The sequence below is a fragment of the Hydra vulgaris genome, chromosome 06, assembly GCF_038396675.1.
Source record: "Hydra vulgaris chromosome 06, alternate assembly HydraT2T_AEP".
Classification (NCBI taxonomy): domain Eukaryota; kingdom Metazoa; phylum Cnidaria; class Hydrozoa; order Anthoathecata; family Hydridae; genus Hydra; species Hydra vulgaris.
In genome coordinates, this window is record NC_088925.1 from 25967462 (window position 1) to 26039550 (window position 72089).

A 72089-nucleotide genomic window follows, 5' to 3' on the forward strand; every position below is an offset into this window, starting at 1 on the left:
ATTACAAAATTACAAAAAATAAAAATAAGTCACCGAAGAAAAAACGGCAACAAAAATGTTATAAATATCTTCACTGATAGAAGACATTTACAATCTTTTGGTTGCTGTTTTTTCTTCGGTGTCTCCCAACACCCCGGTATGGATGATCCCTCCATTTGAAGGATGGCTCATCCATACCGCCATTACTTTGCCACTTATTGAAGGACCTCTCCGAGAGAGGCCCTGGGTGTTGGGAGCGATATCGTTAGTATTCCTCAAACGTTAATGACTCTAAAATTACAAATAGAAGGATATAATAAAATTAAAAAATATTTACAATTGTTTTTAATCAAAATATAAAGCATAATCTCATTATTTTAACAGGATGAAGAGGATGCTGAAAATAAATTAAAAAAAAGTTAATTAAAGTTAAACTTGTGAGAAATTTAACTTTAATAAAATTATAAGTAAAATGCAAACAGTTTAAAAATATTATATTTATATTAAATAAATATGACATATTTCTCCGTAAAAAATATATAAAATTTAAAACACAGCCCTACCAGTTATGCTTCTACCAGACACTAATGACAAAATATACCTCAGAATTATTGATAGAATTATATTTACATATAAATAAATATATAACTATAACTTTTATTACCTATTCCCCTCATTTCTTCCATAAAGTTGTCTAAAGTAAGAAAAAGATAACTTGAGCTAAAACTAATAAAAACTAAACTAAAATTAACTATAAACTAAACCAAAACACTAAAATAAAACTTTAAATTTTAATATCTGTATCTCAAAAGAAAAGAGTCGGTTATCCAGTTTTTGTGAAAATGGGATATGTATGAGACCATTTTAGTTTTTCAGTATCTACATAGGTATAAAGACTGTTTTCCTGCAACAATGTGAAACAAAGTTTGGTCAATATAAAGGGTCTGGTGTCCCCACAATGTTCAAAGGAAAAACGTCTGCAGTTCAGAAATGACTTTTCACTTTTTTTATTTAACTTTTTATTTTTGTCAAAATTATATTTCATGTGCCTCAAGACAAATTAAATAAGACAAATTAAATAAAACATAAATTTAACCGTGAAGAATAAAAAAGCCAATAAAGACTAATTATTTTACTATTTACTCTCTCCTGGACAATTTCTAAAATGTGACAACTGACTTGGACTACTGAGTGTACAGATATAAATGCTTTATTTAACTTTACTAATCACATAATTTATACTTAGTTTTTTTTCCAACTCTCCTAAATAAAAAAAAGAAAATAAAACTTAAGTACTTGAAGTTTTAAATTCCAGCTACAGTACAAATAAACAAATTCCTTTTAACAATTATCTAATAGCAAAAACACTGACTTATTGCAGTCTTCAATTCTGTGTCTAAACAATAAAACCACTTAAATGTATAGACGTTAAAATATCTACTTAACTTTTTAAAAATAAACTCACTAAACTAATATAACTAATACCTTTATTAGCTCTCTCTTGATCAACTAAAGAAAATAAACTTTAATTAAACTAATTAGATGTAATTTTAATATTACCTAAGTTCAACTAAACAGAAAAACAAACAAACAACTGATAGTAAATTTTCCCTTTGGTAGTAGGTTATTAAATAGATTAAATAGATCAAAGATCTATAACCTGCTCTAACAGTCTACAACGTTATCATTAAACTATAACTATTTTATACAACCTGGTGTAATTTAACATAGATATATTTTTCAAATGACAAAAATTATTAAAGTACATTATATAAACATAGAGCAAATGTAGTGATAGTGAATTTATTCCAAAAATAGAAAGAACCTTTAGAAAAAAAGCTCACTACTTTTAAATCTACAAAAATTCTCAACTTGAATTTTTTTATCTACATTTATCTATAATAAAATATGAATTAATGATTTACCATTATTTAAAGTTGATCCAGAAGCAACTAAAATAAATTATCAAATAAAAGGTTTATTTATATAATCTCGACGATAATGTTGAAATAAACAATATTTATTGCTTGAAAAGTTAAGTAACAAATGTAATTCAAGTGTATTAAAATTAATGTCGAAGTTATTTGGTGTGGCTGGTGCAACTGAAGTTACAACTAAATAAAAAAATATTAAATAAAAAAGTTATTTTATCTATCTTTACTATTTTATCATGATGATTATGTTTAAATAAACAATATTATTTGATTCTTTTTAAAATAAAATAAAAGACATTACTATTTGCACCAACTAATGATGCTACCACACCTAAATGACAAAATTTATTAAAATATTTAAAACATATTCAATGCTTTAAGAGAATATTTAAAAGAAATTTTTAAATCTACAAAATCTAAGTCCTTACTGAGTTCTACCTGTGTGTCTAAAAATAAAAATTGAGATAAAATTATATACAATAAAATTGCTAATGCTACATTTGTACTCAAATAAAATCTAAATAATAAAACTTACTTAAGTCGCTGTCAGCTAGCCTGTCTAAAAACAACTTGTATTTTCATTAATCCTAATCTATAATCTATAAATAAACTTACTAATATAAACGATAAATAAGCTTGAACTAATATAAACTATAAATTAACTACTATATACTGTATAAACTAATATAAACTATAAAAAAACTAATATAACTATGTTACTTTCTAAAAAATGAAAAATACTTGCTTTAATTGATCTAAAAAGACTGAAGACAAAAGTGAAACACTTTACTAAAAAATAAATATTGCACTAAAAAAATTTTTTTTACTAGTCATTTTAGTTTTAACTTATTCTAAAAAAAAACAGAAAAATAAAAACAACGAACAACAAACAAATTTTAGTTTTTAAACAATGAACAGCATCAGTTCCTCTTGAAAATAAAAATTTATCAGCTCTAATCGGCTGGAAGACCTAGCTTGAAAGACCGCGTGGAGTAAAGAAACGCTTTTAGAAAAACCTAGAAAGTTCATTATTAAAAAAGAAAGTGAAACGACACTAACACTCTTAAATTACAGTATTCATATTTAGAAGATTAGATAAGTTACAGTATTCATGTTTAGATAGTACTAAAAAAACTATTTTACCAGACATTTTATTTCTAACTTCTTCTAAAAAATGAAAACAGGCAATGAAAATTAGAAAAATAAAAACAACCAACAACAAACAAACGATTATTTAAATTTTCTATTTTAAACAATGAACAACATCAATTCTTTTCGAAATTAATAATATATCAGCTCTAATTTGCTTGCTGACCTTACTCAAAAGACCGCATGGAATATATAACCGCGCATTCTAAAGTCTAGAAACTACTTAAAAACTAAGAAATGGTGCATGTTACAGAATACAGAACCGTCATTAACAACACGAACATTAGGCGTAACTAAGCAAAATCAGTTTAATCGGAAAAAAAGAACGCGGCGTAACTATGTGCACTATTTATTAGCGTATTAATATTTATATATATATATATATATATATATATATATATATATATATATATATATATATTTATATATATATATATATATATATATATATATAAATATATATATATATATATATATATATGTATATATATATATATATATATATATATATATATATATAATATATATACTGTTAAATTGCCTATCTTAATAATATATGTATATATATATATGTCTATATCTATATCTGTCTATCTATCTATCTATCTATCTCTCTCTCTCTCTCTCTCTCTATATATATATATATATATATATATATATATATATATATATATATATATATATATATATATATATATATAAATATATATATATTTATATATATATATATAAATATATATATATATATATATATATATAAATATATATATATATATATATAAATATATATATGTATATATATATATATATATATATTTATTTATATATATATAAATATATATATATATATACATATATATATATATATATATATATATATATATATATATATATATATATATACATATATATATATATATATATATATATATATATATATATTAATATAGGCAAAAAAACAGTTTAATTAAGTTTTGCAATAATTTGTTTTGTCAACCTCTTGGTTTATATTTGTATTTTAGATCGTTACTGAAAAGAATTTGTTTAGCTGTTAGTTTAATGTTATTATTAAACTGTATTTAAATAAATGATAGTTGTGAAATTCTTATATGTTTTAATGCTTGTTTGAAAAATTCGTTTATGTAATGCACTGCATTTTTTATATTTTAAAATATGTAAAATAAAAATTTGTATATATATAAACAATTTTATAAAATATATTACAATAGCTCTATATGTATTTAGTTTATCAGTTAGCCAAGAGATATATAAAGTAGAGTACAAGAGTAATATTGTTTGTTATTAGTTAGGTTTATTTTTATTTTTATTCTTTTATTTTAAACATCTTTGCTTCCAACAAGGTTGCAAGCAACCACTAATTAAAGTTGTAAGTTACTGGAAGAGAAAAGATGAAGATTGTTGAGCAAGATAACGATTGATGGATGACTTAAAGGATTGCAAATTAAATGAATCAGGAAAGCAAAATGAAGGAAGCGAATTCCACAGAGCTAATGTTCGAGGAAAAAAAGTAGACGAATAAGCATTTTTGGAGCTAATAGGAACAGTCACAGAAAATAGATGAGGCTTTATTGAATGACGAGTAACACGAAAATGAATTTTAGTAGATGGCACAAGAGACGCTAGCTCTTTAGGGCAGTGCCCATTATAGTATTTGTAGAAATAAGGAAGAGAAGCAACATTACAACGATATGATGATGGATGGAGGTTGGCTGCAAGAGCAGTTCCAACTATGTTTGCAATGCGTTTTTGCACCTTGTCTAAAAGAAAAAAGGGAACTTTAGAAGAACTGCCCCAGATATGGCAACAGTATACCATACAAGGCCGGATGTGAGATTTATAGAGATAGAGAATAGAATCCGGAGTAAGAAAGTGTCGAGCTCGAAAAAGAAATGCAACCTTAGCAGATGCTAATTTTGCTACTGATTTGACATATGGTTTTCAAGAAATATTGGAAGTAAGAGTTAATCCTAGAAGATGAAGAGTAGATGACTCATAAAGTACATCACCGTTCATAAATATAGGAAGAACTAAATTATTGCGATAAAAATTGGCTGAAAAAAATTGAGTTTTTTCTGTATTGAAGTTAACAAGCCACTGTGAGCCCCATGCTGTAGCAGAATTGAGATCCTTTTCAAGCTCAAATGCTCCCACCAAGCAATCAGTGAGTGTTGGTTTCTTATCACGACAAGAATAAGTGGTAGTATCATCAGCAAATGCCACCTCATTTGTGAATTTATCTGGAAGATCCTAAATGTAAATAAAAAATAGTATAGGGCCAAGGATAGAACCTTGAGGAGCCCCTGAAGTTACAGAATAAGAAGAAGAATGCTATCCATCGATGACAACTTTTATACTACGATTGGAAAGAAAGGATTCATTAATCTTAAAGATGTTGCCAGATACACCATAAGAAGAAAGCTTATGGAGAAGACCAGCATGCCAAACTTTATCAAAAGCTTTTCAAATATCAAGGGCGACGACTTTAACTTCTCTGCCTTTATCTAATGCACAATAAGACCCAACAGTTATTACTATTAGAAAATTAGCTGTAGAATGAGAAAATTAAAATCCGTATTGATGTTCAGAAAGTAAGTTATAAGATTCAAGATTAGAAATTAAGTGTTTGTTAATTAAAGATATAAAAACCTTGCTTATAATTGGAAGAAGTCCGATGGGGTGGTATTTTGATGAGCCAGATCAGATCTCCAGAATTTTTGAAAATAGGGATAAAAAAAGCCGTTTTCCAGCAGGCTGGAAAACAAGACTCTGATAAACACTTGTTGAATAGTTTTGAGAGTATAGACAGCATTTCCGGAGACCACTTCAACAAGACAATAACAGGTATGTTGTCCGGGCCACAAGCTGTGGAAGAGTCTATGCAGGAAATCACTTTAGATAAAGAAGCTGGAGTGATACGAATGTCAAGCAATGGATTAACTTCTTTCTTGGCAATATCAGGTAGAACGCAACTAGTGAAATCAAGACATGATATTGACGAAAAGTTTTTAGCAAACAATTCAGGTTTGTCTTTAGGTGAGGTGACAAAGTCTGAACCATACATGAGAGGTGGAATTAAAGATTTGCCCTTATTATTATTATTACTACTGAAGATTCTCCAGAAGTCACGAGACCCTAATATTTGAGATGAGATACAAGATATCATGACCTGAGAATAGGGGGCTTTGGCGTTAGACAAAACCTTGTTACAATGGTTTCTAGTAGTAATAAACAGACGTCTGTTTTCTGGAGAGTTGTTTTGCTGATAAATATGGAAGTTACAGTTTCGATTGGCAATCACAGCAGTACAGTGTGAGGAAAACGATGAAGGAGAATGAGGCTTGACCTGAATTCGTCGAAAGGGTACAAAAGATTCCATGCCAGCCTGAATCCACGAAGTTATGCAAGAAGCACATTTGGCAACAGGAAGACGAAAGATTTCTAACCAAGGGCTATCACGAAGAAAATCATGAAAGGAGTCCTAGTCAGCTTTACTATATTTATAAGAAGTAAGATAATAGGGGGATTTAGGTGATGAAGAAGAATTAGATATTAGTTTTAGAGAGATTAAACTGTGACCAGAAGCACCTAAGGGTGAATATGGAAAAACTAAGCACTGAATAGGATCAGAAACAAGACATAAGTTTATTAGAGAAGGTAAATGATTCGGGTTGGTTGGAAAGCCAGTTAAAAAGTTGACTATTTGAGTTAGGGATTGAGAAAGGCAAAAGTTGTGGGCTTTAATGCCTGCAGAATCTCTGACACTAGAGCCAAGCCACTTAGAGTGGTGAGCATTAAAGTCACCGACATCAACTATGTTAGCTGATGGATAAAGAGAGTGGTCTTGGTCAATGCGATCAAAAATAACTTCAAAAAGAGTGCAGTCTTGAGATGAAGGAGACCGATATAGAACAAAGGAAAGGCGATAGAGTGAAGTGATGCTAAACGAAAGCACATAAAAGAATAGTCTGTAGATTCAAACTAAGTTCCACGACCAATGGGTGAATTCTTACGAATGTAAATGCCCAGGCCAAGCATGTGACTATTGGCGTCTTTACGAAATAAAGGATGATAACCATTAACACTAAGATCGCCAGATGAGACAGCTGAACTCAAATTAGTCTCACAAAGAGCAAGTAGGTCTGGTGAACTTTGCAAGAGATAAACTCAACAGAAGAAAAATTACTTCGAAGATCCACGAATATTAGGGAATGATAGGTTTAGAGAACTTGGTGAAGAGATGGTTTTTTGTGCTTTATAGTTTTTGTTACTTTATTCATTTTTAAATTAGATTGAAGAACTTGACTCAAAGCATGGATAGTACCCAGAACACTGTTTAATAGCCCAAGAAATTGCTTCATTACTAATAATAAACCCTAAGCCGTAACAAAGGGCTCCAAATGTGGCCTTGGCAATGCACACCAAAAGTACAAACAGGGATACCATCCATGCGCAACATGGCACTGTTAATTATTTTTCAGCTGTTGATGGAATTGACCTCTCTGAGAGCTACTACAGAGTTTGGGAAACCTGACTACCAGCCGGCCTCAGAACCAAACAACTGAGTCTTAGAGCAGTACCCTCATTAGGAGATAATAGAATGAGTTTCCTAGTCATAAAAACAGAGACACAAGTAAAACCTATGCATGAGTCATGAAGATCCAGCATTCAACATCCTAAACTGGGAACAGTGTATATAAAATACATCTAAGCCAGCCTAATAGATGACGAAGGGGATGCGAGGCTTGTTGACAGATAGAATCTGTTTGTCTCTCAGTCTTTACCTAGGAGGCCTTCTGCAAGACAGTAGCCGGATGCATTTAACATCTGCCCAAGATGAGTATTTTTATCGAGATACCATCTCTAGCCTTTACTCAACCAAGAGCCCCAAGGCAGGGGGTGTTTTAAGTCGGAGTCGGCATCTCCTAGCCTTTGCCTCAAAAGACGTATCTTACAAGGCAGCAGGACATGAAGCACATTGTACTAGGTTAGATGTTACCAGTAGCAGGATAATCTACCTGACCGGTTTATAGCTAGCTTTTGTATTTATATATATATATATATATATATATATATATATATATATATATATATATATATATATATATATATATATATATTAATAAGCTACTTTGATAGTAGTAGTAATAGTAGTAGTGCGTTTTTAAAGTAGTTTCTAGGCTTTTCTACACGCGGATAAGGATTCCACGCGGTCTTTTAAGCAAGGTTTGCAAGCGAATTTGAGCTGATAAATTTTTAGTTTCAAGAAGAATTGATTTTGTTCATTGTTTGATTTTAGTATAAAATTGTAAATAAATGTTTGTTTGTTGTTGATTGTTTGTATTTTTCTAATTTTTATAGCCTGTTTCTTTTCCTTTACATAAAAAAAGATTGTTATTTTCGAACATGTAAGTGTAATTACATAAACTTGCGTATATTTTAGTATATATTATACTTCTCTGCATCTAAATGTATATTTTCTTTAAGAAAAAAAAAGAAAGGAATAAAAATAGTAAAATAGAAAATAGAAAAAAGCAGTAGAAAGAAAAGAAAATTATGTTGGAAGTTGTTAAAAGAATGTTGTGTTATGCTTCTTTTTAAGGTATCTGAATATATATTTAGATTTTAAAATCTGTTCTTAAATCGTTTCATCTTTTTTATTACTTTAAAAAAAAATATACTAACTGACATTGCCAAAAATATATGATATTAATAAATCCTGATTGGTAGTGGTTTTTATTTTGAATAATAATTGTAAAAATTGTTTTAATTTTTGCTTATCAATTTTTGACTTCAATGTTAAACCAGTGGTTAAGCTAATGAGTTAAATTCTAGAGGTTTATATATTATGTATATTCTAAATAATTGCATTTGATTTTTTTTATTACATTACTTAACATAAGGCATTTTGATTTTTTTTTTTTTCTTTTAAATAGTTGAATAAAATGGTTTTATAGATGATAAACCAGGTAAGATTTTAAATTGAGTTATTGTCTTTATTACCAAATAATATATTTGCTATTAGGATCGCAAGTTTTTGTTGATTTTTACTTGAGCATTGCTGTTTATCTTTTGAACATATGTTAACCACTTTGTAGATATGTTTACCACTTTAGACTATTATTATTTTGATAATTTTATTTAATTTCTTTTTTTTTTGGATTGTCAATATTAGGCATACATAAGTTATTAGAAAAAATACTCTGAACTTAAAAATAATTGATAATTTATTGAAACAATTAGAACTAGGGAAGCTGAAGTTAATTGCATTCAAAATATAAGAAATGCTGCTTGGTAACAAGAAATTAATTTATGCCTAAATTGGTACATCATGGTAAGACGAGTTAAAAGTAATTATCACCTAAAAAAAGAGTTAGTCTAGATGAAATAAATCATCCTCAAAATGTACGAAATGCTGCTAGACAATAAGAATATATTGTATAGCAAGAAGTGATACTATTCTACATTATAATTATTTAGAAGAAATGAGCCAGATCTGTCAGCATTGCTGTGCTTTAAAATTTCTTAATGAAACAGATTGTTTATGTTGCCATAACAGAAAGGTAGTTTTGCTTCCATTTTCACTATTTCTGCAAGATTTACAGGAAGTTATATCATAATTACAAATCAATTTTTTAAAATATATTAGAATTTAATATGCCTGTCTTTATTTTGCTTTATTTACTGATAATGAGGTTTAACCTATAAATCGTAGGCTGCCATGTTTTAAAATATGTGGGTAATCTTAGGCCAGATCAAGATAATCCCCTAACATTATCAACTGTATATCTCTGACCCTCTTGCAGCAGTAAATTTTAGAAAGCAATAACATCGCAATCAACATTGCTTACATAATTTAATGTTTCATTTACAAACTATAGTTAGTGAAGTTGCTGTTGTATCAGTTGGAGATGGTGCTGCACCTGCTTCCAGGGAAGTAATTTACCCGAAAAGTCATTTAGAAGTTTTATTACTTATATCTTACGGTTTATTCACTTTTTTCCCACAAGAGATGGCACAATTGGTGTACAATCCTGAACATACAACATTGGTTAGAAATCGCGCTACTCATTTTTGCAATAAATTTAAAATTGAAATATAGTCTTTCATTAGAAAAGACTGCAATTTTTATAATTCTTTTATGTATATTTATTATTAAGTTGTAACAATAGTAATATTATTGGTAATATGTTTAATGATAATAGTGAAATTGAAATGCATAATTTTAGGCTGACATTTATTTGTATAAGTAGTAATAGGCGACATAAAAAAAGTTGCTGTCAAGTAAAATATAGGTAGGATAAAATTATTCGTTGTTAAAATGTAGGAAATGCTGCTTAGCGAGCAGATAATTTAATTGCAAGAATAAAGAATCAAGCAGTGCTAATGTCTGTTTATTCGATTTTACTTTAGACACTTGAGAACAAAGCAAAGTATGCATTTTTCTATTTATAGTTATATTATTTATATTTTTATAGTAATATATTGAGTGATTTATAGTATATATATTTAAAGTAATATTTAGATTAATAACAGTTTATAACAACAATTTTTAAACAAACAGTTAATAACTTAAATGATTTTAAGTTTTTTTATAATTTTAAACATAATATTTCTTTTCTTTTTTTAAGTTGCTTTTGTCATCACTTGATAAGTTTGCTAAACGTTGAAAGATGGTTTTAATTTTGTAAATTTAATATGATGTTAAGTTTACTCTATATATATATAATCATTAGTCAGCAGTCAGAGAGAAGTCGGAACTTAATTAAGAAATGCTTGGAATTTATCTTCTAATTAATGTAAAAATAATTTTGTTTACTAGTAACATAATAAAACCAATTACTATTATCAACTGTGTGTTTTTTTACTTTTTTTAACATTCTGCTTTGAAAACACTTTCTTTCTCTCCCTCTTTCTCTTAGATGAAAGGGAGAATTAATAAAACTTATAACATATTTCTTAATACCACAATTGATAATTATAAGAAATATCTTAGAAGTTGCTTGGTATATTCTGATATAATTGTTCAAATTAATAACTATAATTGTCTCTCGATTGTTCAAATATTGTAACAAATAAAATCTTTTTAGTTCAAGTCTTTCAGTTGATAAAATATCTTAATAAATTGTGGTGTTATTATGTTGTATTGTCTATCCTTTTTTATAATATTTTCTTTTTAATTATTCTGGAGACACATAGTAATGTGTGCTTACAAAATTCTTATGTTATGCGCTATTATACTGCGTTTTGTGTTGATAGAACTTGGCTGTTAAAGTTATTTTTCTTCATTATTTTTCCTGTAATATTATTATCCTAATTCTACTAACAATAAAACGCAAATGATACTTTTGTAATCAAAAATTGTGAATTTTTTAGTTTTTTTTAGGTATTGCAGGCTTTACGTGCCTTTGATTTTCTCGTACCTACTGTGTTGTGACAGATTATAAAAAGAACTTAACTCATGTTAATGCAGTTTTTATGCCGTTAACTATAAGCAATGACATTGCTGATATGGAGTCAAACTTAAAATGTTATTTATAGATAAATTTGTATTTAATTTTTAGATAATATATCATGTTAATAATGTGTTTTATTGTTATAAATGATTTAATTACCAATAACCCGTATTATGGGTTGCTTAATGCTAGTATATGTAAATATATATATATATATATATATATATATATATATATATATATATATATATATATATATATATATATATATATATATATATATATATATATATATATATATATATAGGGGAAAGGCGCCTATGATGGCATAGCGCCTATGATGGCATACCGGTCATATTTCCATTAAAATTGGTTTTGGTAAAAAAATGATTAGACCTACATGACTATACTGACTTTACATTAGTTTTAGTGAAAAAACGTCCCTTGTGCACAAATATTATTTTTATAATCAACAAATATCGAATTTGGGATGTGCTGTTGTAGTTTTATTTCCTTCATATATTTAAGATTGTGATTTTACTATTAACTGTGCAGAAATGAAATTTTCATGCATTTTATATTTAAGTTTTGTGCATTTAGTGGAATAGTTACTTTAATTTTATCTTTTGAACAAAGCAGACACAGCTTGTTTTAATGAAAATGATGACTTTTACCCGTGATGGCATACTGACGAGTTGGGGGTTTTGAAATATTGACGAGTTGGGAAAACCTTTGTTTTTTATAAGAAAAACTTATTTTTAAGTAAAGTTAAAAGAAAGCGATGCTCCTACATTTTTTTTTGGTCAAAAAAATACGTTAAACGCAATATATCCTATGCGCATGCGCAAAATTTTACAATGCTGGTGTGTAGCATGAAATGGTAAATTAGGATGGTTTCGAGTAATTTCTGACTTTTCTGAGGGAAGACTCTAAGGTTAAATGAAATCATTAAGTTACCCTCGATCCTAACTAGCCCCATCCTCCCCTATGCCATCATAGGAGCAGTAGTTGCCTATGATGGCATACTTGTGCTTTTTTTTACAATAAGAATAACTTATAAAAAAAATAAAACTGATGAAAACTCCCAAGGTAATTATTGTTCTAGATGTAACAAGGAATTTATCCATGTCAAAACTTTTATTATTGGTCTTCAGGATACTGAATAATGAAGCTTCAAAGTTAAGTATGCCATCATAGGCGCCTTTCCCCTATATATATATATATATATATATATATATATATATATATATATATATATATATATATATATATATATATATATATATATATATATATATATATATAATATATATATATATATATATATATATATATATATATATATATATATATATATATATATATATATATATGTATATATATATGTATAAATATATATATACATATACGTATATATGTATATATACGGTGGCGGCTCGTCAATAGGAGCCATAGGGGCCCGGCCCCTCCTAGATTTATTTAAAATAATATATTTTTCAATGTTAATATGTATTTATATATATATAAATATGCAACTTATAGCCTAAACTATTTGCAGACAGGTTATATAAAAATAAGTGGTTCTAAGCTATTTCTTGTTTTAAGTTATTTTACTTTTGAAGTAGTATGTTTATTTGCAACTTATTTAAAATATTGTAGTGTTGTTTTATATCATTGGCATTAGTGGCTGTGCCGATTTTTACTTTTCCTGTTAAATTTTTTTGTAGCAATATAATTTTTGATGCGCGCACAGAATTTGTTGTGCTGTCAGGTTGTACAAAAAAGCACACCATAAGGCCTCATTGAACTTGCCCAAGAAGAAAAGAAGTTTAAAAACATCTCTAAGCTGTAAAATTTCATCCACTATTTTTAATTATCGATACAAAGAGTGAAGAATTTACTGCTACAAAATGTCAGAAGTTTTGATGACTCAATAAGATACAGTAATATTAAGAAACTTTATAACATTAAATGTAAACTATTATTTATAAAAATAATGTTGTAAACATCATACATTTGTTAATATTGCATTTTTACTGTAAATATTACCAGTGTTAATATTGGTTTTTTCATCTGGATGTGCAGATATAAAATTTACCATGTAGTTATTAGAATTATGAATTAATAGAAATAGGAACATCGCAAAAACATGGTATTTAAAATAATGTAACAGATATTACTGGTATAAATGTTGGTTTGACATAATACTTAAAGAGATACTGTTAGGTAAAAAAAATTAATTGATGTTAGTTTTTTTTACCTGACAGAGCCAATTTCAACCATGATGATAAGCATCAACCACTAGTTTTGAAGGATTTTTTACCAGTAAAAATATGCAACTGGGTTTCCAAGAAATACTTTAAAATTAGTCAATATTATTATTAGTTTGATAAAACAAAGGTACAAACAACTAAAACAACGGAAGATATAAAGACAATTTTTTTTCAAATACAAAAGCTGTACCACTGGTAGTATTGTTTCATTTCTTAATACAGCTTTAATAATTGAAACTTCCGAAAGGCACTAATTAAAAAAATATTCAAAGATAAGATTATTTTAAAATGTTTGACAGTTACCATTACCATAGAAATAAAATAATCAGAATATTTTATTGATATTTTATTTTTTGGGGTTAAAGCTGAAGCCAAATAACTAAAACTATATAAACATTTAAGTACTGTCATGTATGCTTACAGATGCTAAGTTTTTATCTTTAAATACATGGAATTGTTAAAGCATCTTTGACAATGTAAATAATCTTGTAAAATTTAATATTAATTATAAATGGCATTGTAAATGTTGCATTTAAGAACTATGGATTTAATTAAGTAAAATATATGTTGGATTATGAAAAAAATGTTTAAAAAACATGTTTAAAAATCTTTTAATATTGTAAAAGTATCTTACTTGTTTTTGTTGACTCTTTCGCCATTCACAGAAAAATTATGTGAACCTACCAGAGAGTTCAATGCATATTTCTTGTTACATTCTTTATTATTTTATCGATTGGTAATTAAGAAGCCCTTCTTGACTAAGCTACTGTTAATAAAGTTTGCTTTTAAGTTATACCAAAGTTATCTTATCTATCGATAATTTAGGTTCATTTTTAAGATAAATTAAAATGAACAAAAATAACAGTTTTTTGGCTAAACGTTTCTCATCATTGGGATCCAAAAACCAATTTTGTATCCAAAAAATTTCAATTTTAATATACAAGGTTTCCCTCAGAATCATATTTAAAATAATAAAATAACTAACCAATACTAAGTGAAGTAAAGTTGATGTCGGAATTAACCGTTTTGTTGAAAATGCTATTTTTAGTGATTTACTGAGTTAGGACACTTGTGCCTAACTTTTTTAAAGTAATGAAACTATTAGGGCAGTTTTCAGTCAGTTTTTGTTGGTTTTTACATAGGTTTAAAAGATTCAATGCCATTAAATATTTTATTTTGAAAGTATGCTAGCCTTCAAACTCTCTCAACTAATTAAAAAAAGCTAGCGTCGTAAGAGTCCTAAGAAATACCGAAGCATCAATTACGCTGACAGCAAGTCGTTGCAATATTCTTCGGTTAATATTTCCTGGCCCGACAATGTATATATATATATATATATATATATATATATATATATATATATATATATATATATATATATATATATATATATATATATATATATTCATATATATATTTATATATATATATATATATATATATATATATATATATATATATATATATATATATATATATATATATATATATATAAATTCTAAGTTTTCAATTAAAACTGTCACTTAAAATCCACAAAAATCAATTTTTTTTAAGAGAGAAAAAGTTCAGTTCAAAAACCACAACTTTAATATCTGAAAATTCGTTTAAAACCTTTGTTATTAAAATTATCTGTATTTTAGATGGCATCTTAACGTGATTTAAAATATCTATTAATGTGAAAAACTTAAAATTCGTCTGTAATCTCTTAATATGTCAAATTAATTCGCGGTTTTACAAGTTTTTTAAATCAATAAAATATTATTAAATTTTAAAGCGACTTAGTTCGTATGTATGTATGTATATATTTATATATATATATATATACATATATATATATATATATATATATATGTATCTATATATATAATGTTTATAAATATAATATATATATATACACATATATGTACAATATATATATATATATATATGTATATATATACAATATATATATATATATATATATATATATATATATATATATATATATATATATATATATATATATATACAATATATATATACAAATATATATATATATATATATATATATATATATATATATATATATATATATATATATATATATAGCCTTAAATATCAATATATATATATATATATATATATATATATTGATATGTAAGGCAAAAAATATCACTGCAAATAACTTTTGCAGAGAACGAAAAGTACATACATCGACTATCAAATAGCCTGTATCGCAGCGGAGTGCTGTTATATCGACTGAGGGCTTGGGTTAGGGTCAGCATCAAAGTCAGTTTAAGGGTTAGGGCAACGCCAAGGTTTAAATGTTTTAATTTCGCTTTTATTAATCGTTTTTGTCAATAGATGAAAATAAAAGTGAAATATAATATATAACTGATAAATAAAAACTATAAATTTAAATATAAAAAACGTCTTTTTATAATAAGAAAGTAAACTTAAATTTGTATAAATAAAAATAAAAATATTACAAAAATTAAAAAATAACTATAACTGAAATAGTAAAGAAAAAGGGAAAACAAAAAACAACAATACTCAAAACAAAAAAACAAAAAAACATGTTCCCGTAAGCGCCGACTAGGACTTAGACATCGAGGATGTACTGGTCCGATAATGACTAGCCTATGCCAGCAAATTTATTAAAGGACCGATAAAGTACTGTTCTTGGATTGCCAGTTCTGCAAAGCCGTATAAGGACCATTGCCGAGGCCTTATAAAATTGCCTGAGCTGGGTAGCTTCAAGTATTCAACAGAGATTTACCATAGCAGAACAGAAATCCTTGGGCCGATACTGGCCCATCAGTGGTAACATCACATAAAAAATGCCATAAACTAGAGCGGTAAACGCAAATGCGCATATTTTCGCATCCATTTTGAAAGTCGTTATTTTCACTTTTCATACAAATATATGTAAGAACTTTGATTAAAATAATACTTTCAGGTAAAAATCTGTTCTGCTTTTTTTATATTCTATTCTGCGTACAAAATAGTTTCTAGATAAATTTTTAAAGTTAATATTTTATTAAAGAATATTTATGTTTTTTAAATACTTTCTAACTAAATTATTGCAAGTTAATTCTTTTGTTAAATAAATAAGGTTTTGTATGGGATGTGTTGCTAGACTACAAATAACATAATGATCATGCTTGATCAACATTTTTTACAAGTCTATTTATCTCAAACGTTAATTTTACTATTTACATCAAACTATTTACATCAAACGTTAATTATTAATTTGGTTTAATGTTTAAATTAAATGTTTTTCACCAAGCTAAACTGGTTAAAAAAACTTAAAACTTAAATTATGAAAACAAAAAATTGATAGTAAAAAACTGATAAAAATGTAGGTTTGAATGCAAAGAAAATATATAAAATATATTTATATTATTGTGTAGATTATTTGAAATAATTTTCCTTATTTATTATTTATTATATTTTTATTTATATTTATTATATTTTTATTTATTATTTATTATATTTTTGTTGTCATATTCGTAACTTTTGTTTTTAATTTGGGTATTATTAACTCATTTATCTTTTTTTATTCTTTCAGTTAAATAGGAATAATATAAGTTCAACATTTTATAAAAATAGTATTACTATGTTACTATATTATGCAAAGTTGTTGAAAAATGAGAAAAATTAATTGTGTTCTTGTAGTTTAATCATTGTTAAATAATTTGTTAAAGTATATTTGCTAATTTGTTTACTAATAAAAACAAAAAATAAATATAAATGATCAAACAAAGTTGTGACTCACATTATAATTGTATAATCTTACAAAAGTACATGTCAGACTTTGACAGCTTTTCACAGTTTTGTACATATTTATCGTAGAGTGTTTTAAATATATTTTGCTTTCACAACTTCTTGGCATAAATGGTTCCATTCAGTGACTATTCTATTAATGAAAATATATGTTAATTATTTAATTTTTTTAGATTGTTATCTATATATCATTTATTGTTGCCTTTTGTAATAGATTTTTCAATAAATATTAGAGTATTTTACCAATTTATTACATCCAAGTCATTAATAAACCTGTTCACTTGTATCGCATCATCTCTAGATCTTCAAACCTCTAAAGGTTTATCCGTGAGTTTTAACATAATATAATTTTGAATTATAAACACAAACTTCTCCATGTTGGACTTGTTTAATCAGAGTTACATGTTTCCATAAATGCGAATTCCTTAATGTGGCTCAATATTACAATAAGGTGATTTCTAACTAATGATGTAGTATTATTTTACATTTCTTTCATATACATATTTAAAGAAGTGTTTGATTTGACCTAAGTCCAAACTTTTAAAGTTTTTTTTCTCTATAACTTCATTATTAATACGCTTTCAATTATAATTATAAACAATTGCCAATATTTATGTTATTGAGCTGATTTTTGTATTAGTTTGCAGCTTATTTCTAAATCTGTGCTACTGTGATTTTAACTTCATTTCATAGATTTGATACTTTTTCTTACTTTTTTTTATAAAAAAGTTTAGAAGACAATGATTTTAATTAATAGATTTAATAGTTTGATATTTTGTTTAAAAAGTTTGTTTGCGATAATTAATGTACCACAACATAAATGTATCAAATATTAATGAAGCCAAGGCAATAAGCATTATGTTGACACAAAAATGACTTATCTCAAGTTCAATGGTTTACCTAAATCTGGTAAGTTTACAATAATCAAATAAGTTAATAATGTTTTTACTCTTAGTGTTTTTTTAGTGCTTTTAAGCGAAGGAAAAGTTTTTTCCTTATTTTTAGCATTTCTAATGACTTTAGTGTGTTTTATAAAATAAGCTGCAGCGCACACAGGACCAGTGCGGGACGCATACTTTGAAACCCTATACAAACTCAGAATTGAAGAGGCATGCGCAATCTGATTCGCTGATTTTGAAAGAGAAGTTTTTGCGCGTAAGTTTAAATCAAAACAAATGTCAAGAGATATATTGATTAATGTAGTTAAGTTGAGACATCTGTTATAGTATGTAAACTTACCCATTTAAATTTCTTTATATTAAAATACAGTATTTCTAGGGATTATATATACCCACGTTATTCAAGTAATATAAAAAACCGTTAAAAAACAATTAAATAATAAAACTTCAATGTAATGTGTTCTTGCGTCTTAAATAAGAAAAATAAGGTTGCCAAAACGATAACGTGACGTAATCACCGTCGTTTTCATTTAAAACGCATTCATTTGGAGAACACTAGTGATACTGTATTTTCAAGGACTCTCACTTTTCTCTTAGAATAGTCTACCTCTACCTCTACTTTAACCGTGTTGTTTTTATTACTGCCAAAGACACCATGGCAATTTCTGGAATGCCACACCACAGCCAAATTTTTCCATTTTCCCTCAAATGTATAATTTTGATGTTGGCTAATGCGAGTTGAAACCTTGGGTTTTATTTCACCTATATATAATTTTCTACACGAATATTCCAGTTTGTAGACTCTTGGAGAGTTGTTGGGAAGTCGAGGTTTATTTTTTTGAGTTATATTAACTGTTGAAAGTCTTTTGGTGATTTAAAAACTGGAGTATAGCGTGCATTTTTGAATATATTTTTTAATTGATTACTTAATTTTGTTACCCATGGTAGAGAAAAATAATTAAATCCTAGTTTTTTGATGTTATTGTTGTTGCTTCGTTGATAATTTTGCTTATTGTTTTTTATTTTTTGACAATATTTTAAAGTATTTTTTTATTATAACCATTTTCTATAAACATTTCTGTAAGAAACTTTAATTCATGACTTATGTGTTTTTTACTGCATAATGCAAAAGCTATTTGGATAAAACATTTAAATACGCGATAGATTATTTTTGGGTTGTGACAAGAATGCAGCTTTATTTGCGCATTTGTTATTGTATCTTTGCGATAGAAATTAAAAAGATATGTTCCGGATTTGTTACTTGTTATTGAGAGATCAAGAAAATTTATTGTGTGAATCACTTTCTTTTTCAATTGTATATTTGATATTTGTGTGCTGATTATTTTACAAAATGTGTAAAACTATTTAAAAGACATGTTGACATATCGTCAACATGTCTTTTAAACTATTTTACACGTATTGGCGGTGTAAAATATTGTGCCTGTATTAACGCTTCTTATTCAAAATGTTGCAGAAAACTCTGTCATTACTGTCATTAATGATAAACCTATAGGACCGCTATCTTCTAATAAGTGTATGATGTTTTTATGTATAAAATAACAGTTTGACAAACACAAATTTAAAGTATTTTTATTTCTGAAAACGATAATTTTGAATTAAAGACAGGACTGTTACGGAGATGTTCTAATAAAATATTATTTAATTCTTTAACTGGTATTGAAGGGTAAGGATTACCTATATCGAAGGAAACTTGAAACTCACCAGGATCGGTATACCATAACTGAGCACATTCAACAAATTGTTTTGAATTACGAAGTTTTGTTTTTTTAAGGTTTACTAAACAATTCAATAGTTTATATGTAGGTGACCCTATTGTGCTTACTATAATTCGCATTGAGTAGTTATTAGTTGGTTTGTGTGCTTTAATGACACCATATATTCGTAGAGGAGTGGCGTCACTTGCATTATTTGATCTATATTTATTTTTTGTAAACTTTGTTTTCAGATTTCGTAAAGTATTATGAACTTTGCGAAAGAGTATTTGAGTTGGATCATAGTTTATGATTTTAGATTTTCCAAATTGTTCTTCAATTTTTTTAAGAGCATTGATTTTATTAATTTGAACAAAGCCTGATCCTTTATCAAACGGATAAATACTAATTGTGTTGCTAGACTTAAGTTCTTTGATAGCTTTAAACTGATCCTTATCTATATTTTTTGAAACCGGTTTATGCCTTTTCAAAACTCGAAATACATCTTGTTTATTTACATCAGTGTTTCTGTTAGAATACTTTAATTCTAAAGCTGCCTTTTCAGTTATACTTATTATATCCATATACAAAACTTTACTCGGAATAGGAACAAAGTTAGGCCCTAAATCAAGTAATTTTTTGTGATGTGTTGGGATATTATCAGCACATAAATTAAGTGATACCACTTGAACTTTCTTTGGTTATCGTTATCTTTAATCAACATTCCTTTATTACTAAATCAAATTTGTTTTTTAGCTTATTTCTCAATCGCTAAAACATATACTCGTAGGATTTATATGTAGTATTTGTAACTCTTTGAAAATCTTCATTATTTACACACGATTTTATGAGTTCATTTAATTTTTTGATTAAAATTATGTTGTTAAAATATCTTTTCTTTGCTAGCTTTTGAGTATGTAGAAGTAGATCTTTTTTAACTTTTATCATTAAGCATTTACTAAATTTACTGTTCAGTGGATTTTTTATACAAAGGAATCTTAATTGATCAAGACTTTATATTTATTTTTTTGAAAAAAGACAAAACAAGAAAAAATAAAACTTTAATGACATATCATAGATTCCATTTAATAATTGTATAAAACAATAAACTTTAAAATTATTAAAGATATTATTAAATAAACAACAATAAAAATAACTAGTATTGACTGTGAAGTATTGGTAATAAAAGTGAAACTGAGTAATTGCCAAATAATAATAACAAAAAAAGTATGAGTTTTCTATGCGATTATGTGCAATAAAGTACTTATAATTTTACAAAAATTATATATTTTCTTAAAAATAAAGGTTAAAAAATTTAGTTTGCTTTCCTAATGGTTTTTATAGCTCTAAGATTTAAAAATGACAACCATTGTTACAAGCTATAAACCAGATGGTAAAACTTGACTATGCTGTGATTCTTCTACTATAGATTTTTTACAACAATTTTAAAATTTACCTGGTAATATCAATTGAATATTATTAACTTGATATAAGTTTTTTCAAATTAAGTTCCCATTATTCCTATCATATAGCAAGAAAAATATTTTAAAAAATAATTTAATTTCATTTCAGACTTTTACCCTAATTATTCCCATATATATTTCAGATTTACCCTTATTATTCCCATATATAATTGTATACATCACTAAAACATTTTAAGTTTGAAAATATTGCTTATAAAAGCTAATTTAGATTGCTTTTGGTAATGTATAGTAATAAAAGATTACAAAGCATTGTAGCATAATAAGATATAAGAAAAAATTTATAACTTGATGTCCACAAGTAAATTTTGATATAGTAAACTCATTATAAAAAAGAATAACTCTTAACTTACCACACCTTTATGAAAAACTAAGTGTAAAAAGGAAGAAACAAGGAAAATTGCAAACATACAAGCTCATGTTGTTATTTCAATTTCAAAAGTCAATACATGTTTGTTGATATATAGTCAAGCACATGTTTGTTGATATATAGCTTTTAACCTAAACACATTATTGGTTATTGTATTCTATAATTAGTAGAAAAATGTTTACCCTTTAATAGCAACTGATGGTAAATAATATCAAATAAAGCAACAAATTTTGATAAATGTTACATTTATTATGCTATCAATTTATTTTATATTAAATACTCCTGAAGGAAGAAAAAAAAAAAGAAAAAAAAGGATCTATTTATCCTTCATATATCCGAATTTTATGAATAGTTTTATTATGTAATATTTGCTATAACCAATATAATCAAGTGTGTTGTTTTTGAAATTCTGTGAATACCTTTTGTATAATAATATAAAAATAGAGACGTGTCATCTTTTATCTTAAAGTATTATTATTAAGTTTTTTTTAAAAACTTCTTCAAATATTAAAGCTTGTTTTGATAAAAAAAATTTTATTACAATAATTATTATAACACATAGTTCAACTTCATTTGGTTAAGCTTTTTAAATTCAATACTCTTTGCTAGCTTGTAATATGTAACAGTACAAAAAAATATTGACGTACACCTTATCAGCCTTTTCAAAATTTAGGTTAAACATTAACTCCTTCAGAGTTTGTAGATTTACATGGAACATGCAAGCTTGGTAAAACATCAGTAAAAATTTTCAGAAATTTACATGGAACATTTTAGTTTGGTAAAACATCTGTAAAAATTTTCTTTTTCAAAAAATTTAAAGGTTTAAATATTTACAATTAACAATTAGGTATAGAGATGCAGTTACGAGCTTAGAACAATCTCTGTCTCAGCCTAAAATTTATACTTTAAGTACTTTACCAGTTGTCTGGTGCAGTTGAAAATGAACTTTATACTATGTTGAAACAAAACATGAAAACAAAATCTCCTCAAAGCTTAAATATTGACATGGAACATGTAAGCTAGTTTTACAATCATTACAAATTTTCTTTATTTAAAAACTCTGATGTTCAACTCTTTATAATTAACTTATAAATCAATTTATAAATAAAGTTTTTCACCAGTAGTCTGGTAAAACTGCATATAATCTTTATATGCAAAAGTAATTCACAAGTAGCCTCGTACAAATGTATATAAACTTTGTATTTGAGTATGCTTGAAGGCCAAGAACATGTTTTACGAGAAATACATTTATAGGTCTTTTCGAATTTACTTCAACACATACATTTTTTTTCAATTTCTTTAAGTTAACAACAAATAAAACCTCCATCACCATGATAAATTTTATTAAAGTTTTGAGATTTTTATGAATAAAAATTCTCTTGTACAAATAGATTTTGATACATTTTATTTACTCTGAAGAGTACTAAAATAAAATTAATTTCCTGTGTTGATAGTAACACAAAACTTGTATTAGGAAACTTAGTTTATCATTACTATGAAATTTATTCTGATAATTTGTTTAGATATTAAATATATTTTTCAACAAATACGCATTTGCCTCACTTTCAAAATCAGCGAATCAGATTGCTTATGTTTCTATCTATTCTGATCCTGTATAGGGTTTCAAAATATGCGCGTATGACCATTATATCCTTGCTGTCTGGGGAGTATATATAAATATATATATATATATATAAATATATATATATATATATATATATATATATATATATATTTATATATATATATATATATATATATATATATATATATATATATATATATATATATATATATATATATATATAAAAATGATTACATACATACCTTTATACATACATACATGTCCTTTTAAGATAAATTTTATCTGCAGCCGTATTCTTTCCTTTAAACCTCGTATAAGCTATCGGCTGCTTTAAAGTAAAACGGCAGTTTTTAATGCCATTAATAATGTAATATGATATAAATATAACATAAATATATATATATATATATATATATATATATATATATTTATATATATATATATATATATATATATATATATATATATATATATATATATATATATATATATATGTATATATATACTTATATATATATATATAAACATATGAATATATACATATATATATATATATATATATATATATATATATATATATATATATTATATATATATATATTATATATATATATATATATATATATATATATATAATTTTTATATTTTATCCCATAATTGCAAAAAAAAATACTCATGTTATTCAAAAACTTATCAGATTTTAAAAGAAATGTTATTATAAAATAAAATGTATTTTGCATTTGATTATAATGCACGCACTGTTACGAGGATATAGGTATGTTAAATGTGGGTACGTTATACATTTATTTTTTTAGGTATCTTCTTTTCATTTGGCGCCTCTTGGATATCTGCCGCCCGGGACAAGCTGTCTTATAAATAGACAAGTAAATTAATATATATATATATATATATATATACATTCATTATCTTAACTATTGCCAATTTTATAATTTCTAGGACAGTAACGAGTAAAAAGTTGAGTTCTTCTTTTTTTAGAAGCATTTTTCGGCTTTATAATTTCCCATATAGTTTTGTAATAAATGATATACAACAAACATATATAATTTTTTTTGCATCTATGCGAATTTTATAAAACAATTAACAATAACAGCTTTATCAAAAGAACGTGCCTTAGGGTATTTTATAACAAACATATGGTTAAATCTTTGTGTTGCCGCGAAGGTTGTAGCATGGATTTTTGTCAATACCTCTAATAATTATTTTGCAAAAAAATCCAAAAAAGAAAAATTTATTGTTAAATATATAAAGTGCTTCTTAAAAAAAAACAATTTTGATATTTTGAATTTGATTTTGCTTTTCCAATCCGTTTATGTTTGTACCATATGTATGACACTATTTGATACGTACACAGTCATTTACTCTGTATGATATGTGCACAGTCGTGTATTACAGGACTGCAGCAAAAAAAAAAAAAATATTTTTGATATTTCGAATTTGATTTTGCCTTTCCAACTCATGTTTTTGAATTACTTAGTTATACCGTTTATGGTTGTATCATATGTATAACACTATATGATATGTACACATCCATTTACACTGTATGATTTGCACACAGTCCTGTATTATAGGACTGCATCAACAAAATATAAATTGGGTGGGAAATAAAGTTTCTATATGCTCTAAGACAAACCCCTGTAAAGGTTGCATAAACTTTTCTCTGTTGAAGCCATACCAAGCATAATTAGAAGAATTTGGGCACAATTTTTTACATAAAAATCCATAGTTTTTTTTGTGTTGCACTTTATATTAAATAAAATATTTTATTTTATTTAATATAAGTCATTTTTAGATATTATAAAATCATAGTTTATTTTATTTTTTGATTTTTAGAGAATTTTTAAAATATTATGATTCAAAAGTTGAATTACATTTTTTGTATGATACATTTTGTATGATACATTTGTAAGATTCATTTTAGCCTAAGAAAAGTTTATTTTTAAAGTAAAACAATTTTTGAAAAGTTAGTTATTAATTTCGTAAACAGAAAGAACATAGTACAAGGTGCACAGTGACATAACTCATTTATAGTTAATATATAGTTCAAACACTAGGAGAATAAAACCTCATTTTGGTGCGATAAAGATGATCGCCATTTCTTGAAATGTATCACATAAAATTACTCGGTTTTAATATTTAACCCACTGCACAAAATCCAAGAAAATAGAATTATGAGAAAAAGTGTAACCCATAATAGTGAAGAGGCACAAACATTAAATTTAAAAAATCGAAACTAAGTTTTGTATAAGTGGTCGACAAAAATTCTTTGAACTTTTTGTATTCTAGAAAAAGTTATTTAATTTAGACATAGTCGTGCTCTCCTCCGTGAAAGCCGAACTCTAATCATCTAATAAACTAACGGAGAATTCGAGTGTCCGTTAAGAAAAAAACTCTAAACGTTCGGTTTTAAAACGAAGGAAAGTTAATGGTACTCATAGAGTATTGTAGAGTGTTTTAATAGAAATTAAAACACTCTCATAAATGTTAAATACATACAGTCAGTAAAAAAATATTTTTCTGCTTGATTTTGTTAGAGTACGATAGGCTGTCTGGTAATGAACCACACTCTCCTGAGCAAATTAAGGACGTCTGTTAACCCTAGCTTAGTTATATGCAAAACCTTTTGAACATGATTTATTCGAATTGCTTTAGCCATTTTGATAATAAGCAAACAATGCATGAATAATACAAGATAAGCATAAGCCGGAGACAGGAAATGACGATAATCTTTTTTATAAATCCTTAAAAACTAAACTTTAGAACGAAAAGATTTCGAATCAAATAAAGTAAAAAGCTTAAAAAATAATGTTTTACAAAAAAAGTTTAATTTTTGCTTTAGAAATAGTTTTACTATTTCATAAAGTTTATCCTCAAAAAGAAACTTCAGGTAAAATTATAACATTCTTTTAGACTTTTTGTTGTTACATAATTACAATGGTTTACCATTCGCGTTTTTATCAAAGTGGATAGGTTTTTTTAATATTTAACATTAGACAACATCCTTAAGTTTTCAAAAAGTATATGGTAATTTATTTCTATTTTTTTCTCGACAAAGTTTATTTTCTTATGCCAATCAGGAATAAACACAACTTGTCAATTTTTTCATTCACACGAGAAAGATTTGTTGCAGTCTTTCTTATTGACGGTAAAAAGATTTATTGTCGCCTTTCTCATTAATACGAGAAAGATTTATTGTTGTCTTTTTCATTGACAGGAGAAAGATTTGTTGTTGTTTTTCTCATTAACACGAGAAAGAAAACAAAAAAGCATGTCAAATGTTTCAGGTTTTAACAAACAAATAGTTAACAAGCTTATTTAATATGGCTTTTTATTGTATCTGTAAAATCATAACCTTAGATAATAATAGTAACAACAATAATATTACCTTAAACTAACTAATTAAATACAAAACAACTTATTATAAATTGAGCAAAAAGTAAAAATTGTTATTACAGTGTAATTGTATTTGTTTTTAAGTTAACTGTTAGTTTTTAAGTTAACTATTAGTTTTTAAGTTAAATGTTAGTTTTTAAGTTAACTATTAGTTTTTAAGTTAAATGTTAGTTTTTAAGTTAACTATTAGTTTTTAAGTTGACTGTTTGTTTTTAAGTAAACTGGTATCTTTTAAGCTAACTTTTAGTTATAAAGTTAACTGTTATTTTTTAAGTAAACTGTTAGTAAATGAAAGTTAACTTAAGTTAACTTACTTAAAAATTTGTATTACTTCCATATGTATGAGTAGTGCTATGTTGTTGTCGCAATTAGTATAGTATAATATAAGTTGTATCGTAGTTAGGTTTTTGATAATAGTTTTATTGTTATTATCTAAGGTTATGATTTTACAAATAGAATATATTGGCATATTTAATTAGCATATTTTTTTTGTTTGTTTTAAAATGAAACATATGACATGTTTTTTTGTTGTCTTTCTCGTGTCAATGAGAAAAATATCAATAATATACACATATATGTGTATAATTCCTTAACTTTTATTTCTTCACAGAAAAAATAATGGAGGATACTATTTGTAGATTTAGAAGAAACGCAAATTTTTAGGTTTGCGTTACCTAACAAGATTTTTCTTGCATTGTTTTGTACTCGATAGACAATAATTTTTGTTTAAAAAAATTGTAATTTAGACTTTTAAAAATAAGTTGTATTATTTAAAAGGTAAGTAGCTGTGATTTAAAATCTTTTATGTTATTTAGATGTAGGCTTGTTTATATATACGTACATACATTAGCAATACATTTATTAACACTCTGCAATGTAATACATTATATCAACAGTTAATAATAATAAATTTTTAAAACCTAATTTTTTTTATAAACACTATTTGTTTTTTGTTAAAATTTTTTATTTTTAGAAGGTCTTTTGAAAAAAGATTTTTATATGAATATCTTATACAAAGATATTTTTAGATTCTATAATATTTACAAGTAAAAATAATGGGACTTTTGAAAGATTAGTTTTTTCTCATCTTTTTTTATTCTAACGTAAGGTGGTAGTAGTTTACATCCTTACGTTAGAATGTTTAAAAGGCATTTAAAAGATGTTTAAAAAGTGTTTAGAACGTAACTTTTCGGGAGAGGAAATGGTAAGAACTCAATAAAAAAGGTTTCTAGATTCATAGAGGCTTTAATTAAAAGATATAGAAAGTTTAAATTACATTATGAAGATTTGATGGGAAATTAAAAAATGAAGAAAATCAAATAAACAATTTTTCTTTGTGTTTAATGAAGAGTTTTAAAATAATTGTATTTTAATATATCCACAAAAACAAGTTTTAGATTTAACTTTTAGAACAGAAAGTTGTAGAGCAATATTTACCAAACCTATGGTCTAGTTTTAAATAGTCAAAATATAAGTCTTTTCTAGTCTTTTCTTAAAATATTATTTCTAGAGTTTATACTAATCATAACTTTAATACTTTCATACTTGTCACTGATGCTGCTTAATAAACATTTTAGTTTGAAATCGCTTTTTTGTAAAATTAGCCATATGCAAAAAGCAAAAGTTTGATAACGAAAATAAAAACCAAGAAACTTACATTTTATCTGTAATTACGCTTAAACTATTTTTTGTAATCAAGTACCGCATCACGAAGTTTTAATGTGTTTAAAACAGTTATAGCAGTAACTACTGCATATGTTTTAAAGTTATGCTGGATTTAATAAAAATTGCTAAAATGCTTATCAAATGAGTTACAAATGGTGGTAAAACAAGAACTTTTAGGACATTGCTATGTTCAACTATTCTATATCCATTTCTTTGCAAACATTTCTGGAAGAAAGAAATTAAACCCAGGGGTTTAACTTTACAATTTATAACTTGCTCTGCACACATTTTGTTTAAGGATAATATTAATGCTGGATACTTCTGTAATATAGAATCAACCTAGATGTCCATCTTGTATCATTAAGACACTCCAAGCTTAAAACAAACCTTTTCCGACTCTAACGTTGCTTTTCTTTGAGTTAACCTGGACATTTTGCTAGCAAAAAGAGTGTATAATGTTTCTAAAAATTCTCTAGGTATTTTACTTGCGCCATTCAGTGACTGGCTATAAAAATATTTTGATGTGATACTAAAGTCATGTCAAAGAAGACTTAAGAAAGATTTCAGCATTGAGACATAGAAAATTGGTCTACCTAAATGTTTGAATTAAGGTTAGAGACATGTGGTTAATTTAATTAATATGCTGCAATAATTGTATTATTAAAATACTGTATTGGCCACAAATTTTGCCAATACAGTTTTGACATTATATATGCGAAACTTTGTTTCGCATATTTTAAAGATACCTTTTTAAAAATTTATACAACCTTTTTGACAATCGCTCCAAGCAGAGTTAATAAAAAGTTAAAAAAAACATAGCTCGTGGGGAATAACACATTTCTGGCGGAATATCAACCAGTGACAGTTATGTTTTTCTCCTCAATAACCTTTAACTTCATTTTTTTGTATCATGCTAAGCTAAAGTGTCGTACCTTATCATCATTTGTATAAGTGTTAAAAAAATTTATCGTAGTTGGCACGTTCCAGTAAGACTCATATAAATGGAGCTTTATGCTTTTATTACAAAATAAATGAGGATCTGTTGGGTAGCTTACTTGGAAATTAATGACTGTGTTATCATTATTTGGGGTTGAAGTGATAGCGTTGTTGATTTAAAGTTAACTCATAAATGGTTCGCTTAACCTGCACTAGTTCAGTAAGACATTTGCAGTTACAAACGATAATGCAGCTTTGTTAATTTTTTGACCTCTTACAGTTTCTATATTAGGTTTAAAAAACATAAGCGAGTGATTTCACTATAGGAAGCTACCAAAATGCTAAATTATTTTCAAGTTTATGAAAAAGTATTTTTAAATTTATAAAATAAGTGATTTTAATTGTTTACTTTGATTAGATTTATGGGTTCTGAGATTTTTCAATAATGCAAAAGTAAAATCAAAAGAAGCAGTTTGACAACTGGCCCAATCACAATCGAGGAAGCAAAGATATTAAACAGTTATGTATTAAATTTCACAAAATAATGTAATAGATAAAAATATATTTAAAAAGTTAAAAAAAGGATTACGCTATTCATAGAGGATGGAGCAGTTCAAAGTCCATAGAATCAAAAATACTAACCAAGAATATAGTGCCGAGATTCTAATTTTTCATTTTTATTAACTGTTGTTTTGCTAAACAATTAGTTTTACATATTCAGAAGCTAGTCAACTGCAATGGCGTAAATAAAGCAAATGATCCTTTATATTCCCAGTATTGGATAACTCGTTATAGTCTTATTGTTACTCGTTACAATGACGACAAGCAAAGAGTGTGTTACAAAAATGTGCTAACTGTTGACGAATAGAGAGCAAATCTTACTACTATTCATCTTCTTTTCCTGACCTTACCTGAGAAGTAAACTTACATTACCCGAATATCGTGTAAAATATAATTTAGTTTTCAAACGTATTGCTTTGGATTAACCTGGTCCACATTATGTTAGACGTGTTTATGGGGAGGAATTATGAAAAAGGCATAGATTTAAATGATTACGTATTACAGTAACCATTTGATTTTATTGGACTCGTTTGTTGACCACTAATCAAATGTGATGTGTTATAAATATTTTTTAATATATTAAAAGGCTGTGTATTCCTCAGATTATTTTTATATACAATGATTCTTAAGTTATCTCAATTGAGACTCAATACTTTGCTGCTAACCGTTCCATATAATCGAAGTTTAATGTTTCTTCTGCTTCTTGATGAAAAGGAAAATTTAAACGGGTTGTGCAAATGACAAAAAGAAGTGTTCAACGCGTTAAAAACATCAAAATCTTTATATGTGAAAATAGGAAAGTGTGAAAATTCTTTTCAAAAGAGTATTAAAATATTTATTAAAGTTCGTTACACACAAGACAACGAATAATCATGTATATTATGTTGATCTAATAACATACTATATCCAATTAAAGGTTTAGTTGGAACAAAAATAAGACTTTTTACTTTAATAAACTAGATGACTGTATTATTTCTTTACTTGTCAAATGTACCATCAAAAGTGTTAAAGCTAATTCAGCTTTCTGCTAATAGCCAAATCGCTATTTGGTTCTTGCAAAAAACTGCATGCATAACATACTCTTTAGAAGTTTCTGTTTAAATTTCATGCTTATTTTGTTGTAAAAATAATAATTGTGTTAATAAGGTATAGATAAGATGTATATATATATATATATATAAATATATATATATATATATATATATATATATATATATATATATATATATATATATATATATATATATATATATATATATATATTATATATATATATATATATATATATATATATATATATTTATATATATATGTATATATATATATATATATATATAAATATATATATATTTTATTAATTTAATTAGATATACTTTGTGCAAACCGTTGAGTAATTTTTAAATAATCAATATCTTTGGACAGCAATAAAAAGACAATAAAAAAACATAGTTTCACTCCTGATAGAATTATGAACCCAATATAATGACAATATTACAATCACCAAATTTTATAGCAACTCATGGAATAAAACAAGTGGGACAGTGTGTCTGCTGAACGTGCGCACCTAACTACTATATGCGGTATAGAAAATGCCTTCGGAAGTTTCATTCCACCTGTATTTATATTTTCGAGAGCAAGGTATTATGATACCATAATAAGAAGAGGGCCTCTTTGTTGTATATAATATGAAAACATTCCAACAAGTGGCTAGATGAAAGGAAAATTATTTTAAAAAGTTTTAAAACATATAATAAAGTTACGAAGTTTTAACATTTTCTCCCCAATGCACTCATCGTATGCAACCTCTAGACGTGGCAGTTAATTGTCCTTTTAAGCAAAAACTGTCTACTTATCAGAATGATTTGCTTTTATCCAATACGTGGAAAACAATAACAATACATGATTTAGTTGGAATATTGACACCATCATATATCACTAATATATTGCCAGGAATATTATTTCTAGTTTTTCCACAATTGGAATATATCTTTTTTCACAAAATGCTTTCTATCAAAATGACTTCCTATGTGCCAATGTAACTAATTGTCCTCTGAGTGAAACATTTACTATATTTAAATGTGAGGATCTTCATAATGTTTTTCTACATCAAGTTTCTAGCACATCTGGTAGCATTATTGCTAAAAAACACATAGAAGCAGAAATAATGGCAAATCTAAGATTCTCATCGACACTCCAGAGAAAGAAAAAATAAATAAAAAACTACCTTTTGTGCAAGACAAAACTTGAAAAGTCCAAGGAAACTTTAAAACAAGAAACTTACAGAATCAAGCTAACACGAAAAGTACTTAAATCTATGTTGAATTGAATCAACTCTAATTATTTTGATTTTTTATCACAGTTTGTAAAATATCAACTTTTAAATTTATAAAGGTTCTTTTAAACATTATTTAAGTTTTTATTATACTTTATTAAGTTATAAGTTAATACTTGTGCTAGCTTTAATAGTTTTAAATAAGTCTTGCTAGATCTATTCTTTAAAGTGATTATGCCATCAGACTGCATAAGAAAAAAAGTCTAAAATCTAATTGTTACAAATAAAAAGTAAATTTAATTAAGTTAAAAAATATAGTAATCCTTTATGTTTTAAATTTCTTATATCTTAAACTTTAGTTGTTTTCATGTGCTGGTGATGATTTAAAGCTGCACCATGCTGGGGCAGCTTTGAACATTTTTATGTGGGTAAAAAGCGTAGGAATATAGACTTTAGTTTTGGCTTGAAAATCGTTCAAACACTGCTATTTCATTCCTTAGTCATTGTTTTGACTATGTAGAAAAAAAGTGGCTAAAATAAATAAAATATTGATTTATAAAAAAAAGTTTTAAAAATGTTTAAAGTAAGCCCCTTCTCCTCTACTAAAAAATGGTTAATTTTAAAAGAAAAAATTATTTCCATACATTGAAACATCAGTTTTAAAATACAATCAAATAAAATAGTTTATGCATTAAAATATTAAAATCTCTCCTAATTTTTTGACGGCCGAATCTCTGACATGATTGAAAAATACAATGCAATTATTTCTTAAAACATTGTTCATTCATTTTATACATAATACTATTTTTTATTAATAAAAAGCTTCCCGTACTGGATTTATTTGAGAACTGTGTGGTGGAGTATAAATTATTCGATACCCACTGTTTCGATGACATTTTTTTGTTTGCTTTATGAATTGAAACATTATCCATTATTATAACGATTATAAGTTATAATTTTCATTATTATAAGTTAAAATTTCTGCCTTTGTAACTGCAGTTAAAACAGAAACATTGGTTTAATTGTTCGAATTATTGTCTGTAATACCGTATTCAATTCATTTTTTCCGTGTTTTTTTCTTGTTGAAATACTTATACCAAACTCATCAAATAAAATAATACTTTTATCATTTAGCGTTAAATATTGGTAACAATATTTGTATCTAAATTCGAAATTTGCTTTGCGTTTCTTGAAGCTGGAATTAGTTGAAATTCTTTTAAAGAATAGTTCAAGTGGGAAATTGTCTTGTTGAGTGTGTTGATAAGATCTATGTTTTTACCAACACACAGGTAATCTTTTATCAATTTTAATGTAATTAAACAATCTCTGTTTTTTTTTTCTTTATGAAATATATGCTAACATTATTTAAAAGGTTTGCTGGATGATTTATTCTCTTCCTGTTCTTTTAAAATCATTTATTATAGAAGTTACAGTTTGGGATTTATTTCCAGGTCTTCATCAATTTGCTTTGGTTCCTTGTGAACTTCAAATGTTTTTAATAATATTCCTCCTTCAAATCAATTTTTTTCCTATTTCGCCGATTATTTATCATTATTAGTTTGGAATATTCGTTGATACTATTCTAGTCTAAATAATATAGTTTGAGTTTGTGCTCGAATTTTTATTATTTTTTAGCATAAACGTACTTTAGTTACTATTATACAGCTATTTTATGATAAAACATTTAAAATATATTTCAACAAAATGATAAAAACTTATTTCAAAGAATTGAATCATTTTTTAACGGGATTAAAATACCCTTTTAAAGGATTCAAAAATCTCGAAAACTCTGTAATATCGCAAGTCATTAGGGCATTGTTATTCAAAAAACATTTTGTGACTTCACTAAAACCCTACGCTATTTATTTATTGATAAGGATTTTATTTAAATCAGATTATATTAATTTTAATTTTATATTTAGTCATTTTAAATGGAGTCTATTTAAAATCATCAACATGTAAAGATGAAAAGTGGAATGCATCAATCAAAGTCAATGATGATATTTTTGAACTAAAGACCTCTAATACGATACTCTTAGTAGTTTTGGAAATGAAAAACCACGAAACACGTGTCAATAATTATACTATCAATGATAAAAACGTACCCGAGAGAAACCATCTGAAAGACTACATCCAAAACAACTTTCAAGTATCTGAAGGCTCTATCGTTATTTTCATAACAACTAACTTCAGCTCCTATGATACTAAGAATTGGTGCGGGACAAATAATCTTAAACTACTAAACTTCTACTCTGTACTAGATTGCGTTGACCCGTGTGCGTTTGAGACTTCACAAAGATTGCCGTTGGAATCCGTAACTTTGAATATGACCAATTTTGCTATAAAGCTGAAAGGTAATTAATAATTATTTGACATTTAACTCTCATTAATGGTTTAAAATTTCATCTCATTAATGGTTTAAAATTTATCCTTATTTTAATTATGTTAAGGCAAGTTTAATCAATAATTTGTTAAATAGTAATTAAATACTCAATGTGCAACAAGAACTTGAAAGCCATATTTTTTTGTCTTATGTTATATATTGAAGTAAATAAATCGTAAAACAACAAAAGAAATAAAGATAAAGTAATCAAATACAATAACAAACAAACTCATTTAAAATATGTGACTGCTAGAACTTGCTGTCAAGAACAGCTTAAAGTCTCCTATAAAATATGCTTAATTTCATATAAGATATGCATATATGGAAAACAACAATTTAACTTTCCGCACTAACTTGCATTGCTCAGCAAATGTGGCAAAAATAAATATAAATAAAGAAGTAATAAAAGAAAAGATCTATGGAAGATTTTTATCAACAAAGACGTCTAATAAAACTCTTAATTTTTTACTCTTTTTATTTGAATATTGCTAATATAAAGAAATGAGCAAAACAAACAAGCAAGGCCGGGGCGATTAATTGTTTAGTTAGAACTCTAATTGTGTTTCTACGACAACGTTTTATTTAAAAAAGGTTGGTTTATATCGAGTTGATGTAGCGATTTATTGTCAAATGATGTACCCCCTTGTTAAAAATACAGTACAACGTTAGGACAGTTAGACTATAATAAATAAATTAAACTAACTGTGTTATTAATAAATGTAAATTTTCCCACTCATTTCTAATTCGTACTTTTCTTCTTGCATGCATTGCAGTAGCTCAAAAGCACCTGAACTTTTTTTGCATTTCACTAGAGTTTCGGGATTTTTAAAACTAATTATAATTTCAAAATACTTAAAAAATCGATGCGAGCAAAAATTCACATAGGACAGGATGCACCTATGATCCAGGTACCTATCACGACAAATAAACTAACGGTAATTACCAAACTTTACTTCTTCTTATTATTTAACAATAATTTTTTTACCAAATCATTTCAAATAGATTGCAAATGATAAAAATTATCATTAATAACAAAATTCTTTTTGAAATCACATTAAAGTAAAGGCACTTTATTGAAATCATTCTCCTTATTCATATTTATACCAGTTTATAACTCTAATTTATAAAATTATTTCAAGTCAATAAAAAACGTTTTCAATTAAAGCCAATTAAGTTATCATAACTACAAATTTATTGTTCTTATAAAAAAGAAAAAAAAAATGAAACATAATGAAATAAAAATGGCATTTCTTTACTGAGTCACGCCGTTTCCTCAGTTGTTAAAGTACGAGTTTCTTCTTTACAATATCCTTAAGTAAAACTAAACAATATTCCATTTCTTCTTTATATTATTCTTGATTAAAACTACAAAATATTTTATCATTTTATAATATTCCAGAGGAAAACTACAAAATATTTCATTTCTTCTCTATAATAACCTTGGACAAAACTAAGAAAGATTTTATTTCTTCTTTATAACATTCTTGAATAAAACTACCAAACTTTTCATTTCTTTACAAAAATATCCTTAAATAAAACAGCAAAACATTTTATTGCTTTTTTATAATATTCTTGAGTAAAACTACAAAATATTAAAAAAGAATTTTGTAATTGAAGAGCATCGTTTAATGAATTTTCTTTATACCTCTTTTTTTTTTTATCACGAGAAAAAGCTGATTTGAATTTATTCCTGAAGCGAAAATGTGTCTGTGAGTGTTTGGATACATTGCTGTTGACGCTAATGCCTATTAATCTTGCCTTTTGAAAGGGATTAGTTATTTGGTGACTTGTTTAATGAGTTATCGTAATAGAAACACTGGGTAGTTAACTCCAATACTCAGTTATTTTTAAAAGCTAATAAATTTGTGAGTCTGATGGTAAGCTTGGCAATGAATGAATAAAGACTAGGGCATATAACGTCGCTGAAACTGGATCAAACATCTGGGAATGTATTAGCCATCAGTAGTTCTGAACAATATGTTATAGATAAAGCTAGGTGAAAAGAAAAAAAACTAAATCTCTTTCTGAGAAAATATGTTGGGTTTAAAAATTTGTTCAGACACTCAATCCGCAGCAAATCCTACAGAATTACTTGATAGTGTGAAGGCTTTTGTATTAGTTTAGGTTAAATTAGATTTTTTTTATTAGAATAAATGATACACGTTCTCAGGGACACAATGATTCTTAATGCTGGACACCACAGTGGAATCTTTGAGTAAAAATTTATTTAACAAAACAACAATAAGATATGCAGTTAACGCAAAAATAATTTTTCAAAATTGTGTGAGTTAATTTTACTCTAAAAAGTATTGATAATATCGGCTTTAAAAACATTAAAAGGTCTCTGATCCCAAAAGTTAAAAACTTTGTAATAAAAACTTTACTTGAAAATTTTTAGTCGACATTGTTATCTGCGCATCTTATATATAAGAGCTTGTGCGTTGTTTTTGTTGTCAATAAAAACAACACAGATTTTTTGTGAGACGGTTTTGCACGTTCCCAACTACCTTAATTAGTTCAATGAGAAATATGGCGACCAGATTGATTTTAATATTGGCATAACTCAGGGGTCGGAAAACTATTTTAAGAAAATTGCCATTTTTCTTTAATAATATTAATAAATCTTACAGAAAGCCGTAAGAATGAGTAATAAGTTCTGTAGAACCTATCAGAAAGCTATACGAGGCGCACATGCAGTAATAGTGTGTATTAATGTAAAAAGTTAGAAAACATAAAAAAAATTGATGATTTATTTATATATATATATATATATATATATATATATATATATATATATATATATATGTGTATATATATATGTATATATATATATATATATATATATATATATATATATATATATATATATATATATATATATATATATATGTATATATATATATGTATATATATATATATATATATATATATATATATATATATATATATATATATATATATATATATATATATATATATATATATATATATATGTATATATAAATACATATATATAATTCTATTATAGGATTAAGGTTTCTTTCATTTTTTTTAATAGCAGTTACTCCAAACAAAAAGACCATTGGAAAAAATGAGATTTAATTTTAAGTATATTTGTTACCACTTCTCAATCTCGTACTAGCATAAAATGCAAAATAAGTTAAACTAGTTTTATAATATAGGCATCGACGTTGCCGCACCGGCGGTAAAATTTTTTCGGTAAAATGCGGTAAAATGCGGTAAAATGCGGTTAAAATGCGTAATATGCATTTTTACCGTATGCGGAAAAAAAAAAAAAAAAAAGCGCATTTTTACGCTTTCTTATTACAAAAGAAGGTAAAATTGCGTAAAAATTCGTACAAACAGTAAAAATTTGCGTACAAACAGTAAAACTGTGTAAAAATCGGTAATTCCGGTAATTTGTGATAAAAGTTAGTATAAGCGGTAATTATTATGGTGAAATAGCGTAAACAGTTACTTTGTTTTTATCAAGTCAGATAGATGTTAAATAATTAATAACCTCTTTTTTTTCTGCCAGAGCCAAAGACTTTATCCTCGTTTCTGCTTGGCAGAAACGAGGATAAAGTCTTTGGCTCTGGCAGAAAATCAGGATTTGCAGAGTTCGATAAGTGCAAAAAAGTGATTAAGTTGTCTCAAGGTAGCACCAGTGGAGTTAAAGCTCACTTAAAGTAAGTGTTTTACTCTTACCATAATTCGGTATATTTTAAACCACTGATCTCAAAATATAACTGGATAGCGTATTCTGTGACTTTTTTGGAAACGAAATTGAAGCCAAAATTGGCCTCCAAGATTGAGGCGATGAAAGCTTTCTGCGGTGAACAATGTACATCTTATAAGACTTTACAGTAAGAAAATAATTAAACAGAGGTTTGAAAGAAAAACAAAACAATGAAATAAATTTTTAAAAATTTAAAAAAAATGATATGATTTAAAAAAAAACTAGACAGTTAAAGAAATTATTAGTTTAAATATTAAAGTTCAAAATATTTGATATACTTTTTAAGTGCAATTTACAATCAAATTAATATTTATGTGTAATTTATGTACCTTTTAGTTCTTAGTTATCCAATGCAGTGTGCAAGAACGTTGATAACATAGTTGCATGGTAAGCGGCAGTGGTGTCTACCTACAATTAAAATTTTATAATTTCAATAATTTTCATGCAGTTGTGTTACTAACCTTCTAGCACAAACATTGGGTAGTTAAAAACTAAAAGGTACATAAAATATATAGCAACTAGTAATTATTTTAAATTTGAGAATTTTGCGCAAGCAAAAAAATATTTTTTCTTCACAACTATTAAGCAAACTAAAATTAAAACTCGTACTTAGTTTTACTGAGAATTTGTTTTTTATTTTATTATATTATTCTAAAAAACAAAAAACAGAAAGTTAATATACCACAAGTTGTTGTAAAAATATCTTTTGTTAAATAAAAAAGTATTTGTATTTGAAATTTATGTAAACGTGTAATATTCCGTTATTTTTATGAAAAAAATCTTATGCTAAACAAAAAAAAATAGATTTTTATTTGAAACTTATCAATATTTGAGCTTAAGATATAAAACTTGATTACCATTACTTCCTTAATTTTCATATAGCCGTTCCTTATATCCCCTGGTATCTTGGAAGGCCAAAACTGTCTTCAAAAAATTTTCCGTAAACGCATCCAGTTGCATTTTGAGATCAGTGATTTTAAACTCCAGTAACTTTGATTAAATACATTAATAAAAAGTCCTATTAATAAAAACAAAAGTCTCGATTGCTTCCCACTTGGTGCATCATCAAGTCACCAACAAAAATGGACAACTTTACTGAAATAATAAAATGGGCTTCACAAAGTGCAAAATCGTTGGTATTTGATACCATCCTAACCCTTGCACTAGTTCTCTCTAACCTCCCGTGTCACGTTATTGAAATCGCTGGCTTCAAAATGCTGCTGATTATCTTTGTCCACAAGCTAACCTAAAAAGTCTAACCACCTTATCCAAATACAAGCTGCCAATGATTTATCGCAATCTAAAACGTGATGTAAAAATGCAAATTGAGAGAAAGATCCAACATTGCGAAGTAGCAGCTTTCACTCTAGATAGATGGATTGCAATAAATGATTTTTTCGTCTCCCTTACAATGCATTATGTTACAAAGACTTTGAACGCAAAAACTTATCTTTGGATTGCCAAAACTTAATTGGCAGACATACAGGGGTTTTGCTTGCATAAGGAATAGATCACATAATTTTTCCATTTCCTGGTCTTCAGAGGCGAGCCCTTTACAAAGTGGGTGTTACTAATGCTGCAGCCAACATGAAGAAAGCAATAACGAAAAGCAAAAAGATCAGCGATTATCTAACCTGTGCCGATTATCTGCTCATCATTTACTTAACAAAGGCTGTAGAAAAATCGGAAAGAATTAATGCTAAAATTAAGAGATGCAAAGGACTATCTCAAAGAACCCACCAAAGTTCATTGGACTGGCAGGACATCAAGAAAACGTGCGTGGAAGCAAATATAGAACCAGTCAAGACTATTCAGTTAATAGTAACAAGATGGAATTCTAACTTTATGACGCTTAAGTCAATCCTCAGTTTGAAGGCTGGTTTACTGGTTGCTATCGAAACTCTAAACGAACCAGATCTTACAGGTTTATTCCGGATGAGTTAGAGTTTAATAGTATTTACAAAATTTTACCGTTTCTGGCAAAATGTATGCGATGCTCTGATTTCTAGTCTTATGAAAAACTGGTGACAATGCATAAAGTTCAAAAAGACATTAAATCTCTACTTGCTTTGCAAAAGAACCTCAAATGACGTTAAAGAGCGTGACCATCAAGTTGCAGAATGCCTACACAACTTTGTGGAAGAATTTGAGAAAGGTTTATCTTATAATGGCGTTGGAGTCAAATACTGTAATATGTGTTTACTTCTGCACCAATATTGTAGAGGATATAGGCTCAAAAATATTGCAAACAGTGAGGAAGGAAAGGAAGCCGCCATCAAGGAATAGGTTGACAATCACCCAAATACAATCTAGTTCTACGAGTCATCAGTTGATGATCATACTTCACTAGAAACATCAGATCTTGACGAAACTATAGATCCAGTTTATCTTGAGTTTTTGAAAGACAGAAGGCAGGTCTCAGCGTAACACCCTGGGACTTCAGAGTAAAGCCAATCAAAGTTCAAGCCACCCTTGATGCTTGAATTTGAAATGTATCAGACTATAAACTTACCTAAAAGAGATAAGGGTGCTTTTGAATGGTGAAAGCAAAATAGAGATGAGTTACCTTTTCTAGCTGGTCTGGCTAGAAGTTACTTACCTATAACTGTGACTTCTGCTTCATTAGAAAGAATGTTTTCAGTAGGAGGTAGGGTGGTTACTGATTTTAGGCATAATGTCAAACCAGAAAACACCAGCATGTTAGTTTTTGTGAGTCAAAATTACGCATGGGCTCCTTCTAACCTCTGAGATTAGAAAAAAATTTGCGAAGAAGTGCCATATGAATTACCATATGTCGAACCACTAACTAAGAAAACTCACCATTAGGGATAATCACATAGACAAACTGAAACTAAAAAAAGAGGTGCACCTGAAAAGGTTTCTCCAACTCTATCAGATACTCAAACTGGTTCTGAACTTAAAGAGCAACAACAGCTACAGTTAGATACTCAAGAGAGTCAAAGGACTCTAGCTCAACAAGAAGGTCATAAATGGACTCAAGGTGAAGACCAAACTCAAAGTGTTTCTTTGGTTTCAAAAACAAAGTAGAAGCAAAAAAGCAAAATTAAGTATTATAATGAAGTTGAATTGGAAGGGGAATGAGAAAAATAAGTACAGAGCATCTGAGTTTACAAACATTTTATTAGAGACAGATGATGAAATATCAGATGAATAATTTTTTGTTAATAACTTTTTTGTTTAAACTGTAATTGTCAAATTTACTGATAGAAATACAAAAAGCAATTTTAAAAAACCTTGTTTAATTTTTCGGTAACCAGCAAAAAAGCGGTAAATTGTGATAAAAAATGCTAAAAAGTGAAAAAAACGGTAAAAGGTGATAAAATAGTAAAAAGTGATAAATGAGGTAAATTTGCGTATTGTGCATTTTTACGCAAAATTATCGCGGTAATAACGCATTTTTACGCAAATTTACGCAAATTTACGCATTTTTACGCATTTTACGCAAATTTACGCATTTTGTGGTAATGCCGATTACCATTCACGGAATTTGCATAATGTAGTTACGTAAATTGCGTAAGTTTGCATTTTACGCAAATTTACGTAATTTGTAGTAACGCCAATGCTTAGTATAATAACATATGATTATGAAATCCTTTTGATTTTTTAGATAAAATGTTTTTTTCTTAATTGGGGAAAAAGAGTATAGAAAAAATATAACTTTATCACTTTTTTAAAAAAACGATACTTTTAAAAATGATATTATCTCAGTGTTAGCTTGGTAAGTTTAATTTCAATTTCACATTTATTTGTTATTGATAATAATCTCCCGATATGGTACTGTCACTATATTTTTTATTGGTACCTTAACGCTATTTTTAATTTTAATTTGTGGACATGAATCGTTTCAGCGAATGAAAACATCTCAAACTTGTTTAGAGCTAGAAAAATAGCCCGCGATACACCTTAAGCAATTTCGACATCTTCAAAAAAAAATTTAGCTTATATTATCATTAGAAGTCGATTGAATTGTTGTCCCGATTTATTGGCACTAATTTTAATTCATATCTAAAGAACCTAAACATTAAAAAAAAAAAATTCGCTTTTTTTTTTTTTTTTTATACAACAGCTACATAAATGATTTAAAAATAATATGTAAAGCAAATAAATTAAAAGAAAACATAAAAATTATGTTTTTACCAACAAAAATCACAATTTTTGTGAAAATTAATGAAAATTAGACAAATAATTAAAGAGATTAAAGTAAAAAAAAAATTGATTATTTAATTGCATTCTTGGCACACAAAAGGAAAATTATTTTTTTAAAAGAGTTTTTTTATATTTTGATGTTTCTTATACTTTTCAGAAAGTTGAAGTGCACAGCACAATAACATAGATCACAATTTAGCCACGACTTTGATCTCTTTTTCTTCTCAGAATTCGTTTGAACATAAAACAAATCCAACTTTTTCTTCTATGGATTTATTATCTTTATTTGTAAGTGTTTCTATGTGCTCTTGTGTAGATAGAGCATATACTAGACGATTCTTAGTTTTGTTTACAAGTTTATTTGCTACAGAAACTTTGAGTATTTCTTTAATGCCTACAGTGTTACTTTATCTTGATCTAAGGATTGCATATGGAAATAATCAGAAACTTCATCCATACCTAATTCAAAACCTATAAAGCATTAGTCAAAAAAAATAAATATAAAGTCCATAAATGAATTATTTCTGTATAAATTTATTGTTTTGTTGACTTAACTAATAAGTTTTTAATCAACTTAATAGAATTGGTAGGATCAAAATCCGAGTTGAAAGTACGCTCTGTATTAACAGATTAAAACTCGCATATCCTTTTATGACTTCGTAACAAAATTAAAATAATGTCACCTTGTGCTTCAGTTTCATTGAATTCATTTCCACAATTTAATATTGGCTGATTTCAAAATACTTATGGAGTTTACATTATTTTTCTCTTCAAAAAACATTTTATCTATGCGTCAATACTTTGTTTAAATGAATTAAAAGTGGTAATGATTTGTTGCTCAAATAAGCTTAATTTTTGTTATTTAGGTGTTCCAAGAAGACCTAACGGTTTTGTCACAGAGCACCGCGCTAGTGGATTTAACCAGGAAGTTAACGCCTCCTTCCTTACGTGACGCGAAAATAAGTCCAGAGTTTATTTTGAACCTGGATCTCCTGCTTCTAAAACAAGTGCTTTAACCACTACGTCACTGCCGCACAAAACCGCTTATATTACATAATTACAATTAATAAGATATTACAAAGTAGCTAATGTTACTATAAAATTTTTTTACGTGAGTTATTTGAACTTAATTGTTTTCACAATCTGAACCCAACGTTGACCGAACACAATTAGGTTGACACAATGTATATAACAAAACATTGATTCAATATATATGAATCAACCTTCATACAAAAAAATCCAACGTTGCGAGTGCAAAATTAGATACCTTATTTAGAATCTTCCTTAAATATCAAAATATCGAACCACAAGCAAAGCAAATATTATTAATTTCAGTAAATATGACTTGCAAGTATATCTGAAATTTAATTTTATTTAATTTAAAGTTTGATTTGGGGATTTGAGTTAATATGATATAACATTTTACCAACGTTTGTATGCAAGCTTTGCAATCTAAATTAAAAATACGTTCTTGTGACAAAAACACCAGTCTCAATTCTTTAATCTTCAATAAACTTCTTAAAGTTGTGATATCATGCTTATAAAGGCTCTTTGGTGACACAAGAGTTGTCTAAAGAATACACTGATGTCTAGAACTTGGGCACTCAGATACCTACAAATGCCTGTGTAGGTATCCGAATGCCCAAGTTCTAGAAGGGATTCCATTTTTAAATACGGTAGGATACAAATTTTTATGCATTTTTTCTGAATTTATTAATAAAAAATCCAATATTTTAAAATAATATTATAAATATAATTAAATAAGTTAAACTATAAAATGCTCTACCAATAAAATGTTTTTATATAAAATCATATCTTCTTATTTTTCAAACCAATTCTTAAATGTTATTTTTGTCATTTAATATTTTAATAAATTTTGTTTCTTTTATTTTACAAAGCAATTGTTATATCTTATTTTTTGAGAAACTATAAATTTTAAACGATATGCGATATATTTAAATTTTCTTTTACAATATATATCAGAGATATATACATTGAAACTATATTTTATTGTCAAACTATATTTTGTCTAGTAATGACGCATTTTTTGGGGCTTAATGATAAGACTAAATTTGTCTTCTTCTAGCTCCGGTCATGTAATTAAAATCCTTTTTCTTGCATTCCATTATCATACTTTTTACAAGCTTTCTCGATATATAGGGGAGAGTGGGGAGAAATGGACACCCCTACTTTTTTTAAAACTAGTGGACCAAATTTTTTTTCGACCAGAATAAAAAAACTTCTGTAACATGAGATGTTTTTAAAAAAGCATTTCCTTTTCTTTAATTCTTATGCACGTTTTCTATTTGTATACGGAAATTTTTTAGTCACAAAACAAGTATTCTCTTAACCAATTTGCACGTCTATAATTCATTGGATCCACATCAGAATTCAAGTTAGGTTTGCATTATTGTAAAAGCAACATTTCTTTATAATAATTTATTACTTTTGCCTTCCAAATTAAATAAACAAAAATTTTATAGTGTTTTAGCCAATTCAGGTACCAGTGGGGAGAAATTGGTCCACCAGAGGTCCGTTTCTCCCCATTCATTTCATTCATGATTGGCTGTAAATTTCTATAAGGATTATGTGCTTATAATTAGTATTTTGAATCTCTGTAGATGTATGTTTTATCTTTACTGTAACAAATCTGTTAATTATTAATGCTGGTTCTATTTTAAGTAGATCTAGCTCTAAATCTAATCCAGATCTTTAAAAGTCAAAACATAGTGAATAACAAATTTTTTTTTCTTTCTACGGGTAATAATGCCTTGAGTTTACATAAGGAAAACTGACATTGCAAATTTTCAGAGTCAGTAATGATAGATGCTGTAAATGCTGTTGAGAAGGGTATGACAGTTCGACAAGCGGCAAAAGAATTAAACGTTGCCCGATCAATACTGGTTAACTACATAAAAAAGGCAAAAAGTAAACAAACTAGCCTGTGTCCCAACTATTAGCACAAATTGATAATTACTGCAGAGCAAGAAAATTGTTTAGCAACATAACTGGCCAGGTGCTCAAATATGTTTTATGACCTAACGACAAAAAATGTTCCTGCTCTTGCTCTTGAAATGGCTACAGTAAATAACATAAAATGCCTTGCGTCATGGATTACCAATTAAATAGCCAGAAGAGAGTGGCTCTTTGGATTTATAAGACGCCATCCAGAACTTTCACTCAGACAGCCAGAAGCCTCATCACTGGCACGGACAACAGCTTTTAATAAATTCAAAGTCATTTTTCAAAGTCGGTCCATTTATCCCCCCAGGTGATCCATTCCTCCCCATATTGGGGTGGTGTTTTTTATTTTTTCTTATGTATCATAATTTTTATTTTTTTTAATAGAATTTATTTTGAAATAAATGGTTACTCTATTGAGAGATATAACAAACATCCCTGAGTTGTTTTTATTTATATTTTTATGTAACTTTTAGTCAAAAAGTAAAAATGGTGGGCCATTTCTACCCTCTCTCTCCTACTGGTTAAGTAGTATCAAGTCCAATTCTACACACGAGGCTGCTTGAACCAGGTTGAACCATGATATTGTTTGTAAATTACTGCGAGGAACTTTGTACTGTTTTGCAACGGATTTTAATGGAATTCTCCAATTTTAATCTGAGTCAATCGCTCTTTGCATGTTAGTAATGTCATACTGGATTCTTTTCTTGACTTCTATGTTATTAGACTTGGTTGCATTCTGTCTTTTAGGCTGAAAATAGATTTATCGAACTTTAAGTAACACATAGAATTACAGTAAGTAAAAAAACTAGTTTAAAAAGTTATAAATACTTTTATTTGCTGTGCCAATCATTAAGTTGATGTCAAAGTTATTGGCATCCAAAATAAATAAAAAAGTATGATAAAAAGTTTTTATAGCAAAACAAAAACTTTTTTCTTGATATTTAAGCGACATTTTGTATTACCATTTTGGTTTACAGACTATTAATTGACAGTAAGTAATAAGTTTTTGCACTTCAAGTAGAAAATATTTTAAGCTGATTATGCGGTGAAAATTCTTTAATGTTTAATTGGAAACAGTTGTTAAAATTTATTATAAAAAATGAAAAGTGCCAATAATCGAGTCATTTTAATAACTGCTTTACTACTAATATTTTTTTCTTTCAAAAGTAATTATTACTTAATAATCGGACCAAATGGAATGCTCCGGTAATCACATTTTGTTTATTGAAAATGTCAAAAAGAACGAAAAGTGCATTAACAATTAAAATGAGCAAACTTGTAGGTAATTGAAAAGAACTTTATACATCTGAGCTTCAAACAACTTGTTACCAAATAATCAAGTAGAGAATTTCGATTATCTACTCTAGAATAAATCTTTATCTGCTTTATTGCCAATAATGGAGCAAGTAAGTTTAAAACTGTTAGTTGCTAACAAAAATTGTATTTCAATTTCAGTTAAGTTGCTTTCTGTTTTATACTTAAGTGGGGTAAGATTAAAAGTTAGATTACAAACTTGTATTGTAATTTCAGGGGAAAATTCTCATTTGAGTAGTTGTGGTTTTAATTATATTTAATTATATAATGCAATTAAGAACTACGAACAAAAAAGTTGCATGCGTTAGATTAAAACAGATTAAAATTAAAAAGAACTTGTTTTATTTTTTTAGGAATATGTAAATTATGAAACTGTTAAAACAACTTATTTAAACATCTGCTCGTCAACATTTAAAGATGACTGTGAACAGAATATAATCCAAGTGTTTAATCAAAATCAATGTAAATCTTCTCTGAACCAAGCGTGTTCAATTTATACTACGAGTATTATAACACTACAAGTATTAAAAATATAGCTATGGCTAGCATGAAAAAATAACACAGGCTTTAAAGAAATTTATAAAGTTTGGCTATATCAGCTTTGGCTGATATAGCCAAAGAGAGAGTGATGCCATGGCTGTTGGATAAGATAGCAAAAATGTCAATGCTGGTTGGGCAGGTGGAGTCATGCTTAGTTTGGATTGTTTGTAATGAACTGGTAAGTTAGTGTAAAGGCATCTAATTACACATATAGATAGTGCAACGATTTCTTTTAACAATAGGCCGAGACCACTTGGAAAAATGCTTAAAACGGCAATTGAGATTGAAATCAATACAAACTTTGTTAAGATAAAGTTTGGTCCTCCTTTGAATTATCTCAGTCAGAAAATTAATATTAATTTAAGTACTGACCAAAGCTACGCATAATAAATTTGTCAATCAAGACTAAAATACCGTCTATCAGACAGCTGGAAATTGTGAGAAAACTCAGACGGCTGAAACAGTCTTGTCATACAACCTATTGTGGGGGTCTTCATCAAGAAAAGTAAAATTAAGTTATAACTTTGTATGAATGGTCTGTGTAAGTAGCACCAATGCTTACTTAATATGTTTTTTAAACATGTAATATTAAAGTTCTATCTCATATAATGTTTGTGGCACAGTAAGGTCATGAAAATTGGGGCTAGAGCAAATAGCGTTAGAGATTTGTAGGGTAAGGATAGAGGTGAGCGCCTTCCTTTAAGTAAGTTTGGCAGGGGGTAAACTATCAGGGAGAGTGGCAGGATGGGTTAAAGTCCATCTGTTCAAACGATGGTAATAGACAAAAAAGTTATCAGGAATTGTTGCAGAAACTTTTTAAAAATAACTAACATCTAAAACGACTACAAATGTGAAATATTCAAACCAAAATTAATTAAGCTTGCGCATATCAGAAATTTATTTTTAAAATTTTCCCGTATTTAACAAAATATAAAATTACATATTTTTACTACACGAGTAGTAAAAATATGTTTTATATTTAAAAACACAAAAAACTACATATTTTTATTAGTAAAAGTTGTGAAAATGTCAATTTTTTTTTGTGTGTGTGTCAAAAATCAAGAAAGAGCTCTTTTTTCGATTTTTGAAAAAAAAAAGAAAATTGACACACCCTTACATGTGATGTAATATAAAGTTTTCTAACTTTGTTTTTTTTATAGGTTTGAAAGCGAAAGAACCAACAGAAACAAGCTATCTTGAACTTACTGTAGGAATAGTAATCATGATAGTTTTAGTTAGCATAATTTTAGGAGTGAGTGTCAAATGCTATTACAAAAAGAAAACCCACAAACAATTAGAATGCACTGTTAGTGTAACGCCTTCCGCCAGAAAGGTTATAAATCGACCAGATAATCAAAGTACAAACTCTGATTACGAAAACTCTTTGTTGTCACAAAAAAATCATTCTTTAGCAGATTCAAACTCACATTATGCTTCGATAAAAAAAGTAGATTGGAAAAACAATGAATATGAAAAACTAAAAAGCACAAGCACTTGTTACGATTACATTGACATTACGAAAGGTGCAAATAAATATTATCTTGATGCATGAAGTTGTGACAACAAAAAAGACATTGCAATCAAATGTAATAATGTTTAAAGAAAAATACAGTTAATTACTTAACAAAGATAACAAGCTAATTTAAATTTAGTTTTACCATTAGAATAACCACTAGTATAACCATTAAGTTAACTATTAGTATAAGTAATACTTTAAGTAAAGGTCAAAAGCATATAATACGGTTCAGTCTAAAAGTTATATTCTTGATCTTATTATACACGTTTGACTTAAGGTTAATCATCATCATTGAATCATCCTTTAATGAATTCTTTTTAATTCGTGGAACGAAAAGCTTGTTTCACAGAGAGATTGTGGAAATGGCAACCAAAGCAGATTAAAACACGTAGTATAGTAAAATTGTAGTTTTGTTTACTTAGCATGCCTAATTTTTAAAGAAGTCACTAAAAAAAAAACTACTCCAAATTGCACTTTAACTCTTTCGCAACAATTACTTTGCAGATACAATATAGAAATTTGGGACAAAGTATTTAAGTCTTTTCAAAATATAATGCGACCAAAGGTTAGTAATTTCCTTACTAAATTAACAAAACATTACAGATAGTAAAAGTTACAAAAAGATTATCTTATCCACCTGCTCATCTCTCGTACATACGTTTTTGAATTAGAAATAACCTTATATGCCCACACAAATATTAATTTTGTAAGTAAGGGTAAATGGATAATAGTTTATAACATTTTTTTTTTACATTTTTATTTCAAATGTGTATAAAACTACTTCAATTAATTTTCATCGCTAGTTTATTAAAGCACAGGCATGGATGTTTTTAAAAATTAGTTTAAATCTAATCTTATTTTAGTGTTGTGTTTTTTTATTTTTTAGAATTGAGTACAAATAGGTTCCTTTTTTTTAGTATAGTAGACAGATCACTTGGATGATGATTTTGTGACTCTAAAAGAAGTAAAAAAAGCTGTTTAACTAAGTAATAATGGAGTCTTATCTTAAGTAAAATTATTGATTGACCAACAGCAATATGCAAAAACTAAATAATCAAATGATACTCAACTGATTTTATGATTATTAATAAGCATGATTAAAAAAATATAAGACAAGATGAGTCATTATAAAAGCATATAAAAATAATTTTGATATAATTACAAAAAAATATGGAGTTTATTCAATAAGATAGTGATGGTGTTATTTATGGTGTGTGGGAACGTTTATGTAGAATAACTTAATAGAATAATAATATTACTTTATGAAGAAATGTCAACATCTTACAAAAATGGCATGGACTTATGCAAATCATTTGCAATATGTTATAGATCTTTATTTATTTATTTCGTAATAATAAAATAAACAAAAAAAACCTACAAAAGTTGGATTTTATTGAAATTAAAGATACCGTTACAGTAACTTTACAAAAAAAGATATGTAAAAAAAACTCGAGTCTTAATGAACAAAGAATTGAACGAAGCAATAAGGAATCTGTATAGACAACTAAATCATTACCGTTGGAATAAAGCGGAATCTTTGCGACTCCTTAAAAAAACTTTGCGACTCCTTAAAAAACTAAAAAAGTATTTTTCGAAAACCTTTTAACTAAAAATTTTACTGATAATGAAAGTTTCAAGGAGTACTCACATCTTAATGAAAAGATTGTTTTAATTGAAACTGATTCTATAATATCAGATAATAAACTTGCGGCCGATGCGATCAGATAATAAACTTGCGGCTACTACCTAGTTGGAGGTATCCAACTGGGTCCCATCTGAGATTAGTCTAGGCTTTCGACGGGAAATCCAATATTGAACCCAGGTAGTTTTTCCGTATAGCGCGCGTTTTCTTTATTATTCAAAGTTTGTTTTTTGCAGATTTGAGAGTCGTATTTGTTGCTGAACATAAAAAAGCAAGGGTACTATTTATATTAAATTCTTTATAAAGGCAATAAGTTGTATTAGGCGCATGAATGTTTAGTCCGACATATAGTTTGTACGAATCAGTTTAAGAAACAGACTAAGGTTTCCTTATACTTTTAAACAACAAAAAACTATTGTTACAAAATGATATGATTTGAAACTGTTCGACAATAGTTCAATTCCTCTTCAGTAGTTCTCTCATTACGCTAACATAATCGCATTACAAAACTCTGTTTTAATTGCATCAATTTCTTTCTTTAGTGCTTTCATACAATTTTACTCTAATGTTATTAACTAAAAATAAAGATTTGAACAGTTTAGTTATGCATTGCATATATACTTACAAAGAAATATAGATTCAAAATATTTATTATTAATATTAACTAGCACAATATCATGCCGAGCGCACGATCTCACACATAATAAGCAAGCTTAAGCAAACTAAAATACAAGCTAAAACAAAAGCTGACTGAATATAGTATACAAATCAAAAACATGTAAGATAACCACTGCCGGATTTAATTATTCGTTACTATTGTTTATTGCTACACATTAATTACCTCTAAGCAACTTTAAAAACAAAATAATAATACTATTTAATCTCTTAAATAAACAATTTTATTAATTGTTAAAAAATAGCATAAACAAATAAAATACAAAAATAAACATTGGAGAACTGAAGCTTTAATATGACACAATTTATAATGCTGTTTAAACCTTTTCAGTTGCTATCATCAGTTTGAATCCCAAGTGCCGACAGGCATTCTGCAGGGAATTTAACTCTTGTTTAACGGGTAACTTTTGATGTTTTAAAGTTTGACATGAAAAGACTTGTAAACAACGATGATATAGAAAAACTACTATGTAACCAATTTAATTATTAAGCCTTGAATCAAATTATGATGACATCAAATTTTAGTCATCTAGGCTTGATATTTTTTATATAACTTTATAAATTTAAAAACGGTCAGTGTCAACTATTTTTTTTTCTTGTTTTTTGTTGTTGTTAAAGTGCTCCCAGAAATCCTTACAGTCTTATCGCAGAGCACCGCAGAAGAGTATTTAACTAGGAAGTTGACGCCTTTTTCCTTACCAATGTCGCTTATTAAACTAGGGCCGGCCACGAACCTCTTGGTTCTGAATTGTAACCACTGCGACAGGGCTGCACAATATCTAAATAAATAATATTATAACTTAAAAGTAATTATCAGTAACAAAATTAAACATTTTGAAAAAATTACAAATAATTGTGGTTTAAACTTAAATCACAATGAAAAGATTGTTACTAAAATTATTGTAACAATGAAAATCTATTTACAATTATAACCAAATGTAGAATACATTCATGGTTATTCAATGATAAGGAAATTCAATTATCTAGGACCAAAATTTTATTTTTAATTTCATGTTGCACTTGAGGTACATTTCATAATTGTATTTTAATTTTATTTTACAACAAATTGTTAAAAATATAACACCCTGTAATTAATTGATTGAAAACACCATTTTAGATCACTTTGAAACTTTACTATAATGTGATTTATAACTTTACATGAAAATACATGCTATCAAACACTATTTAGTAAGTTGTTTATAAGTCAAAATTGTTTGATGCCATAGTTTTTAATTAACACTTGTTAAAGTAATGTATTTTCTGCTATTAATCCTTATTTATCACAAACTAACTCTAAAAATAAAACATAGTTACGATTAAATCTTTTAAATAAAAATTTTTCTCTAAGTCTTAAATAAAAGCAACATAAATAAATAATCTATAATCAAAAAATTTTTTATTGAAGGTAATTTTTTTAATAGCACTCACACTATAAAAAAATTGATTATGAATACAAAATTACAATGCAATAACAAGGATACGACTATTTATGTCATCTAAACATATAATACAAAGTTGTTTCTAATTTTTTTTAAAATTATATTGCCATCATATTTATATCAACTTGTCACAGTCTTACATTTCGATCTTTAAACTTTTATTTTACTTTTACAAAAATATATTGTAACAATGCTTTTCTTACTTTTTCAGTTTTAGTCTAAATGATAAAAGCAATGGCTTTTATCATTTAGACAAAAACATTTCTTAACCAATTTTGATTGTGGAAAGGTTATTACTGGAAACATAAAAGAATTATTTTTTACTGGTAATGTATGATGTTAACAATCAGGCTTAGCTGGAGCAATAAATAAATAGTAATTTTGGAAAACAGCACCTTCGGCCAACCTTAAAATTGACCAGCTTAAACGCAAAAAGGTATAAAGGTGTATAAACTGTGTTGATATGACATGGTTAGCTTTTACTAATACATTTGAATTAATTGTAATGCTTATTGGCTCAATCATATTACATTAAACCTTTAGTCGCCATGGCTAACGTTTTATCTTTTTTAAAACTTTGTTAATACATGTATAACATTATACTATTATATGGCTATATGATTGTTAATACACCTATAACATTATACTATTATATGACTATACGATTGAGGCATACAACTTGTATAGCAATACTGAACTTAATAATAGTAGTATTGCTCTTTTGAGCGTTCGAATCACTCGAAACTTTTTTTTCTTTAATTTTTTATTTTTTTTCATTTTGATTTTTCTAAAATGCAAATTAGAATACTTTTGAAATTTTATAAATGTTATATATAACATATGCCAAGATATTATACACTGTAATAAAAGATAGAGAAAGTATTATTAAAATAGCCTACAGTTTCTAAAAACATTACAACACCAGTAAAAACTTGATACCAAAATTCTAATTATATATATATTTGTATACCTACACGCTCATATGTGCGCTTGTATTATACACTGTTCATTACTTTTTTTTTTTTTTTTTATTCAGTATTTAAACCATATTTTAATGGTTTTTTAGACTGCGATAATAATAAACTCAGTTTTAAAATCATGATATTGCAATTATGCGCTTTTATTGCGCTTTTAAAACTGCACAGGCTTTAAGTTTTTTTGCAGAGGAACCAGAGGTCTTGCTTAAGCTCATTACTTGCACGCCGTCAATAACAGCTGTTGGTTTGTGTACTTTAGTAACATATACATTCTTGATATGGTTCGTTCAAATATTAGTTAATCTAAGAAGAATAAATTAAGAATTAATAAGATATGTATTTAAAATGTTTTGGCTCTCAAGACGCAAACCTAAAATCGTTGTTAGGCTAATTAGTTAACCTAAGCTATCATCAGTATTTGATAATAAAGTTGGGGAAACTTTTTATGGGGAGGCTTTACTGCTTATAACTTAAACTTTACTGCATATAACTTTTATAATACCACTCTTGAACCTGTAGTTGATCTGATTTGTGAAACATTGGGCATCAAACTTTGACCAAGTTTGCGGACAAGTGTTAAAATGCTCTTTGCACAACTGTTTTCTGAACAGGTAATTTAATAACGAGTTTATTGTTTTTATTGATAAAAAAAAGTTCTTTTATAAATCACTTTTCTAATAGATGGTATCCAATTGATTTAATAGTAAATATATATTAAACATAAACTAATAAGAAGGTATACTAAATTAAAAATAATTAATAAGAAGGTATACTAAATTAAAAATAATAAATTAAATATACATTAGAAATAAAATATATATTAAATATAAAAAGAATAAAAATACATATTAAACATAAAATAACTAAATATATAAATTATATATAAAATAAATAAAAATATGTTCTAAATATAAAAAAAATGAAGCCGAAAAAGAATTAAATGTAAATAATGATTAAAAAAATAATTAAGAACTTAATTTTATTATCAATTTAAATTCAATTGAAAATTCAATTAATATAGAATATTAATCTAGAATAAGTTGTTTGACTTTTTCAAGCATAAAATTAAAAAACACAAAAAAAATTTATAAATAAAGTTTCTAAAAGTTTAAACAACTTTATTTTGAAATTAATTAAACAATTACAAATTATATAATTAATTTAAATAGTTTAAAAGAAACAATCGTGATGCGTGACAAATAAATAATCATCATTAATTTACACTGGGCACAAGTTTTAGTAGAAATTCGATAAAAATGGAAAAAATAAAAACCTGAGCTCAAATAAATTGGTTTAAAAATAAAGTTTTTAAGTTTAACAAAGCAAAAGAATACCTTGAAAATCAAATTCTAAATTAATTATCTAATCAGATAGATAGCCTCAGATCTTTTCATATAATTTGTTTTTCAAGCAATTTTATTTTGGCACTTGGTTTAATGATGATATTTCTAAACCAGGAATTTTTTTATATTAAACAAACTGATTAGTTTTAATACTTACTTTTTTAAACGTCGCTAATTGCAAATCCTAAAGTTTAAAAATATTTGGTTGCTAATAGACAAAAGGTTTTTTAATCGCTAGACTATTAAAAACAGTAAGATATAAAATGGTGTATTATTTAGTTTTATTTTCAACTATTTGCTGTTAGTATAAAGACTTTTTTTCAAATAAAAAGAATTTTTTTTTTTTTTTACTTTAAAATCTCTTTTTAAGTAAAAGTAATTTTATATGTGCTATTTTTTTTGGATATTCCGTGTATTTATTTTTTCAAATAAATTTTTTTTAAACCAAAAATCTCTTTATAAGTAAAAGTATTTTTTCACGTGCTTTTATTTTGCATATTCGCAAATAGTTCATAAAATTACCAAATATAAATAGTTTTAAATTTTATACATTTTTTGAATTTTATATCTTTTATATCTCGTTGCTTATATATTTGCTGTAACACCATTCACCTTTTCTTTATTTATAGAATATACATCTCTCAACATCAAATTTCTGATATCATTTAAGCCCCTAAGTGTATTTTCTAAATAAGGCGTACACACATATTCCGAGTTTTCCATCCATTTAAGACAAATATGACCTCTATTTATGATTAAAATAATTTTCATTAAATTAAGATTAATTAATATAATGTTAACAAAAAAAAAGTTTGTATAATATGAAATAAACAAATATATAAATAAAACCTTTTTTTTTGAATAATATAGAATGTTGAGATGTTTCCATATGCGTTAAATGTTTTTATTTTGGAAATTGAAAAAAAATTGGAAATCTTGACTCTTTTAACTGATTATCATGAATGTTTTAATTGAACGTCATAGTTGTTTTACGGTTGTTTTAAATGAATATCATATTTGTTTTAAATATATGCAAACCTGGTATCATATTCTCAGCACTAGGCTAAAATGATACTTTTGTTAAAATAGTAACATTCTGAAAGCACTATTAAAAGATCAAATTTGACAACAAGAAACTTCATAAAAAGTACTATTTAAGTGAAAGAATAGTTTATAAATAAACAACAATAGTAGTTAAAAAACATAAAACTACTCAGAAATGAAAATTTAGGATTTTAAAAAAAGTTACTATGAGGAGGATTTGAACCCGCAACACTTTGAGCCGTGCCTCAAAATAACAGCGCTATAACACACACTGAGCTACGCAATATATTTTGATAACGTGAAAAAAAAAAGATAAAGTTTGATGACAAGAAACTTGATGAAAAGTTCTGGTCAAGTAAAAGGAAAGAGTATAAAATAACTATTTATCTTTCCATGCTCAGTTTTGCGTAAATACCAATAAAATGGGACAACTACAACTAATGCATGTTCGGGGCACTACGAAATAGCATAATCTTAACCATCCACTGTAATTAAGTATACAAGATTTTAAAATATTTATAGCCACTTCGAAAAATATTTGGTTAACTTTCGTCCGAAATAGTTTTGTCCGAATTGAACAAAATTATTGACGAAAAATTTTTACATTTTATTTATTGTTTATGCAACAACATGATCGCAAAAAGTGACCAACAGAGCCTCTAGTTACGTAGACCTGTGAGATGTGAATATAGATGTAGATTGTAGATGATGTCATTGGGTAAGAATCATGAATGAATATACAGACTATTTTGTAGGAGGAATAAAACTTAAGGACTACAGAGAGAAGGTGAACAATAACTCACGCTATAGTCATCCTAAGTAAATGATAAAAAAATGGTTTATGAGTCAACAAGTATGTATAAATCCCATGGTGTATTAGTGGCTATCATGACTAAAAATATCATACAATATAAAATAATTAATTTTTTTTTTTTTTTTTTTTTGTTCATTTAACAATATTCTCTGGTAAAAGTGTCGTTGGTACATAATATATGAAGAACATGAAAACTCGAAGAGGATCATAAGATCCTGTCACCGAGAACAATTTAACAATACAAAAATTATAAACCAATTATTTCAAAAAAATATAAAACAAAAAGTAAATACCGTTTAAGAAAACCTTCATACAAATAAAATAACCTCAATTATAAAACACCGTTTAACAAAACAATAAAAAAAATAAAATCAAATATTTTAAATTAGTAAATACCGTTTTTATGAAAACCGTCATACAAATAAAATACCGATTAAAAAAACAATAAAAAATAAAAACAAATATTTTAAATTACATTTAGAAACACTTATAAAAGAGAAACGAGATCAGAAGAACTCGAAAATATTTTCTATTGAGAAAATAACTTTTTTTAGTTTGTTTTTAAAATAAGAAAAATTCCAACTTTGGGAAAGATCAAAATTTTTTAAAACTATTTGGTTCCACAAATAAGCTCCGCGATAAGATATAAGAGACCTTCCAAAATTTGTATGCGAATAATGTTGATAAATAAAATTGTCATTTCTTAGATCATATTTGTTTTTGGGCTTTATTGCATATAAATTTTGAAAAGGTATTGGAGCTAAGTTTATCTCACATTTAAATATAAAGCAAAAAGTGTTAAAAACATTTAGTTGGTATATATTAAGAATACTCATTTTGAATAAAAGTGGTTTTGCATGAGTGAAAAGATCTTTAAAATTTATAAGTCGTGCTAGATGCTTCTGTTGCCGATAAAGAGGATCAAATTGACTTTTTTTAACACTGCCCCATGCGATATTTGAATAATTTAGATGGCATTGAATAAGTGAGTAATAAAGTTGAATTAATGCGTGTCTATTTACAAAACTTCTCGCTTTATATAATACTCCAATATTTTTTGAAACTTTGTTGCGCAAGGTTTCAATATGATTTTTCCACGTAAGGTTTTCATCAATAAAAACACCAAGAAAAAGTATAACTTTTGATTGTTTTATTTGAATATTATCTATATATATTTGAGGCATATCATTTGGTAAAAGATGTTTTTTGGATTTTGGATGAAATAGAGTCCATTTAGTTTTTTCTATGTTAATTGATAACTTATTAGACTTTAACCATTTAAATAGAATAAGTAAATAAAGAAAACGTAATAAATAATGTTTCTTGCAATATAAAAAGAAAAAAAAAATACACCCGTTCTACAAGGTTCGAACTCTGAATCTGCAGAATATGACGCAGCGCACTAACTACCACGCTATGGTGTCAATATGTCGTCGTACGAAAATATTTATAAATTTCGTAAAATTAATGTACTGAACAGTAAAAAGTAGAAAACTGATAACTGTGTGTAAGCAAAATATTTAAAAATCGTGAATAAAAAAATATGTAAAATAAAAAGCTACCTAAGCGTACAAGTATATGGATACAAGAGGCAAAAAAATGTTGGTGCCATGATAACTAATCAGAATTAAGTAGTTGATAATGGTGATCCCCCTCATTAGGAATGCACTACGATCACCAATGACGTTTTGGAGAGCCCGACACCTGCACTAACGCCACTCGTCAGGGGCGTGTCCTTGCAACAGATCTCACCGCCTGCACTCCACGTCATGCCAGTCAATATTGCAATATAATAGGAATACATTAAAAAATCCAAAAATCTCAATCTCAATCCCAGTTTTTCATACAGGTCCAACATTCACAGAAATCTCGTTAGGGTGGCGAGGGATGCGCGTGGTGCGAATATAAGCAAATATGTAAATACATATAAACATCATGTACACTTACACTAGAAGAGACAAACGTGTACACATGCATGTATCACATGTGTGTATGCGCATTTATTGAAATAAACAATTTCAATGGAAAGAAATAAAACAAAGCAATTAGAAAATAGTAATTAATAATTTTGAGTAACTTTCCGTTTCTTTTATGGCTAAATACAATACAATAAATACAATAAGTAAATACAATAAGTAAATACCACTCATAAACATCGAAACTAAATTAAGATGGTTTGTTGTTAGTACAAAAGTAGTTAGTAGAAAATGTGGTAGAAAATTTGGTAACTCCAATAGTATAAGAAATATAAATCTTGCCTGATAAGTGGAGACAATAGCTATCAGACAAAACAGACTCAGATTAATTAAAAAATGATTGGCCAGAGATAAAAAAATACAAACATGTAATCAGTAGGCCGAGAATAGTGAGAAAATAAACAGATGAGACACTAAATGTGATATTTTTACTAATAACTTAAAACCATTGAAAAATGTAACAAAGTGAACAAAATTATTGATGAAAAATTTTTAAATTTTATTTATTGTAATTTGTTTTTTTCAAAACTTCTTTTTTTTTTTTTTAAATGTATTTTTATCTTACTACTACAAAGTATTTACAAGTAACCAATCACAGAATGGCGGTAAAGATACAAAAATATAAATATTATAAACACTAAGTTCAAATTATATGAAGTAAATAAAGATATAGTTGCATATATGCAATACAAAAATATAATAATGTGAACGTAAAAAATAATCCGATAAATATATCTTTATATTCTTCCGATTAAAATAGATAAATCAATAAATAAAAATGAATCCGCTAATTTTTGTAGGTGTGATAAGATGTTTCATTATTTATTTATTGACGACATTTCGAAATGATTTTTGTGTATGAATATGATAAAAACGAAATTTGTATAAAATTGATAAAAAGAATTACTTATTGAATCAGGCAACCAAAAAAGTTTGTGCGGTTTATCCTATTGCCTATTTCTAAGAAATGTGTTAAGAAAACTGGTTGTGGTGGGGGATGATTTTGCATAAAAATTAAGGCTTGTTTTAAGGAGAATCAATCAGTGTGTTTCATACGTTTTATTTGTGCGTTTTAAATTTAAAAGTTTTAAGTGGAGTATGGCTGTGTCATATGCGATAATTCGCGCCTGTTTACTTTATGAGTTCAAACTTGGAACCAAAGCTGCAGAAGCTTGTCGTAAGATATGCGCTGCTTTTGGGGAAGGTACCATAGCAGAACGAACGGTTCAAAAGTGGTTTAAAAAATTTTCTTCTGGAAATGAAAACCTTAAAGATGAACCAAGATCTGGAAGACCATCTATCGTGAACAACGAGGATATCAAGCTGGCAATCGAGCAGGACTCCATTCAAACATGTCAGGACTTTGCCTTAAGATTTAATGTGAGTGATGAAACTGTTGTTTACATTTGCACCAAATGGAAAAACCATTACTGCTGAGATATACTCAGCCCAATTGGACAGAGTTTTGGTTGCTCTTCACCAAAATCAAGCAGCTTTGGCAAACAGAAAAGGTATTTTATTCCACCAGGACAACGCCAGACCGCACACCGCAAAAATCACGCGGAAAACTCTAGCACGTTTAGAATGGGAGGTTCTACCTCACCCTCCGTATTCATCAGACCTTGCGCCAAGCAACTACCAACTGTTTTTGGCCCTGGATAATCATATGAGGAATCGACAGTTTCGAAACAGAAAAGATCTCGAAAATGAGTTAATTCAATTTTTAGCTACCAAACTCAAGACTTTTATAAAAATGGAATATACCAACTTGTTTCACAATGGGAGAAAGTTATTCTTGTTAAAGGAGACTACTTTTCAGAATAAACTTGATTAAAACTGTTTTTATGTGCATTTTTTTATGGATCTGCAAAACCGCACGAACTTTTTTGGTTGCCTGATAGTTATAGGAAGCTCGCAGAAGACTGGCGTCAGTCTTTTCATCGAGTACTTTTATTCTAGACATGTATTACACATAAAAAATGTGTTACTAATATCAAAAACTAATATCAAAAACATATATAAAGTAAAGAGTTATTTAAAAAAACTATTTTTTTAAGGTTTATTAAAGTTAAACATTATAATTACGTCATTTTTCTAAATTCACAGTTGAAACCAAATGTATTGCAAATAAATACTGTCGGAAGCATTTAAGATTATTTGTCGCAAATCGGATTAGGACGTTTAGTTAATTTACAAGATAACACACAATAAAGCATGAGAAATAATTTTTAGCCATGAATTATTAAAAATATTTACGTACTTAATCAATACTATATTAGCGCATCTTTCGTTATTTTACACAACTTTATTACTTAGGACTTAGTACTAAAAGGTTCGAATAAATTTACGTTTATTAAAAGTTATTTTCTTCAGTGATGTCAAACGCATCTTAATTTTTGAAGTGTTATTTGTTGTCTAATACTTTACCCAGGGTGTAACACAAAAGAGCACATGTCTATTTTTCCCAAATGTGGGCAATTTTATCAATTTGACTTATTATTAAGTTCTCCAAAAATAGTCAAAATTATTTTATGTCAAACCAATCTACACAATCTAGACTAGACACATCCATTATTTTATCTCTGGTAGGAATCTTTTAAACTTACAACCCCAAACCAATATTAAACCGTATTGATATATCACTTTTCACAATATAAAACTTACACAAGTTGTGCACTCTTAAAATATTACAACAGTGGTATTTAAGAATAATTAAATGTTTTTAGTTTGTAATTAAATACTTTAATTAAAATGAACTTTAACTAAAAATAATTAATTTGAATAAATAAAATTAAAAAAAAACGAAATAACAAAAATAAAATAAATTTTAAGAATAAAAAAAGCTGTTATACTAAAAACATTAAGAACAAATTCTGTTTCGCTTTGTAACCACAGATATATATTTATTACGTAAATTATAGAAAAAAGTTTTGAGTTTACTGGTTGAGATATCTTGTTGAGCTAGGTCTGATCAAATTCTACTTTAATCAGACAACGTTTCGTAATAAACATTTGGGATAACAGGTTAGAAAAAGTTTTTGAAAACCGTTTTTATGGCTTACGTACTTATAGCGCTGGGGCTTTTTTATAAAGTGTAATGTGCATTAGGTTACATTACAAAGATTATGTTTTTCTTTATTATGTTTTAATATATGTTGCAATACGTGTAAATAGTGCTTGCGATTCTATAAAAAAAGTAATTTTTAATGTGAGCTTTGGCGATAGTTCTAAATTTCTGGCTGCATATATCTATATTAAACTTATTAATTATAGTTTCATTTAAGACTTATATCATTCAAACTGAGAACAAACAAGATTCAACAAACAAGATGTAGAATTTTGAATACGCCTCAAGTTTTATCAAGCCCACCAAACTTTAAAATTAATTTTGTTGCAAAATGTAAAACCAAGTTGATGAAACATAGTGAATTAATTATAGCCAATAGCAATATAACTGGTTATGTTCTATTGCCTATGGTTTATTAGGATATAAAAAGACTTAATAAAATAAATTTTAATAAAACACGGATTTATTTAGTATATTTAATTCAGGGCCGACAACACCAGGGGCGGGTTTTTGTCACTCGCCAAAAAAAAAAAGGTCCGTATATTTTCACTTTCTTTTTCAACTTTTTGTACTTTAGTCAAGTTCATTTGCGTAGAATTACGTATAATAGTCAATTTCATTCGGCAGCATAATAGTCTAATTCTGTATAATATTCAATTTACAAAAGAATATTTTTGAAAAAAAGTCCCGTTGTTGGGAGGGGGGGACTACTACCCCATACCCCTCTCCCGCCTAAAACCAGCCACTGGATGACACGGATCTCAAAGTGGAAGGGGGGGGGGGAGTCGTAGTTCTTAAAAAAAGTCTCCTATATCTAGAATTTTCTAATAATACAAAAAAGGTCCTTTAGAACAAAAAGTAGGGGGCAAGTATCCCGTGGCCCACCCCCTATCCCGGTGTTGTCGACCGTTTAATTATTTAAAAGAGTTAAAACTTGCCTCTTTATTGTAATTTATGATAATAAGCTTTTTTTATAAAAGATCAAATGATTATTTTTCACCTTCTCTCATATAAATAAAGAAGAGTAGCGCGCGCAAAGAACGTGATGAAGAAATGAACAACGTTTATGGCACTCTAGTCTCAAATTTAACCACTGTCAAGTTTCATGTTTAAAAAAATTGGTGACAATTTTAGCATATGTGAGATAAAATGAAAGACAATTATTTTTCCTAACTTTCAAAAAAGACCGTTTACTTAAGAGAAAAAGTTCTTTAAAAAAGCTACACTTACTAACTTTTTAAAGAACTTTGTCAAAGTTTTCCACAGTGGTCTTTGAATCTATTTTTTAACTCTTCAAATAAAAACGTGATCAGATGACAAAATCGTTAAGTATTCAGTTTAATTAAAAAAAAAATGTATTTGAAATTTGCTTTTTCAAGTTCCGAAAATATTTTCGGATCTTTTAATCGTAATTAATTCCTAAGTTTTATTGACAAAAAAATTACGTCATTCTAAAAAAGAAACATTTTTTTTCTGCTCCAACAGACAGGATATGACGTCTGTAAATTAATCTCATAAAAGTTTTAAAAGACCTTTGAAGTAATTTTTACAGCCTAAAACAACAACAACGAAATATTAGAGATACACAATGATTTTACTGGTAAGAAGTAATTATATTTTAGCAATAGAAGTTATTTTCCTGTTTTATGAAGTTCAGACGCAACTTGAAACTTTAGGTAAAAATTATTATATTTGTCTGTTTTGTTGAAATTTGAATAACTTTACTCAAAAAATAAATACTAAATGAAACAAACTGAATGGGGTAAGAAAATAAGAATTATATTATAATTTTTTACGTTTAAGTTTTGACTAAAGGTAGTTGTTATAAAGAATAAATTTTTAATTTAAAAAATTAAAATGCATAAGTTCTTAAACGACTGGTTGCAAAAAAAAGAGATTTCGTAAAATTAAAATAAAACTATATTGGAGCCATTAAACATTATTGGTAAATTTAGAGGTCTACGGTTCCCCCTCGTCATGATAGGTTATGAGGAATTGTATTCCCTTTCCTTAAATTTTTGAAAACTAAACGTCTGAAAAATTTGATCTTTAAATCATGCAACGCCAAATTTAATTTAAAAACAAAACGTAAACGTCACAACTTTTCCTTCGCAGAGCTTTTAAGTAATGATGTTATAGCCAAGCAAATGTGTTATTGGCGAGTAAAAAAACCAACTCCAATTTTTTAAAAATAAATTAAGTGTAGCGTAATTATGAACAAACCTAAATCAGATATTATTTAACGTTATTCAAGCTATTTATCTATTTGTTTGTTTTATGTTGATTTCTTTTGTTTTATTTTTGTTTCGATAAAAATATGCTTTTATTTTTGAAATCTGTTGAATCATCTACAATTAAAAATTTAGGTATACTAAACTTTTTGTTTTTATTTAGTTCACACTATGGCTACAATATGAAGTCAAAGTTTTGTTCTTCTATTTTAAATAACAAACTTTAAACATCTCATTATCTTTATGAACTATTTTTTCATATTCCACAAAAAGTATTAGGGGAGAGTTGCCGAAATTGGAACAACTCCTTAATTGAAACACTTAGCTTTATTTAGAAACTGGAACTTATTCTACTTTCATGAATATTTTTTCTTGTAAAGAAAATAATTTTCTTTAGTTTTTGAAACTTCTAGTATTTACTTAAAAACTGCACGTATGTGAATAAAATTACTTTTTTTTAAAGAAAAAAACTTTTGCGATCTAATTTTATCCTTGCATTTAAACGATTACAGAAGCTTAACGATATTGGGTTTGATGATAATTTTTTTAAAATTTTAAATTTTAAGGGTTTCAAGTCTATGTGATAATAAGAGCTTATATCGTAAGTTGTTACTTGTATGTAAATATTTTGCTACAACACCATGGTCCCATGTTGCCCAGAATGGAACTTTAAAAGTTGCCGTAATTGAAACGATGTCATCTCATAACACGCTACTTGACGTCCGAATTATCAGAAAATTTAATTAGTCCGACTGTATAATATTTTTTAAAGCGAATTTCTTTTATAGACATAGTATTATTGTTAGACATTTGTTGCTTTTTTGGAGTTGGTATTTAGTCTTGCTTTAAAGTATGAAATGATTTTTCACAAAATTTTTTTCATAGTCTAAAATCTAGTCATAGTCTAAGGATATAAAGTTGATTGTAAACATCGTATACTTTAATTAACAAATCATTTTATCTTTTAGTAAAAAATAAAATGTAAAAGTTTTACAAAAGTTATACATTTCTATTTAACGGATAAACTTGTAAGACAACATAAAGTATATACCCAGCATAAATTTTTTACTGTATATAGAAGTTAATATATAAAGTTGCAAACTTTATATAGTTTATATAGATTTTGATTTATATAGTTAATGATTAACGAAACAAAAATGATGAAAAATAATGATTATATAATGAGTATATAATTAACTTAATCATATATGAATAACAAATAAATATATGAAAAAATAAGCCTGTAATAAGATTATAAAACTCTCCTTATGTATCTTCATAGTAATTTGCTTTTATTTTAGATGCAAACACCAAGAAAATATGGAAAATGGAAAGTAGAAAACTTGAAAAAGGCTGTTGAAGCAATAAAACAAGAAGAAATCAGCTTAAATGAAGCCGCTTATGAATTTTGTATTCCAAAAGCAACTTTGTCAAGGCATATAAATGAAAAAAACAAAGTTGCTGTTGCAAATGTGAAATTTCATGGTCAACTTACCACCTTACCTAATGAAATTGAAACAGAACTAGCTGATCACTGTTTATTATTAGAATCGATGTACTTTGGATTAAGGATTGATGATCTTCGTCGTCTAGCATTTGATATTGCGGAAGCTAACAACATCACACGTAATTTTAACAAACAAACACGAATGGCAGGAAAAAAGTGGTATTATGCATTTATGCAAAGGCATCCACCACTGTCGCTTCGTGGGCCTGAATCAACATCAATTGCACGTGCACAAGGTTTTAATAAAGAGCGAGTGCAATCTTTCTTTAATTTACTTTCAAAGTTATACATGGAAGAAAAGTTAACTCCAGACAGACTTTATAATATGGATGAAACTAGTAGATGGTCAGATAAAAACTATTAGTGCAAGGGGCAAAAAACGAGTAGGAATTATGGCTAGTAGTGAACGAGGAAATTCAGTAACAGAGGTAGTTTGTGTATCTGCAGCAGGATTTTATGTTCCACCAATGATAATATATAAACGCAAAAGAATGAAGCCAGAAATAACAAATGGTGCACCTCCAGGAACTGTATTTAGTACTCAAGAGAAAGGATGGATGTCAAATGAAGGTTTTTTAGATTGGCTCAATCATTTCATTAAAGTTGTTAAACCTTTAAAACAATCAAAAGTTTTGTTGATACTTGATGGTCATGTTACACATTCAAAAAATTTGGCAGCGATATATCTAGCACGAAATGCTGGAGTGCGTATGGTATCACTACCTCCCCATACTACACACAGACTGCAACCATTAGACGTTGCGTTCTTTGGACCACTTGGTACATACTATGATGAAGCTTTGCGAAATTTGGATGCAATCACATATATCACAACCAGTAACAACTTGGCAAGTTGCAGAATTATTTGGTGACGCATATAGTCAGGCAGCATCATGGAGAATTGCTATGAAAGGATTTCAGGCTAGTGGGTTGTGGCCTTTGGACATAAATGTATTCACTGATTCTGATTTTACAGTCTCTTCATTTACTGATGTTGGTCCTTCAAACAATCTTCAGTCATCTGAAATTATAGATGGGATGACAAAACTATCTACAGATAAATCAAGTGAAAAAAAATTAAAATGTCATGTTTCAGTTTCAACTTTGTCTCTTTTGCCAGTGGTTTCACTTGAAATAAAAAACAAAAAAAGAAGATCACGAACAACTCAGGCGGCTGATCTTACAAGCTCCCCATATAGACGTGCTCTAGAAATTACACCAAGAAATCAAAAGCACTCACTAAATCAAATAGCTTCCAAACAAATTAAAAAATCTACAAAAAAAAAAGCTCACACTAAATCCAATAACTGCCAAACTATTGCAAAAACTACAGGAAAGCAAAGTAGCACTTGACTCAATCACCATGGACCAAATGAAATTGAGCACATCAAATAAAATCACCATTGCCACCACAGCACACCACATATCACCACTACCATCCCAAGTGCAGAAGCTGCAAGAAAAAAAGACTTATGAATTGCGAAAAAAGGATTAAATATTTGTTGTTATTTTTATTTGTTATTATATCTTTTAAATATCTTTTATTAAAAAGCTAATCAATTAACTTTTTTTCTTTGAGCCATAAGTTTTATAGCTGTAATTTATTCAAATATTAGAACTGTTCTAATTAAAGAATATATGTGTTCCATTCAAGGAGACCAGTTGCCTTTATTGGAACAAAATGTTGCCTTGAAAAATCAAAGTTTATATCCAATAAGAGTGCGATCAATAGAGTCGAATCATTAATAAAAGCATAGTAGGGTTGTATATTTATATTATTTAATTCATAAATGTTTTTATAGTTAAGATATCTTTGGTTAATAAATATTTTTTCCTAAAGTGTTCCAATTAAGGCAACTCTCGCCTACATAGCGAAGCATAAACAGTTTTTTTTTATTAACGAGTCAGGTCTTGAATCAGCAATAACTGAAAAGTATTATGTCTGAGTAATCTCGTTAACAATCGCCTCGACAAATTTTTATGCGCAACCCAAAATAAACCTGCTTTGTATGTTTGCTGAAAGGTAATGGGCTTAAAATCGTTTCTTCTCGTTTTGTAATTGTTTTACTTTCGATCATGCAGTATCGATTCGTACTGGGGCTATAAGTTCTAATACTTCTAGGAAATATCTATTTTTCAAATTGCCAATAAAATTAGAGTTTCCTCCTAATAGCAAACCTTATTCGCTCAGAAACAGAACCAAAGGCAATATCTTTTTAAAATAAATCCCAGGCATTTTACTTCCTTTTTTATTTGGGTAGTATTTATAGCAGTCCAATTATTTATTAAGCGAGATTGAAATTGCTCATTTTTCTCTTATACACCACATATCTTGTTTGATGGAATCTTTATCGTGCGTAAGCACTGATAAATATTCTTTATTTTAACTAATTTAAATTAAAATTTATTTAATTTCTTAAAGTGATTTATTTAAACTGGTAAAAATTTGTTTTTTCTGTTTTTGGACTTGATTACATTTCTTATACTTAATTAAACACGTTCCAATTATTGCTATATATGTATATTTAAAAAATTAGTATTGTAATGTTGTATTCTTAATTTTTTAGTATTTTTAAACGCTGAACGTTCTGGGTCGGAGTACGAACAATTTTTCTGCAATGATGACAAATGGAAGGCATCAATCGGAGTCAACAATGTTTTATTTGAACTAAAAGGCATAAACGATGTCCTCTTAGTAGTTTTGGAAAAAAAAAATCATAAAGTTGTTGTAAACAACTACACAATAAATCTCTCTAATAGTGAAAATACAATAAAGAAAATTAATCTGACTTCGTACGTAGCAAATAATTTTCAAATATCTAAAGGGTCAGTTCTTATTTTCAATGAAGTTGACAGTGAAATACTTGATTGTATGGGTATAAAAAAACACCGCATAATAAAAAACTATAGGACTTTAGTTCTTTGTGTTGATCCGTGTGCATTTAAAACTGAACCTTCATTCCCGTTTACACTCGTAAACTCGAGTTATACAAATTATACCATAAAGTTTAAAGGTATGTTTTATAATTACATTAGTTTAAATTTTATTAACTCTACGCTATTATGTTAGATACTAATTTGGTAAATAAGCAATTATCAGGGGCTTCTCTAAATCAGCTAGAGAACAAGGAATTAGTTATCCTATGCTATATTTATCCTATGCTATAGTTATCCTATAAACAATATTATCTTTTTTTTTAAATAATATGTTAAAATAAATAACACTTTTAAACACGTTTTTTTAAATATAATTGAATGTTTTTAAAAAAATTCTTCTTCTTGTAGTCATTATTGTTTTGCTACCGATTCGGTGCGGTAATGTTATTGTATTGAAAATTAAGTCATTAAGTAACTTATTTTGAGTAATTTCCTACACTATAAAGATACATAAAAAAAAATTTCACGTTAATGGATAAACTGCTTTTAAAGATTTTGAACAAAAACTACAGGGATGACAAGATGCTATTTTTATATTTTTAAAAACATGCGAAACGTCTTAAAATGTAAGTAAAAAATGATAATGCATGAAAAATGTTTCTATCTTATAATTATTTTAATTGGCTTCACTAACTCTGAAAATAATAAATCAAATTCTGAATCAAACTTCTTAAGGAACCAACTAAAAGTACCAGCTTATTTGTTGATGAAATGAAACAACTGTATATTATCGTCATCATTACTGTTATATGTTTATATGTTACATTATTGTTATATGTTTATATGTTATATTTATTGTTATATGTTATATGTTATATTATTGTTATACTTTAATAAGTACAACTTTGCATTTTGGGTTTTTATTTTTGCTTTTTATAATGCCGATTGTTATTGCTATGATTATAATATAGTTATCAATAAGCTACTGCAATACCTACGCTGTTGGATTCTACTGGATTCCACTGAATAAGTTTATAACTAAGCTTTTTAAATTTTGGATTTTTTGCTGAAAGTTATAAAACCTATAAAACAATCTTAACAACTAATCCAAATTTGGGTTTCTCTGTTTTAGTAGAAAACCAAAGTTTCCTAAAATATTGGGTTTTTCTGTTGTAGTAAAAAAACCAATGTTTCAAGAAAATTAGGGTTTCTCTGTTTTAAGTAGAAAATCAAAGTTTCAAAAAAATTTGGGTTTTGCTGTTGTAGTAGAAAACCAAAGTTTCAAAAAAATTGTAATCCTTGTGTTTATTCTATTTTATGTAAATACGCACTTAAATAAATAAAAAACTAAACAAAGATAAAACTGCATCAATGCTCGCTTTTTTTTGTGAAAAATTGAAAGACTCGGGAATAAATGAACATCTCAAAACGCTCCGCGAAAGAGTTTTTATATTTGAAATTTAAATAAAATATTTAGGAACTCAAAATTTAGTTATGAATTAGATTGCAGAAGTTTTCTCTAAACTAGTCAATGGCAAAGTGTGTTTGCGGATATATAACAAAGAACCAATCAAGTTTAAAAAATGTAATGAAATTGCAAACAAATGAAATATCCTAATAATGAATTTTATGAAGAAATTTATATCGAGTATAATAAAAAAAAAACTTAAAGAACAAATAAAGTTATTAAAAAGTAATACAAGGCCATTAACAATAGATTACTTGACCATCGATTCCAATTACACAAATAAACTTCAATGATTTTACTTACGATTATAATAGAGGTAAATACACAAGGCATGATACATATTTAGAAAGTTATAGTAAACATTTTCGGAATTCAAACTTTTAAAAAATAAACCATAACTAGTTTTAAAAAGCCACAATAACTAGTTTTAAAAAGTTTAATTTTTAATTTTAGCGGTTCTCTGTTACATGACCTCATGTAACAGAGAGGTCTTCACCTTGCCAGCCCTATAGTTTCTTAACTGGCGACACTTAGGGAAGGTTTATGTTAAAAGTCTTTAAAATACTTCAAAATCAAGTAGTAAACTTTAATTTAGTTAATAGTCAAACAAATATTTAAAAAAGGAAAAAAAAGAAAAGAATAAGTTAAAATATTTAAAAAAATGTTTAATATAAGAAAATTGATAAAATAAAAATCGCTTTTGTTATAGGTTTAAAAGAAAGATCAGATGTGGTAGTTAAAACGAAAAATTTCGCTCTTATTGGAGGTCTGTTGACTATTGCTGCTAGTTTGATGTTGACGATAGTTATTTTTTGCTATAAGAAGAAAACCATTCAGGCTTTTTTTTCTAAAGAGGCAAAAAGTGTTTCTGATAAGATAAATTTTAGAAATCTCTTGCCCCAACAAAACGTTAATAAATCAGTTAATCTAGCACCAACCTCCAGTTATTCAAATACAGTAGAAGAAACAAGTCAGAATGCGGATTACGACTACGTCAAGGTTTACGATTACGTCAGCGCTGATGAAAATGAAAGAGATGTTACAAATATATACTATTCTGCTATATAACAAAGTAATGAAAACTATATACAGATAAAAAAAATTGGCTTTAACATACTTTAACATATTAAAAACACATTAAAAGGTAAAATGTAAATATGTTATTTTTGGCTAAAATACTATGTAAAAATAATACCTAAATAAGTAATATTTTTTGTTATAAGGTAAAATAAAAATTAAAACAAGTAATTTAAACTTCGCACAACCTCATTAAATATTATATAATGTTAAGTAATTTGAAAACTAGCGAATCCTGCCGGGGGTTTATAAACAGAATTTTGCAGAGAGTTAACTACCTAGAATACGATAGGTAAGCGGCTCATGCTAAACTAATATCTTTCTTCCTTTCCATTTACTTTTTATTTTCAAATAATTAGAATCATAACCAACCTACACTATTGTCTTAGGTAATTACACGGTTTGATTTCTTGTGTTTTCCGTAAAAAAATTTAAGGACTGCTCAATGTAGTTAAGGAGAGATCCGAAAAAAAAGCGAGTTTAGACTCTTTCGTTTTCATAAAATGCCGTTTTTTAGGGATGATAATATGTTAGATATTTTTATATTTTTGAAGACATTAAGCGAAAAAACTTTGATTTTAACGTTTTTACTGTTTACGGAAAGATAAAGTATGAGGTTTTTAGCTATTTATTGAATAATTTAATGCTGTAAACAAGAAAACTTTTTTCTTTCGAATAAAAGAGACATTTTTGGAATGTAAATACTTAACGCAATTGTTTAAACTGTTTTTATGACGCTGCCCGATGCGTTAAATATACTTTAGTGGTATTTTTGTTTTGTTTGATGCTCAGGTTAAAAAAAGATTTTTAAAAAAATAACAATTTATATAAGAAAAGCTTAAATTATACTTTTTAAAAATATA

At 27.1% G+C, this 72089-nt stretch overlaps 3 protein-coding genes across 3 annotated transcripts in view; 2 read left to right on the forward strand and 1 right to left on the reverse strand.

The window, feature by feature from the left end:
* Positions 1 to 4454: 4454 nt before the first annotated feature.
* Positions 4455 to 4898, reverse strand: LOC136081303 (uncharacterized). Its single transcript, XM_065798610.1, has one exon. The coding sequence runs from the start codon at positions 4896 to 4898 to the stop codon at positions 4455 to 4457; it is 444 nt and encodes a 147-aa protein (XP_065654682.1).
* A 21516-nt stretch (positions 4899 to 26414) lies between these two features.
* LOC136080990 (uncharacterized) lies at positions 26415 to 49197 on the forward strand. The gene is made up of 3 exons (XM_065798337.1): positions 26415 to 26526; positions 34389 to 34820; positions 48734 to 49197. Exons 1-3 carry the CDS (start codon positions 26445 to 26447, stop codon positions 49123 to 49125), a joined length of 906 nt encoding a protein of 301 aa, XP_065654409.1. The 5' UTR covers positions 26415 to 26444; the 3' UTR covers positions 49126 to 49197.
* Positions 49198 to 63610: 14413 nt separating this feature from the next.
* LOC136081747 (uncharacterized) overlaps positions 63611 to 72089 on the forward strand; it is a 15026-nt gene continuing 6547 nt past the window's right edge. Inside the window, exons 1-3 of the mRNA XM_065799717.1 lie at positions 63611 to 63742; positions 68372 to 68818; positions 70859 to 72089. The exon at positions 70859 to 72089 is cut by the window's right edge and continues 6547 nt beyond it. Coding sequence (XP_065655789.1) covers positions 63655 to 63742; positions 68372 to 68818; positions 70859 to 71217 — 894 coding nt within the window. The 5' untranslated portion in view covers positions 63611 to 63654 and the 3' untranslated portion in view covers positions 71218 to 72089. The remainder of the gene's footprint in view (positions 63743 to 68371; positions 68819 to 70858) is intronic.

What these genes read in the sequence shown, in the direction of transcription:
- LOC136081303 (XM_065798610.1), bottom strand. Translation starts at nt 4,898, where the DNA reads ATGGTATACTGTTGCCATATCTGGGGCAGTTCTTCTAAAGTTCCCTTT.
- LOC136080990 (XM_065798337.1), top strand. Translation starts at nt 26,445, where the DNA reads ATGTTTTACAAAAAAAGTTTAATTTTTGCTTTAGAAATAGTTTTACTA. An exon ending in TCCTCAAAAAGAAACTTCAG is followed by an intron (nt 26,527 to 34,388) that starts GTAAAATTATAA and finishes TTTTATATTTAG; the next exon opens with TCATTTTAAATGGAGTCTAT. An exon ending in TTTTGCTATAAAGCTGAAAG is followed by an intron (nt 34,821 to 48,733) that starts GTAATTAATAAT and finishes TTTTTTTTATAG; the next exon opens with GTTTGAAAGCGAAAGAACCA.